Source organism: Andrographis paniculata, unplaced genomic scaffold (genome assembly GCF_009805555.1).
Source record: "Andrographis paniculata isolate CXL003 unplaced genomic scaffold, ASM980555v1 Contig58END, whole genome shotgun sequence".
Taxonomy (NCBI): Eukaryota; Viridiplantae; Streptophyta; class Magnoliopsida; order Lamiales; family Acanthaceae; genus Andrographis; species Andrographis paniculata.
Window position 1 is genome coordinate 2,851,226 of NW_026137593.1, and position 60,948 is coordinate 2,912,173.

The 60,948-nt window shown below is 29.7% G+C and overlaps 8 protein-coding genes across 16 annotated transcripts in view; 3 read left to right on the plus strand and 5 right to left on the minus strand.

The window, feature by feature from the left end:
* Nucleotides 1-1,444, minus strand: part of LOC127257758 (protein IQ-DOMAIN 3-like) — a 4,999-nt gene extending 3,555 nt beyond the window's left edge. Inside the window, exons 1-4 of one of the 2 annotated variants that reach the window (XM_051284216.1) lie at nt 1,244-1,444; nt 1,041-1,109; nt 485-574; nt 60-371 (exon numbers count right to left, since the gene is read on the minus strand). In XM_051284216.1, coding sequence (XP_051140173.1) covers nt 60-371; nt 485-559 — 387 coding nt within the window. In that variant the 5' untranslated portion in view covers nt 560-574; nt 1,041-1,109; nt 1,244-1,444. Of the gene's footprint in view, nt 1-59; nt 372-484; nt 639-1,040; nt 1,110-1,243 lie in introns of both variants that reach the window. The other variant, XM_051284215.1, reaches the window with a different exon arrangement.
* A 10,293-nt stretch (nt 1,445-11,737) lies between these two features.
* Nucleotides 11,738-15,993, minus strand: LOC127257725 (putative disease resistance protein At1g50180). Its single transcript, XM_051284187.1, has 2 exons — nt 14,973-15,993; nt 11,738-13,647 (listed from the first exon to the last, which is right to left on the minus strand). The coding sequence occupies exons 1-2, from the start codon at nt 15,886-15,888 to the stop codon at nt 11,834-11,836; spliced, it is 2,730 nt and encodes a 909-aa protein (XP_051140144.1). The 5' UTR covers nt 15,889-15,993; the 3' UTR covers nt 11,738-11,833.
* A 4,507-nt stretch (nt 15,994-20,500) lies between these two features.
* On the plus strand, nt 20,501-24,706 carry LOC127257737 (protein PHR1-LIKE 1-like). Of its 3 annotated transcripts, none has more exons than XM_051284200.1 (8): nt 20,501-20,518; nt 21,620-22,032; nt 22,313-22,508; nt 22,581-22,657; nt 22,735-22,774; nt 23,236-23,293; nt 23,918-23,987; nt 24,210-24,703. In XM_051284200.1, the coding sequence occupies exons 2-8, from the start codon at nt 21,682-21,684 to the stop codon at nt 24,471-24,473; spliced, it is 1,056 nt and encodes a 351-aa protein (XP_051140157.1). In that variant the 5' UTR covers nt 20,501-20,518; nt 21,620-21,681; the 3' UTR covers nt 24,474-24,703. The 3 variants fall into 3 exon arrangements, with proteins under 3 accessions (XP_051140157.1, XP_051140156.1, XP_051140155.1); XM_051284199.1 differs by having other exon boundaries at nt 20,503-20,631; nt 24,210-24,702; XM_051284198.1 differs by lacking the exon at nt 20,501-20,518 and adding an exon at nt 20,528-20,722 and having other exon boundaries at nt 24,210-24,706.
* A 5,409-nt stretch (nt 24,707-30,115) lies between these two features.
* LOC127257726 (putative disease resistance protein At1g50180) lies at nt 30,116-34,288 on the plus strand. Its single transcript, XM_051284188.1, has 2 exons — nt 30,116-31,031; nt 32,352-34,288. Exons 1-2 carry the CDS (start codon nt 30,116-30,118, stop codon nt 34,163-34,165), a joined length of 2,730 nt encoding a protein of 909 aa, XP_051140145.1. The 3' UTR covers nt 34,166-34,288.
* A 5,416-nt stretch (nt 34,289-39,704) lies between these two features.
* LOC127257743 (NADH dehydrogenase [ubiquinone] 1 beta subcomplex subunit 8, mitochondrial-like) lies at nt 39,705-42,730 on the minus strand. 4 transcript variants are annotated; one of them, XM_051284209.1, is made up of 6 exons: nt 42,249-42,397; nt 41,463-41,673; nt 41,264-41,350; nt 41,097-41,192; nt 40,163-40,250; nt 39,705-39,993 (listed from the first exon to the last, which is right to left on the minus strand). In XM_051284209.1, the coding sequence occupies exons 2-5, from the start codon at nt 41,598-41,600 to the stop codon at nt 40,194-40,196; spliced, it is 378 nt and encodes a 125-aa protein (XP_051140166.1). In that variant the 5' UTR covers nt 41,601-41,673; nt 42,249-42,397; the 3' UTR covers nt 39,705-39,993; nt 40,163-40,193. The 4 variants fall into 4 exon arrangements, 3 of the variants coding, with proteins under 3 accessions (XP_051140166.1, XP_051140167.1, XP_051140165.1); XR_007840074.1 differs by lacking the exon at nt 39,705-39,993 and adding an exon at nt 40,397-40,464 and having other exon boundaries at nt 40,061-40,250; XM_051284210.1 differs by lacking the exon at nt 39,705-39,993 and adding an exon at nt 42,589-42,730 and having other exon boundaries at nt 40,061-40,250; nt 41,463-41,664; nt 42,249-42,365.
* Nucleotides 42,683-45,016, plus strand: LOC127257742 (uncharacterized). 2 transcript variants are annotated; one of them, XM_051284207.1, is made up of 3 exons: nt 42,683-43,063; nt 44,112-44,710; nt 44,786-45,016. In XM_051284207.1, exons 1-2 carry the CDS (start codon nt 42,683-42,685, stop codon nt 44,634-44,636), a joined length of 906 nt encoding a protein of 301 aa, XP_051140164.1. In that variant the 3' UTR covers nt 44,637-44,710; nt 44,786-45,016. The 2 variants fall into 2 exon arrangements, with proteins under 2 accessions (XP_051140164.1, XP_051140163.1); XM_051284206.1 differs by having other exon boundaries at nt 44,803-45,016.
* Nucleotides 45,017-45,630: 614 nt separating this feature from the next.
* Nucleotides 45,631-50,831, minus strand: LOC127257749 (uncharacterized). The gene is made up of 7 exons (XM_051284213.1): nt 50,095-50,831; nt 49,894-49,980; nt 49,438-49,716; nt 48,459-48,629; nt 48,260-48,313; nt 46,330-46,476; nt 45,631-46,239 (listed from the first exon to the last, which is right to left on the minus strand). Exons 1-7 carry the CDS (start codon nt 50,377-50,379, stop codon nt 45,862-45,864), a joined length of 1,401 nt encoding a protein of 466 aa, XP_051140170.1. The 5' UTR covers nt 50,380-50,831; the 3' UTR covers nt 45,631-45,861.
* A 5,827-nt stretch (nt 50,832-56,658) lies between these two features.
* Nucleotides 56,659-60,652, minus strand: LOC127257688 (GDSL esterase/lipase At5g33370-like). 2 transcript variants are annotated; one of them, XM_051284155.1, is made up of 5 exons: nt 60,343-60,652; nt 59,777-59,859; nt 58,809-59,051; nt 57,641-57,893; nt 56,659-57,041 (listed from the first exon to the last, which is right to left on the minus strand). In XM_051284155.1, exons 1-5 carry the CDS (start codon nt 60,575-60,577, stop codon nt 56,809-56,811), a joined length of 1,047 nt encoding a protein of 348 aa, XP_051140112.1. In that variant the 5' UTR covers nt 60,578-60,652; the 3' UTR covers nt 56,659-56,808. The 2 variants fall into 2 exon arrangements, with proteins under 2 accessions (XP_051140112.1, XP_051140111.1); XM_051284154.1 differs by having other exon boundaries at nt 59,777-59,904; nt 60,343-60,651.
* Nucleotides 60,653-60,948: the final 296 nt, after the last annotated feature.

Below are 60,948 nucleotides of genomic sequence, written 5' to 3' on the forward strand. Positions count from 1 at the left end.
AATAATAGCAGAAGCATATGTAATGAAAAGGCTATATAAGCATCAAGCATCATAAATACCAAGTGTCCCCTGAAAGCTGTCTGAATCTTGATTGCAGCTAACTCTTCCTTTGTTCGACCCATGTACCGAGCGGTTGATGTGAGCCGGACCACCTCGGCAGCGGCTTGAGCGGCGGCAACCACCGCCTCAGCTGCTGCGGCAGTCGCCAAAGCAACGGAATAAGCATGCCTGTTATGCTCATCCTCAGCTTCATTCAGCTTTGTCTCCTCCACAGGAGAATGAACTGCTGCTGGAGCTGATATTGAACTCTCTGCAACACCAAAATCTGTGCTCCTCAGTTGCTCCAACCATTTGTCCGAGCTTCGATCTCTCTGAACATCAAAATTGAATTCGTTCTGTGTTCATCTCCAAAGAAATTCAAAAGGGAAAACAGGGAAAAGGAGGAAGGGAATTATGGAAACTGTTGTATACATTAGCTATATACCTTTACTCTTTTCTGTTTTGATCCGCAGCTGACTACTCTTTTTACTGCAGTAATAAAGCCTCCTTTTCTCCCCATACTTAATTAATAAAGCTGACAGGATGAACGTGAATTGCTTCACTTTTCGAAGAAATTTAACCTAAAGTTTTTTGTTCATCTGGATTGAAGATAAGCGGAAATATATATAATTTCAGCACCATATTCAGATGATTTAATTGTATTTTCAGATTCTGATATGAATCCATAATTTCACATCTCTGAGAACAGATCTACTGAACAGAGTCACAGCATCAAAGTTCCTTGACAATATTAACGATAATTTCTTCGCGCACAACCGCTATACAGAGAAGAAAAAAACTTACCAAGCACTAAAACTTGGAAGAAAGGAGGAGAACCTCCATAACAGTGCAAATAACAAAATTACGCAGCAATTGAACAAATCGAAACTCGTCGAAAAGAATTAGAACCAAAAATCCGTGTTCGAGACTTCATTTCTATCCACTTCTTCTCAATTTAATCGTGTCAAAGACGAATAATTGAAAATCCGTAGAAAACCTACCTCATTACATTAAAGCACGCACTTAACGAGCTCAGGGAACCTCTTCCCCCAAATTCCCCCACAAGCAACCTGCAAAGAAGACAGAACCACCGATAAAAACAATTAAAAGCTAGTTTCTCGAGGAAACGCAAGCAGAAAACGTAAAGTTGACAAATCTACGCTAAAAGTTCCACAAAATTCCGAGCGCCGATTGGAAAGCGTACCGCTGACAAATCTTCACAGAAAGTTGCACCAAATTCCAAGCGCTGATTACAAAAATCCAACTCTTGCTGTTCCTCTTCCGCCGCCCCTAATAACAGCAATCAGCTACGGATTCAGCGAATTTGCGACGAATGGCGCAGAAGGAAAGGAAGATAGAGAGATCTTAATCCGAATGTTGGTGAAGAACACTGAAGTTGTTGAAGAAAATTGTATATATGCCGGTACAGAGGACAGGACAGGAATAACGGACTTCGACAGTCTTGAGAACGCATCACCGTACACGTGTCCCTATCTGCCACGTGGACGGTGGTTGAAGTAGACGGTGAACAGCACCGGATCGAGAAGTTGGAGTTTGGGTATTTGAAGCACAAACGGCCTCCAGAGTGGGGCCCACGCGCCTACATGTGATTCTGACTGCATGTTTGTTTACTGCCCTGCCCCCTTCTGCTTATTGCATTATTTTTTTATTAATTAAATTTCTCAATTTGATTAAATTTTTTTTATTTTTGATTAACTTTTTTTCTAGTTATAGCATTCCACAAATGTAAATTGAATTTTTTTTTATATAAATATATTTCTCAAATTATAGTCAAAACTACAAATATTTTCTGTTTTACTAATTACAGTTATGAACTTTTTATAAGAAGACTTTTTAGTTAATTACGGAAATGTAATTTGACTGAGTTATTTTTTCATCTAAAATAAGTTCAAAGACTTTTCTATTATGCACTTATATTGAATTTTTTTATTATTCATTATTTTTTAAAAATACATCAAATCAAATATTTTTTATATTATATTAAAATTTATTTTATATTTAAAATCTCAAACTAAAATATAACTCCACAAACAAATTTTTTGTAATTTAAAATAATTTATAAATTTAAATAGTAATTTATTTAATGTTTTATAAAATAGAATTAATATATTTTTATTAAAAAATTATACTAATAAATAATAGTGATTTCAAAATGAAATCAACAAACAAGCCCGGCATCAATAAAATATGGACTTTTCTTTTTTTCTTTTTTTCTTTTTTTTTACTTTTATTTGTTTTTGTATATGTACTTTATTTTTGGGTAAAATAATTATTGAATATAATATTTTATATATAAAAAAATGTAAAATTGATACAAAAAAAAATCAATATATATAACACTAAGTCTAAATATTTCTGTTGTTTTCAAATATAATGTCTAGTTTTTTTGTTATATATATATATATCATGTAAAAATACTACTACCTTCGTCCCATAGTGTGGGTAAAATTTATTTTTTGGATGTAAATTTTTTAATATTAGTATTATATTGATTTGCAGTGAAAAGAACAAAAATATTCTTATTTGTATTATGTAATGTAAAAGTAACGATATTTGTATAATATATTGTAAGTTGTAAGGATATTTATTATATAAAGTAGGTAATACAATTACTAAAAAAAATACTACTATAATAAAAAAAATACTTTTAACAAATATCAAAGATAAATTATTACCATATATAGTTGGAAATTGGCAAGTTTTCATATGGTAATTAATTTAGAAATTTTCAATATCTGTTACATATGCTAATAATTTTATATATAAATATATAATTATATTATGAGTTTAATTATTCCTTAAAACGTCGTTATAATATATGTACGCGTGTGGTGTTAAATACATGTATATTTGTTTGCGAATTGTTCAATTAAATTAAATAAATATAATAATATTATTTTTATTTTTATTTTTATTTTTTTTTATGAAAAATAAATAATTGGTGCAGAGAAATAATAGAGAACAATATTTGCAGCGTTCCATACTTATTTGGAAGCATGTTGTTTTTAACACAGTTTTCATGTGAGTGCACACCACATCCTCGTCTACATCATCATCATCATCATCATCATCATTTATTATTATTATTATTATTATTATTATTATTATTATTATTATTATTGGCTCTCAAAGCATTAGAAATACATTATCAAATTGAAGTTTGGTCACAACTTAAATCAAGTTTTATGATACGTTATTATGTTGCAGCAAAATTCTCTAAATTAATATTTCATATGTGTTGCATTCTAATTTTTGTAGAAAAAAGTTACACATTATAATGGCATTTTAAATTTAGTAATCTATAATTTTTAAATTTCAAAGAATTTTAATTAGTTGTCTTAATTTAGTTTTATAATTATTAATTTGTATTATATTGTAATTATTTTATTAATATATATTTTTTAATTAATTACTAATTACGATCACTTTTAAAATCTCAAGATACTTATATATATATATATATTTGTAGGGGATATGAAGTATTATATTATCTCTAATCAAAATTAATTTATCTATTTTATCATTTAGTAAACAAACTTCTCACTCAATAATAAAATACTCTTACACTAAATTATCAACATCTTGTTATTATATATATAATTTATTCATTATTCTTTTATTATTATTTGAACTAAATATTAACAAAATACTAATATTTCTTAATTTATTTTGCCAAAACTAATTGAATGCATAATTAAATGGGTAAAAGAGTAGTATTTATAAAATTAATTGTTTGATTTTATTATTATTATTAATTAATCAATTAATTATTATGGTAATATATATATATATGTGTGTGAGTATAAAGAATATATTGGGAACAGCATTTGACCAAATCTTGTTCAAGTTGAACACAGAAATATATACATACATACAGCACAGATTTGACAAGTGTTCATTATATATATAAAATATGATTTAATTAAAATATTTCATGTTTATGATGAATTAAGGCAGCCATGTTTTGAGACTTTGAACTGCAACTTGTAATATATATATATATATATATATTTATATTTGTACTCCCTCCGTCCCGAATATTTTATCATTTTTATTATAAATACGAAAATTTAGGAAGTGTATAATTAATAAATAATTAAAAATATATTAGTGAAAATTATTATCGTATAATAAAAATAATTATAAATTAAAATTAAAGTAATTTGTTAGTATAATTAAAATTTAAAAACTATAAATTAATTTTTTTTAAATAAAATTAAAGTGTATAATTCTTTTCAAAAAAAGAAAGTGACAAAATAAGTGACACGGATGAAAATGAAAATATGGACATAAGAAATGGGACAAAGAGATTAATATTTTTGTGGTATTGTTTGTGCATCATATGATTGTTTCATTGTGGTGGACACACTGTGTTTCTTTTCAAATTCTTTTAGTATTTGAATTTTATATTTTCTAAATATATATATTTTTTCATAAAATATTACATAAATTATTATTTAAATAAAAAAATTAAATTTTCTTATTGATCAATGATCATGCATGTATATATTATTACATTTTAAATATTAATAATATTTATCATATCATGCCATATTCATATATATATATATATATTTTATAACGTTGGAACCCGCAGCCGCTACCCCGAAAGTGCGCACTGGGTAAACCCTCGGCCGGACCTAATACCTGCAATCTTATGTAACCTAATTTGATGCTTTCACCCTAACACTACAAAAAAATTAGTATATTTGTAAGGGAATTCCGTTCCCAAAGTTCACGTAGCTAACGTAATTCCATCTCTAATTCCGTCTCTAATATCATTAGTAACAGAAAAAATGAATATAGTAACGAAAAAATCTCGTTACAAAATTGATAATTTCTTGTAGTGTAATTTCATCCCCAAGAATGTATCTTGATGAATTCATGTAGATTCTCTTTTCAAAATGTACAAAGGAAAAATAGACACTATGCTATCCTAAATAAATAGATCAAGATTGTGCTTTTGTGATTTCAAACATTACTTATTTTGTACCGTTTTTAATAAAAATATATTATTTTTTCTTTATATGAGTTTGTTGTTTTAGCATTTCAAACAAAAATCAACAATATTTATTCTGCATATTTCTATTAAAAATGTTTATTTAGCTCACAAAATATCATATCAAAATACTATCTAAATAAAAATTTATATGAATATCTCATTTCTAATCAATTTCAATCTAAAACCAAACAAATCAAATCTATTTAAACAAAACCCAAAACAACACCACATTTCGAATTAGTTTCAACTTATAGCGTCCAAACTAACCATAATTAATTAATAAATAAATAGATATTTTATCTATTTTGAAATTATACTGTCTCTAATCAATTATTTTTAAAAAAATATATTGACATTTGAAACACAACTTTTGGTGATAATTATTCATAAAATCATATTTTCTATATAAAGTATAATATCTAATGTCTATTACAAATATTATTTATTTTATTTAATATTTTAAATTAAATTCTCTAAAATTTCAAGATACTTCCAAAATATATAGTCTATTTTCTGTATCTTAATTAATATCATTAATATTATCGTAGCTTAGACGTGACTCAACACCAAAGGTCCATAGGGGGGACTGACTGGCTTAGACAACTACAATAATATTAATTATGTACCTAATTTATCAATTAATTAACATTAGTAACAATTAAATTAATATTGGAGGTAGCAAACTATGGTAAAATACAAGTTGTCTTTATTTTGTATTTTTGGTTGAATCTAATATTATATTAATTATAAGGAATTATATCATTAATATAAAAAATAATATTTTATTTTATTTTATTTTATTTTTTATTTTTTTGTAAATGAGTAACGTAAATTAACCATACATTGTATTTTTCGGTAATCATATAAAACAAATGATTGAGTGAACAAACTCACAATATTTATGTATCGCATAACTAGATATATAAATGCATTAAATCATTTAGGTTTATTTTATTTTGATTTAATTTTTTTATTTGACTTTTAATTTCAATAGTATTTTAATATAATATTTTATATAAAAAATAATATATTTCTTATTAAAAATTGTACAACTTTAATAAGATTAATTTATACTTAAAAATCAGAAACAAACAAACAAATATGCCATCTACAAAATAATTTACAAGTATATATATATATATATATATATATCAGCTAAGATAGTGTAAAGGGTTTTGTGTATTTGTTTAATTAGTATAATAGTTTTGGAATAAATTATATTGTATCTATTCGTCAAATCAATATATGATTTTTTTTTTTTCATTTGTCAAAAAAAAATTATAAATTTTTATTTATAGAAAATACTTCATTTGTCTCAATTTAATGTACTATTTTTTTATATAGTAAATTTAGAAATAATAATTTTCTATTAGTTAGTGAAAATGTTTAAGATAATTTTGATATTTTTGTCTTTACAAATATAAATAGAAAAAATAAATAAAAAAAAAAACTTTTATAAAAATTGAAGGTATTATAATATTTATATATGAATTATTTTTACTATAATAGAAAATTTATATTTTTAAGTGAGATAAAAATGTATACTGAGTTAGGACGAAAAAATAACTAATTCTTAGCTTTTTTTTTTTTTTTTTTTTGAAAACAAACTTTTAATTTCAATCATCACACGACATTATACATTCCCCTAACACTTCAACCATTCTTGACGGTACTGTCGAACTACATTCATACTAACTCAATCCCATCCCATAATACAATCAAAATATGACATTAAAGAAACATGAAACCCTGCTAATACTGACGTTAAAGATGTGAAACAACTCTTTCTCAACAATGAGAAAAAAGCCTTCTAGAACTAACTTTTTTCCTTTTCCAATAGAATTAAGCAGACTATGATAAACAACGAAGCACATACCTTTTATCTATAACCATGCCAAAAGTTCGGTGTTCCGACCGGACCCTCTCTTGGCCAAACCATCAGCCAGGTAATTGCGTTCACACACGATGTGAGATAATTTTGTCCTATTCGAATGACTGATGAAGCTATGAATTTCTTGCACCTTGTGATCAAGACGCCATGGAAACCCTTCATTATTGGCGAGCCAAGCGACTACCGTAGTGGAATCGCTCTCGATAATTGATTTCGGAATGGGAAAGCCCGCATATAGCTTAATGATTTGAAGAACTTGAAAAATTGCTTCAAGTTTTGCAGTATTGGAATCCGCACTCCCGACATACTTTGAAAGGATAAGGATAATGTGTCCCCGCTCATCACGCACCACCGCACCTATACCTGCATTTCCTGGTTTACCCAAGGCTGAACCATCCACGTTGATTTTCCACATTCCTGCTGCCGGAGGGGTCGACTCCACGTCTTGATGTAACATTGAATTTTGGTTGAATAGAAATCTTCGCCAAGTTATCGTCAATTAATGGGACACCTGCAAATTCCTGAGGAAATATAACATGAACCCATTTCTACATATTCCATCTTATTCTATGCATTAATCCTGTTGCAAAGATTTTCCTTGGAAAATCAGTTCATTACAAAAAGACCAAAGACACCAAATGACTCCCAACAAGGTTGATTCTCATATAATTTTCCTGTATTTATCTTACAGTAAAACATTCCACTGTTGTATCAGATCAACCATATGTCTAGGAGATACCCAGCTCAACCAAACCATCCAATAATCTCTTAGCTCATTAATTCACTCGTACATTTTTAAAAAATACAGTTATTTTATATCGCAATCAACTACTATACTACCATATTATTAAAATTTGTGTTCAACTAAAAAAGTATAAAATAATAAAATTTTAATAAAGTATTTTGTACAATTATATTCAACTACATGTAACAAGTATACTCGCCAAACCCTTGTTTAGATAAGTGGTAAATCATTTTCTCGTAGATATAAATATATTAGTCTATATGTTTCTTAACAATTTATTTATTATATTTATTTAATTTTGGTCCGTTTTATAACAAAATATTTATTTATTTTTAGTAACTGTACTTTCTACTAACATTAAAAACACCTTTACAATATACAGTATATTACACAAATATCGTTACTTTTATATCAGACAAGTTATTTTAATCTTTTCTATTTTATTCATACGCTGCACCCGTCTGCTACGCCAGAACACACGTATCCGTTAGTTAGATTCCACCCGGCGAATATATGGAATTTGTTTTAATCTCATAAATGAATTTTTTTGGCGCTTATCCAGCGGATACGATGCCGCTAATTTTGCTAAATGAATTCGCACAATTTCTGTATGCTAAAGTATAAGGGGTCATTTAAGGATGAAAAAACAGCTTTTGCAATACCAGAAGAACACAACTATATACCTTATTAACTGTAAGGGGTCAATTAAGAATTAAAATTATTATTATTATTATTATTATTATTATTATTTTATTATATGATCATTATTATTATTATGTGGACAAAGAAGTTTTGTGGGGAAAGGTAAATTATATAATATTCCTTTGTATTTTACGTACTACTCTATATTTTATTTATTTTATAAAACTTTATTATAATAATGTAAACTTTGTACGAAATACCTTCTTTGTCCAAAAATGATATTTGGTCTTGAATAAAGACATAAATAAAAATATAAAATATCTTAAATAATTTTTTTTTGAATAAAATAAATAAATAATCATTTTATAATTTTTTTGGAAACAAATTGCTATCTAATTTTTTTAAAAAACTATAAACATAAATAATTGATCATTGATTTATTTATTTATTTTATTCAAAAAAATTATTTAAGATATTTTACCTTTTTTTTATATTTGTATAAAACTTGCGTAAGTCTTTGTTTAGAACCAAACATCATTTTTGGCATGGAGGGTGTTTCGTACAAATTTTACATTAAATAAGAGAGTTTCACACAATAAATAAAATATAGAGTGTTTTGTACATTTTTACGAAAATATATACAAGGGGGTGTTATATAATTTACCAAAAGAAAATCGCATATATACATATATATATATATTTGTTTGTTTATTATCCATCATTTTGTTTATCAATGAATGTATTATATACTTCCTCCATCCCGATACAATACTCTTGTTTACCATTTTTGTCCGTTTCAAAACAATAGTCTTATTTTCATAAATAACCATATCACTATAAAATTACCCTATTTTTTCATTTTTATTACACAATTGCTACTACTTTTTACACTAATACATCACAAGGGCAAAAAAAAAAAAGTCTTTTATCTATACTTTTTACCAACTACCAATATAATATTAATATTTCTTAAATTCCGTGTTTAACCTAATTAAGACTATAATTCTGAGAACGGAGGAGTATTAATTTATAACTCGTCAAATTAATAAATTAAACATTTTAGAAAAAATGAAATAAAATTGAACAAGTATGATATTATGACTCTTTGCAATTATTACTAATTATACGTATATTATTTGAGTTTGATAACCAAAAGTCTTTTCTAAAGTATGCAATTATTACTAAATTATTCTTTTAAGATTTTCTCTCTCTCTCTCTTTTACAGTTTAAAACAGTAATTTTATATTAATATAAATATATTCGTATAAATTATTGTATATTTGATTATTATATTCTTTATCTCATATAGTATTACTTAGTATTATTTCACATAGATAGTGTCATTTTTTTTTTCAATGTAGATGTTGGAACAATATTTTTCTCCAACTTTTTTTGGCATGTGGTTCTTCTTGCTTTTCCCCTGCTGCCTTTTTTTGTTTCCATTCAGGTCATTTTAATAGACTGCCTGCAACTCTGCTGGTCTACTCTTCTCGATTTGGGAACCTTAGAAGAGACAAAAAGAATGAATTTTTGGGTGGTCAACCTTTGACAGAGTTCATGCAGGAATACATCATTCCACTTTCGTGCAAAGGGTTTTAATTGAGTTTGTCCTGTATGCTTTGTTTGGCTGCTTCTTGGTTTGTTATGTGGGAAGTTTTTTGGTCGTTGTATGGGTTTAGAGAGAGAACTGTTGTGAGAGAAAGTAAGTTAAATCATCTCAACCCCAACCCTTCCCTTCTCCATGCATTGAAAGAGTGCTTGTCACATTTACTTGCCGGAGACATCGTCGGAGGAAGAAGAGATTGGAAGTCCGATCAGGAGATTCGTCCATAGTCTGAGCAACCCTGCTATCTGCTAGTTGTCGGTACGAGTTCGTGACAACTTATACCTGTGGAGGGATTTTCCTAGGTGGTTTGCGTCATAGTATGGGATAAAGGAGTTTTGGGCTGTTTAGTTCATAATCAACCTTGATTAGTGAACTTCTCCTGGATTGGAATCCCCCGGATGTAGGTTGGTTATAACCGAACCGGGTTACCAAATATCTTGTCTTTTATTGCTTTGGATATTGTCCTTATTTCGTTGACAAGATAATGTTATAACTGTGATTTTACCACGCTTCGGGAGTTGGCCCATTTGGAAAAGTGTACAAGAATTTATCGGGGTTGCACTTATTCCATCCCAACAGTAGAAATTCGCAGTCGTTATTATTTGAGTATATTATGCATAATTTTTCTATGAAACCTAATAGTCGGCAAGTTAAGTCCGACAAGATAATTCACATTAGAAAAATCATGTGTCATATGGATCTTCATTGCTGCTTTAAGACCAACGGTATGTCTCATTAATTTAATTTTGTAAAGTACCGATTTTCATCTGCGAAGAAGTAGTGTAACAACAATTACTTGAGTCCATGAAACATGTATGCTCCCTATGATATTTGAAATACGCCAAAAATTCCGTTTGCTTTTGAAATTCCGCACAATCTCCACAAGAAATATTGTATTTTGTATTTGCATTCAATAATCTACTTCGAATGTGTACTCTTGACTGCTATAAAATCTCGTCGTGCCACCTGATATTGTTATGTTTTACGGCTCCTTGAATATGATTTTTTATTTTTTATTTTTGTCCTCTTTTTGTTGATATTTATCAACATATAATGAAACGACTAATAACATTATACAATGTTTAAATTAAATTAATTTTCAAGATTATAATCTTACTCTCAACCAAACACAAAGAAAAATAAATAAATAAACAACAAGTTCATTTAACTCATTCAACCGACATCATAATAATAATAATAATAATAATAATAAGGGTTTTTTATACAATATTTTAGAAACCACCATTAGGTACTAATAGTAAGGGTTTTTTTTTTTTATGCAATATTAATATGCAATATAATTAAGATCAAAGAGATGTTCAGAAAATTCCAAAAATCACAAGAGGATTTTATATTATTTTGTCTATAATTGATCTCAATCCAATGGTTTATGCTAACATAACACAAATGCATAATATGAGTTGACAATACAGAGTAAAAATTCACACAACACATACATTGATGTCATAGAATGATATTTGTAAAAAAAAATTATACAAATATAAGAATATTTTTAATGTTAAGTAGAATAAGATAAAAAGGTAAATGTGACTTTAGAGGCGGACGAAAAGAGTATATTATACCAAATACTTAATTTTTTTATTATATTTAAAACTTTTTAAAATTTTAAAACTTCATAGCTTATATCTAAATGCATAGGGAGTATTTTGCTAACCCAATTTGAACTTAGTCTTGCTATGAAAGATCCATTCAGACAACACTATCCAATCAACAACTGATACAACACAAACTTCTTAAATTTGTTTGTCAAACACTTTCTATTAATTTTGGTAAATATATATAAAACAAAAACAAGTTTGAAAATACATTTTATGCATTGTTTGTATTACATCATAGATAAGAATAACAGTAAAAGAAACAACAAACTCAATGATCATATTTATAGTCAACCTCTACAGAAGGTATGTTAGAAAATACATGACTGTATTTGGGATCTTGAAGCTTTTTAACATTTCTTGAGCTTACCCACAACATCTTCAATTCTTGCAGATTCCTCAGCATTCTCATCTCTTCCTTTTCTGGGAGGATCATCAACCTCGGACAATAATGGATGTACAATCTTTCGAGTTCCGGCAATCCGCCATCTCCGATTTTGAGTTTTTTGACAAAGTACAATTCAAGAAGATGAACTTCTTTGAGCTTGGGGAAACCATTAGGTGAGATCACCATAGCATTGTTTTCATAGTCCAATGCTTGATCCAATTTGAGGTACACTAAGTTTGGCAATTGCTCGAGAGCCGGCATCGGATCTTCGTTGAGATCGGTTTGAATCAATGTCACGTATGAAAGATTCTGTAAGAGATTTTCGAAACTCGATATCTTTGGCACTTGAAATCTTATCTTAAGCCTAATAAGATGTTGCAAACTCTCGAGCCCATCGGTCGAAGCAAATGCGCCTTCGGCAAATGTTACGTCGATAGAGACAAAATTCTTTAGCTTAGCCATCGAAGCGAAGAGCTTGTTCGCATCGACGCCTTCTTTTAGGCCTAACCCTAATTTGCAAAGGCTAGTGAGTTCCGCGAGGTGCTCGACAACGATGTTGCTTGTCCAAACGAAGGATAGGGTCTGTAATTTCTTCAAAGTGTCTAACCTCAACGGCTCTTCGCAAACGATTTGCCCATCCATAAAAAGATGTCGCAAACTTTCCAATTGCCATATGATGTTCGGCACCACCAGCCGGTGATTGTCCGAAACATCAAGAAGTTGTAGTCTCTTAAGGTTACCTAATGTGTCCGGAAGCTTATCCAACTTATTGCTTCTTAACCTTAAGTACCTTAGCGCAACCATTGTACATATCGAGTTTGGGAAAGTTTTCAAGCCAAAGCCTTCCAAATCAAGCAACCGTAAAATTTCAAAACTTTCCCAAAACTCGGATGAAACACCGTCAAGATTAACTTCGGATTTTGATCCGGAAAAGAAAAGAGAGCGGAGGCGCCGGTTTTTCTTGGAGGCCACGAGCCCTTCATTGTTGTAATGAACAACACAATGGCGATGTTTATCGAATGATTCAAGATCAAATGGTTCCTTTAAAGCCTCAAAGTTGATTTCCTCTTTTGCCTTCTTAATGGATAAGTCATGCAGAAGATCATGAACTTGACAGTTCAAAACCCTAACCCCATCCTTTCCCAAATCTTTGACTTGAATCATGTTTCGATTAATCAACTCGTCCAGATAACTCCTTGCAATATTCTCCATTGTCTCCTCGCCCCCCTTTTTCGAAGGGATAAAGCCTTCGGCGATCCATATTTGTATCAAGTCTCTCGCCGGGATGGTAGCATCCTCTTTGTAAAAACTTAGACACAAGAAACAAGATTTTAGTTGCGGAGGCAAATCATGATAACTCAAATCCAAAATAGACATTACACTATCGTCACTTCTTCCCAAATAAGAATCCATTCCTTTAAGAACCTTCTCCCAACCACTTTTCAATTGTCGTTGCTCTTGTAATAAACCTCCCATCACACTTATTGCAAGGGGCAAACCATCGCACTTGTCTAGGATTTGTCTTCCTATAGCCTCTAATTCCGACGGGCACTTGCCTTTATTCTTGTCGATCAATGCCACCTTCAACAATAGTTCCCAACTCTTGTCGGAGTCTAATCCATTATGCTCGTGAATATATCGAGCACCCCTTGGAATGTTGCGAAAACGACTTGTTACCAATATTCTACTTGATGTACCTATAAAATCAATTTACGAAATGACCATATAATCATCAATAGAAATTCTTTTAAGTATATATACACTTATATGTATTAATTGGACTATAAAGTTACATGTTTCTTTTGGTTGAGTTTGAGAAAATTTAGTTTTGAGTTTGATATTAAAATAATATTTGATGGGATGTTTTGTTAGAGGAAAAAATATATTCTTTTTTTCCAAAAAAAGCAGAGTCCAAATAATAAAATTTGGTTAAAAAAACAAACCAGCAGTTTAGTTTTGTAATAAAACAATTATTGATATGCAAGAAAAGAAAAGAAAACAAGTTTCAACACATACTTAGTAAAATTATCCAAGTAAAATATCGAAACAACTTTTAATGTATATTATAAAATTTAACTACCACAAGCCTACAAGTTAGAGTTCGTTTGAATTGACTTAAAAATAAGCATAAGTCAAAAGTAGAAGCAGAAGTTAAAAAATAGAAAATATGTTTGGAATCATTATAAAAACATATTTTATAAAAAAAACTGTTTGAATATAATAAATTGAAATTATTTTTCAAACGGTTAAAATTACCAAATAGAACATAGTTACGTTAATATATATATTTTTTATTAAATTTTCTAATTTATTTTAAAATTTTGTAAATTATATTTAAAAAATTTGCACTATCTACCCTAATTGAAAACATATTTATTAAAATTTATGTATAAAATATATTTTAAATTTTAATTAAAAATAAAAAATATAATTAACTTTAAGTAAATTTAAATTAGTCGACAAATTATTTTAAAATTTTATAAATTATATTTAAAAATCTTAAATTATCTACTATATAATTAAATTTATATTTTTAAAATTTAATATATTAGTTATATCGTTTAAATTTTAATTTAAATATAATACTACCTCCGTCCGACAAGAAGGTTGTCATTTGGTTTTTGAATCATTGTATTTAACATTAAAAATATTTTTATATTTGAATAATTTACTCGAAAAATATCATTGTATTTGTATAATAAGAGACTAATAAGCGTATTTTTGCTTTTTTATCTTAATTTCTACGATGTATTGATATAATAATTAATATTCAAAGATGAATACGTAAAAAGGTCATGACAACTACGTTTTTTCAAAATAAAAAAATAAGTGATACATTAAAGTTCAAAAATATATATATATATATATATATGTAAGTGAGACTTTAGAATTAGAAAAACAAGTAAGTGAGACTCAGTATATTTTATAGAATAAAAATACGATAATTAAATTTAAAAAATATATATAATAGAAAAAATAAATACTAATAAAATAGCAGTGAGGTTAGGTGAGTAGAGGTTACCTTGATCGGGAAAAGCTTTGGCCAAGTAGTCCCAATCCTCCTGCCGCCAGATGTCGTCAACCACCAGAAAGTAACCGCCGCCGCCGGCGAGGCGCTCCTGGAGCATCCTCTGCACCTCCGACTCCGGCGACTTGTCCATCACATCCGCCACCGTCCGGCGGTCTTCCTCCTTCTCCACCAGCTGCATCACCACCGCCTTCATCACCTCCTTGGGGTTGAACTCCCGCGTGACGCACACCCACGCCCGCCGCCGCCCGTACCTCTCCGCCACCGCCGCGTGGTTGTACACCATCCTCGCCAGCGTCGACTTCCCGCCGCCGGCCATCCCCACGACGCCGCCCACCTGCAGCCCCTCGCCGCCGCCCCACACCACCTCCGCCAGCAGCCTCTGCACGTGCTCCTCCAGCCCCACCACGTGCCTCTCCGTCTCCCAAGGACTCACCTTACGACGTCGTTCCACGCTCTCCGATTTTGACGACGATATTGATCCCTTCCCCAACTCCTTCAGAATGTTCTCGATCCCGTACGCCTTCCGGCTGGCTTCGATGGCTCCGAGCCGCCGCTGGATGGCTTCGATGGCGTGCCCTAGCCGGTCCAGATTGTACACGTGCCGGGGGAACCAGGCGAGCCAGCCGCGCAGCCCTCGGCGGCGCGGCGCGGCGACTTTGAGGGCGTAGATTTCGATCAAGTCTTCGGAGTCGTGGGCGACGGCTCTGATGTCGGCGATCCACTTTCCGATGAGCTGGTCGGCGGCGGCGGCTTGCTTCTCGGCGGCGTCTCTGAGGAAGCACTGCATGTTCTCGAGCTGGTCTTTGAGCCGAGTGAGCTGGTCCTCGACGTTGAGGAGGAAGGTGACCTTCTGAATTGCCATGTCGCTCAGCTTCTCCACCGCGAATGAGACGGCTGCTTCCGCCATGGATGTTGTTACTGGACCTTCAGATCACAGAGCTCTTATTATTATTATTATTATTACAATTTGGGATTATTTCTTCGATGCGTGCGTTTGATTGTGTGTAAGCGAGGAAGGTGCTTCTTGTAGTAATGAATTTAGTGCAACTTGCATGTTAATTAATTATTTAATTAGTTGTCCTGCTGTGGGAATGAATTATTACAACTATTCAGATTAGCAATAATAAATACATGAAATATAATTTGTCAAGATTTAAATTAATACATTAGGGGTGTGTTTGTTTGAGTGTTTGGATTTTAATTTGAGATTCTAATAGTAAAAATTTTGATTTTAAATAGTTGTATAATATAATATAAATGATGTTTTAAATATAAAATTAATTTTTATTATAAAATAAAAAATAAATATTTGATTTGATACTTGTTAAGAGAAAAAATGTAATAAATAGTAAAAATATGAGTAAATTAGCCAAATGAACACACCCTATTTATACTTCATGTACTATCAATTTATATTTCGCACTATGTAAGCATATCACTTCCACAAAAATATTATTTTGTCTCGAAAAAATAGTTTTGGAATTTAAAGTAGATTCGAAATAATTTTTTTAAATCCTCAAAATTTATCTCGGATTAATATCCGAAAGGTAAAACTCGTTTCTATTTGAGTTGTTTCAAAAATTTCAAAGTTATTTGAGTGACCTCAGAATTTCCGAGATCCAATCCCAACTTGCAACTTTATTTATTTATTTATTATTTATTTATTTATTTTGTAATGAAACTTGATCCGATTAATTTAATTTTAATTTTAATTTTAATTAGGAAATCTAATTAAGGCTAATATATATACTAAGGGTGTTTGTTTGGAGATTTTGAGTTGAGATTTTAATAGTAAAAATTTTGAATTGGAATAGTTGTATGATGTGATATAAATAGATATTAATGTGATATTTTTAATTAAAAATTAATTTTTAATATAATATAAAAAATAAAAAATAGGTGTTTTATTTGATATTTTTGGAGAATTTTTTTTTGATAGATATAAAATCTAATTTCAAGGAACACACCCTGAATATATATATATATATATATATATCATTATAGACATAAATTTTATTTAAAATATTATTTTAAGATAAAATTTGCTATAACTCATCTATGTTTTGAGAAAGCAACACTAATTTTCTTATGATTTAGAAGGTTTTGCAAAATTCTTTTATATTTTTAAAAATATTGTATAAAATTCTTTTTTAAGAGGTTCAGTCCAATACTTTAAATAATATAAGATACCTAATGTAATTTCTAAGAAATTATGTACAATATTTTTAAAAATATAAGATAATTTAATTCAATTTGGAAAATGATACAAACTTTTCCAATGACAAAGATAAATTATAAGCAATATTTGTCCTACTTCTACAAACAAATGCATTCTTCACTTCTTCAATTGAGATTTATACATAAGTCCTACACTCAACATTACTTAAACCCAATATTTCTTGTAAAGTGGTAAATTTTTATTGTTAATCACCGAAATTAGCGGCTTAATTACAAAGTTTTGTGAAATATTAAAAATTAGTGAATACTGCCCGCCATTGCCGACTTTAATTAGATCACACAACAGATAATATCCCAATTAATTATGATAAATAAATTATTTCATCATGTATTTTATTTGATTTTGTTTCTTGTTTCCACTTAACAACCAATGTTTCTATATATATAAGAAAGTTAATAAATAAATTTGTTGTTTTCTACCTAGATCGATGTTGTAGGAATCAAGGAGCAAGTTGGTGTTTAATTAATTAATTAATGATGGGGTTACTAAAATATTGTCAATTATCCAATCCGCAATACAAAAAAATTGAAATGTAGTTCCGAAAAATTTCGTAGCAAAATATAATAATTTCGTAGTAAAAAAGATTTTGTGACAAAATGACTTATACTGGGCCGTAAAGATTTTTTACAACAAATTTGACTTTCATAACAAAAGATAAAATTTTTGTAATGAAAGTATAAAAATAAAATATAGCTATAAAAATATGATTTTTATAAAAATATGCAACATGCTTGATTTTTTTAACCAAATAATTTTAGCTATGAAAATATAATTTTTTAACTAAAACCCTTTTGACATAAAAATAGGATTTTTCTAACCAAAAAATTTTAGCTAAAAAATTAATTTTGTAATATATAATTTAGTTTTAATGACAAAAATAATTTTTGTAATAAATAACATATTTTAACTACGAAAATATTTTCATTGTTAAAAAAAAATAAAATTTGTAACTAATTAGACTTTAAGACTTTTTTTTTTTGTTTTTAGTGCCCATAATTAATTTATAATCTCAAGTTGCTTTACCAAATTCAATATTTGGATAAAAATTGCAGGTGTGACTTGAACATGTGATTTAGATAATTAATTTGTAATAATTGAGGTGACAAAGCACTCTACCTAATCCGCACTTATCTTACTATATATATATATATATATATATATATGATACTCTCTCCCTTCCTCTCTTGACAATTTATCCATTTTGATCCGTCCTATAACAAAGTATTTATTTACTTTTAGTAATTGTACTATCTACGTAACATTACAAATACCTTTTCAATTTACAATATATTACACAAATGTCATTATCTTTATATCATACAATACTAATATGGTTAATTTAGTCTTTTTACTTTTATTTCTACTTTATTCTAATATAATACTAATATTTCTAAAACTCCGTGTAAAAAGCAAATAAATATATAAATACGGAATGGAGGGAGTATATAGCAAAGATTAATGTAATATAATATATAAACATATTTAATTATGCATTTTGTTGGTGTTAAAATATACTATTATCTTATGTTGCTGGATAATATATATATATATATATATATATTGTTCTTTAGAAATAATGGTTGTTAGTCTAAAGATGACTACCTCATTAACAAAGGAATGGACTTAAGTAAAATGATGTTACAAAATCTGTCGGATTTCAATCTCGCTTTGATATTGTGGTTGCGTTTGAACTCTTTTTGCAGGATTCACGCTTTTGCGTAAAAATATTCTTCTTTATCCTTCATGGATTATGAATAACTTGTACAATTATTTATCAATTTCGATAAATGTCATCAACTAAATAATAACGGACATTGTATTTTTTAAATTTATTTTTGAATAACATAGTTTATAAGATGAGCAAGTCTATTAATAAAATCTAAAATTGACAATTTTTCAATACATTTATATTATTGTTGGCTCTTAGAAAAATTACTTCAAATTTAATTACGAAAAAAATTAAATGCATTCAATACATAATTTAAATTATATCAAATTGAAAAATTATAAAATTTAATAATTTGTAAATAATAAAAACTATATAGATACTATATAAATAAAAAAATAATAATTTTAGCTTGATTTTTGCATCATTATGGTAGGATTTATGTTCTAATGAAAAGATTATTTGAATGAAAAAAACTAATAATAATTATTATTATTGGTATTATTATTCTAATAACATCACGAGTTTATTTATGTAAAATTATTATTGGGAATAGTTATAGAAATTGTGTTATTTTCTGTGTGGATTCTTTTAAATTGCAAAAATATTTTAAAATTCTAAAATTATATTGAAAATTTTTAAAGTAGAATAATTTTCTGAATTTTAAAATATTATTCTCTGCGAACAAAAATTATATATTTGAATTTTTATAATAAATTAAAAAATAACAATATTTTTTTTCAGTAAATAAAAATGTATAAGATTATTTTGCTATTTTTTTTTAATAATAAATTTATAATTTATGTAAAAATTATGTAATTTTAATGTTAATATATCATTATTGACTATAATGATTTATCATTTTTGCATGTTTCTCTAAAATTTATCTATTTTCTTATTATAATAATATATTAAAAGCAAAATATTTCTTCCCTCCCAATACACATGACATGTTTTCCTTTTCTTTGTCCGGTCCCACCAAAAAAAAATGATCTATTTTAATTTTTTGTTTTTTTCCTATTTAATTGTATTATATAAAATTTTATCTTATATAAAATAATATCTTTATTGAGATATAATATTAAAAATATTTAAATATATGTTTTAAATTTATCTTATCATTAAATAATCAAATTCTCTATTTAAATAACTAATCTATATTATTTAAATTTCAATGTCCAAACAAAATGCACCATCTTCGCGAAGATAGAGGAAATATCTTTTAATATTTTTATAAATTTAATATACATCATTATACATATAACTATTTTATATTTAAAATACAAAATTAAAAGTATCAAATTTTTTTACGCATTTCAATTAATAAAAGAAATATTAGTATTTTTAGATTTATTATAAAATCCGAAAGCGTCTTTCTATTGTCCCAGATGGACTATATAAATATGATAATAAAAAAAAAAATAATTTAGGCGGAACCAAATGAATATATAAATTAAAACAATATATTTTATTTAAAAAAGTAATAATAATAATAATAATGATAATAAATTGGGAAACCCTAATTAATGTGTTGTTTACTGTAATAACGAAGGTCAACGCAGAAATACGTGCGACAATACAACACAAGATTAGACAAGCATGGTGGATTGATTGTTGTGTAATCATCAATTGGTAGTGTTCTGCTCTCTTCAATGCATTTTACATTGCCGCCTCACTTTACAGATTCCATCAGATTCTCATTCTCATTCCCCCTCCTCCTTCAAGCTGCTCCTCTTCAATTCCAGGCTCTCTCTCTCTCTCTCTCTCTATCTATTACCACCAATTTCTTGTTTTCGCAGATTTCTTTATGCGGCGGTTTTTGTAATTCAATTGAATGTATTGGATTGAATTGTGCTCCTATTAATTTCGATAAGATTCTCGCTTTTTTGCATATGTTCTGAATTTTACTTCATCGATTATTTTGGAAATTTGGTGCCGTAGGGGGTGTGGTAGTTTTCTCTATTTTCTTTTTCTTATAAAAAAATTGTTGAACTTTTGGATGGATTGAATTGGTTTGTTAGTTTTTGGGAATCAGAAAGGTTTCTGGCTGCCAAATGAAAGCTTTTACTTTACGCTATAGATAATAGGAACCGATTAAAACAAATAATCAATTCAAATAGTGGTTTTGGCTATTGAATTCTTGCAATTGACGAGTGGTCCAATTCGAGGAGCAAAACAAGAACGTAGAATTAAGTTTGGGCTCATTGGTAGAGTCTGAAGTGATTTATTATAACTAATAGCATGAGTGGTTACCGGTGATTCTTATGCATCCATTATGATTGGCTTCTGTAATTTTGATTTGATCCTTAGTTTATAACTCATTTGAATGTTTTGCTTGTGTTCATGTTAGTCATAGGATGATTCAGCCAATTAAGTTTGATAATAGCTAGGGTATTAGGTATTCCTCCGAATGCTGTTGAACTTCGGATTGCAGATCATTTACAGTTGTAGTTTGTTGCTTTAAATTGGATCGTTGAAAATGACTCTCACTTGTGGTGCTATGATAAGAACCCCTTAATTCAGGCTTGTCAAGGTTGTCATAGTGTTGAATAAGTGACAGTTTTAGGAATTTAATCGTCGATTAAATCAAAAAGTTGAGGATTGTTCTGTTTCTGTTTGGAGTTTGAGTTCCCCTGCCCTCAATGCTATATCTTGATCTGTGAAAATGATCATCTGGATTTGCTTTTACTAGTTGTTCTATGTTGAAGTCATTTGAGTTGTATTCTGTTTCAGGCTTAACTTATCATTCTGTGTGCGACTTTCATAAGCAACCAACCGAAACGCCAAGAAATCGGATGGAAGCCTCGGGAGCCATGTCTCGATCTTTGCACATACTTTCTTCTCCTCCCCTGCTTCCAGATATGCAACCTCGGAAGATAGATGGTTGTGCCATGCAGAACAATGATCTCTCCTGGAATGCAGCTGACATCGAGAAATTTCTTGATGTTCCCATGAATATAATGCCGGTTCAGAATGTCCCGGAAGAGTCCTCCACTGGTCTAATGGCATCGGGAGACCAAAGTAGGAGGCGAGACTGGCCAGAGTGGGCAGATGAGTTTATTTCTGTCGCTGATGATGCACTCAATCCAAACTGGACTGATCTTCTAGTCGATATCGATGTTCCTGATCCAGATCTGGATCCAAAGGTCTCTTTCTCATAATTTTCAGTAGGGTTAGATGAATATCACCATGTGGTTCAAAAAAATACCATTGTGAAAAATAAATTTGCTAATAACCTCCTTACATTTACAGAAATGTGCAAATAACCTTCATGCAGGCAGGTGATTTTCGAAACAAAAGGGGGTTATTTGCATATTTGATATTTATTTTCCATAAATTTTTTTAATGCCAATTTACAGAGGTAACTATTTTCAAGCCATTCACTTATTGCTCTTGGTCGTCAAGTGACTTGTTAACCATTAACAGTTTTTTGATGTTCCACTGGATGTCTCCACACGCAAGCCACAGATTCAGCAGCTGAATCAGCTTCCTCCTCCGAAGGGACAAAGTACTCAAGCAATCACCACTTCATCTGCACCTTCAAGTAAAGGACGTATGAGATGGACTCCTGAGCTTCATGAACTCTTTGTAGACGCTGTAAATAAGCTTGGTGGCAGTGAGAGTGAGTACGAGCTGCTTACTGTTTATTCAGTTTGATCGAATGTTCACTCTCTTGGCTTTTTGAATTGTGCAGAAGCTACACCCAAGGCTGTTTGGAAGCTCATGAATGTTGATGGCCTGACTATATATCAAGTTAAAAGCCATTTACAGGTATGGGGAAAGTTTTTTTTTGTCGACATTTTAGTGATACTAAGTAGTTCCACGCTCATCATGTTCCAATGTTTCAGAAATATAGAACTGCTAGATTCAAGCCAGAGCCATCGGAAGGTAGAATCACGTCACTGATTCTCAATTTGCTTGTGAAACTTTCTAATACTATCTTATTCATGTATATTTCCACTTGGTGAACACAACATAGTTGTAGTCGAGCAAGTAACTTGTAAGATAGAAAGAAGGGAGATTCCACCATCCATTTTTTCTGGATAGAATCATCTAAAATATTGTAACTGTAGAGAGATGGATTATGAGTTTTTTTATTTACTATTCCAAAAGAGAAGAAAAAGTAACAAAATTACGATCTAGAGATCAAGTTGACTAGGAATGTTAAAGCATAATAAAATGTTTCACATATGCTTCAGTTTGGAAAGAATAACAAATGAAATTGTAGAGAAAACCTACACCTGACTCATTGAATCTATATTAGAAGTCAAGAGCTGTACTTTCCCAATGAATCGAAGCCATATTAGTGTGTTAATAACAAGTTTATTGTGTCGACTTGTTTCTTACAGGCACTTCAGAACCAAAATCGCATACTGCACCAGATACTGCAGCCCTGGACTTGAAGACGTGAGTTTCCTCATGTCTTATGCATATTTGGTTTCTCAAAATTCATTTCAATTTGATTCCATTGAGTTAGTTTCAAAAAGAAAAAAGAACTTTGGTCCTTTTTCTTTATATAGAAATTTCAATTTGAGGTCAAATTGGATAATTTTCATCCACAATATTTTTGGCCTATATCACAAATGACATTATCACTCATAGTATTGAATAAAGTCACAGAAGTTCTTTGAACAACTTCAAACTACTTGACATGATTTGTGAATTTTGACTGCCAAAGATACAGTGGGACCGACTTTGGTTTCAAATGGAATTTTCATAAATGGTTGGAAAATAAATTATTAAGATGTGTTCTATGTGTCTCTAGTGAAAGTTCTTTCAAAAAATAGCTCCCTGTCGGCAAATTGAATTCCAAAAGGTCCCCTGAAACGCAAATGAATCAGTAGTGTATGGCGTTTAAGTTTAATATTTGTTTGTGTATCTACTGTGTGATATGTTACCTTCACTCATTCATTGGCCTCATGATTCAGTAGGATATATCTAATACAATTAATCAAATCTTGTCTGAAATAATATGTAATCCTTACTATATTTTGGGGGTGTATTTCTAAAATCCCGATTTTGATGGGGCAGGACGATGGGAATAACTGAAGCTCTCCGACTGCAGATGGAAGTGCAGAAGCAGCTGCACGAACAGCTTGAGGTATACAAAATACAATTATATATTCAAGCTTTCCTCGATTCAGCACACCCATTCCCAGTCAAGTTTTTACTTAGTTTTAGTCGAAAAAAATAATGTGCTTCATCTTATTAGCAAAAATTACTCATCGATCAGAAATTTGCAATTTCACTCTGAATATTGACGGTTTTAATCACAATTAAAATTTTTTTTCTTCTTCTTCTTCTTTGCTTCTGCTTGTTTTAGATTCAAAGAAATCTGCAGCTGCAAATCGAGGAACAAGGGAGATATCTCCAAATGATGTTCGAGCAACAAAGGAAAATGGAGGAAGACAAAGCAGCAAAGGTGTCGTCATCCTCAGATGCACAAAAACCTCGAGAGGCATCGGACAAGCCGGGATTGTCCCAAGAACAGAGACCATGCACATACAGCAGTCCTGCAGATGGCGCGCCTGTTGTGCCAAGTAAGCAGGCCAAAGCAACTCCGGAAACGCCGCGGGAGTCGTTGTAACATGGAGTCTATGCCATTGAACTGAATTGGAACAACAGAAAGAAGGTTGTCTGTAAATAGAAATAGAGAAGTAAAGAAGGTAAAAGTAGTTGATCTGATTCTCACTGTAAAGCAAAGCAGTTCTTCTCTGCTTGTCCAGCTACACTTCATTTATCTATTACTATTATTATTATTATTATTGTTCGAAAATATATCAAATCCATGTGATGCTCATTTTAAATTTGTTATTTAATGTTAAAATGAATATAAGAAAATACATTTATATGTCAACAGTTATGATGCTGAGTGTTGAATTTTTTCAACAGTGATATAATAGTATCGATCAAGACTTTATAAAACACCAATTAGGAAAAATAACATGTGTTATATTACATATTCTTTGAAATAAGAACATGTGATATTTTTAAAGTATGTGTGGACAAAAAATTGTGTTATTTTTAATAAACAAAAAGTTTGTACAAATTATATTTTTGATTTGAATTTAAAGCGGTCCTTTGATTCTCCTTCCGGATCGATTTATTTTCCAATTTGATTTTCGATGGCTTCTTTGATCCGAAGAGGTTTGGTCTTCAATTTGACTTTGTCGGCTTTTGGAGGGTTTTGGTCTTCGTGCGGATGATTTGATCGTCAACTTTGGATTTAATGTCTTTTTTTAGACGATCCGAGGCTTTGATCTTTGATTTGGCTTTGCCGCCTTTTGGAGAGTTTTGGTCTCCGTATTGGCGATTTGATCATCGTCTTTGGATTTGTTGTCTTCTTTGGACGATCCGCGACTTTGACATTTGTTTTGGCTTTGCCGTTTTTGGAGGACTTTGGTCTCCGTATTGGCGATTTGATCATCGTCTTTGGATTTGTTGTCTTCTTTGGACGATCCGCAACTTTGATCTTTAGTTTGCCTTTTCCACCTTTTGGAGAGCTTCGGTCTCCGTGTGGCGATTTGATCCTTAGCTTTGGATTTGATGTCTGTTTTGGACGATCCGCAGCTTTGATTTTTTATTTGTCTTTGCGCTTTTGGAGGGCTTTGGTCTACGTGCGGGTGATTTGATCCTAAGCTTTGGATTTGATGTTCTCTTTAAACGATCCGCAGCTTTGATCTTTGAGAATGTGGATTTGGTGCTCCATACCGCTTTTGGTGGCATGTCCCTTTGACTTTCGGATCGAAGAGGGCCGAGTCTGCGCCTTTTATGAAGAACGCGATGAACACCTCGAAGCTTTGAGAGAAACTTTGAAGACCTTCCCTTGGCTTTGACGAATTCCTCGACGGCTTTGAGAGCTTTGATCCTTCCTCCGGCTTGGACATACGATGAAAAACGTTAACTTCATCGATTCGTCAACCAATATTGGATCATTTGTCCGAAGAACGCTTCAAAAGACACAAAAAACATTGAGAACAATACAGAGAGAGTATAGAGACTTACCCCTTTGCTTGAATCATTGATGCAACTTCGGTGTCTCAAATGAATTGGCTATGGCTCCTATTTATAGGAGATGGGTGGCCTTGGCTTCCTTTTCGGATGGTGCCAAGTGTATGGAAAAATTTTATAATCTTTCATTTTCCATCGGATGTCGTTTTCCATTCTTGATGGATTTGATTTTGCACCTTCCTTTCTCGCCAAAATCTTTATATCATTGTCTTTTTTGGAAGATATTAATTTATATACTTCATTTATTGACAAGATTAATTTATTTTGCTGCCAAATTTATTATGGCTCTATTTATGCACGTAATATTTGTACGATATCTTCTATTTTAAGCAAATTTTTGCATTAATGGTTGATATTTATTGTACAAAAATTAACATATGTGCATAATTAAATACCATATATTTATTTTATTGAAATTTTATTTTCTTCCAAAATACATGATATTTAATTGATTTTAGACATATATTTTTAGTGTATACAATATGTATATGTTTTTTGTTTTTTTTTTTTAATTAACTTTTGATCGGTGGTGCTTTTTGGACAATTGAATCTACACTATTTGTGATTTTTCATATGATTTTTGTTCTTATATTTGTAGAATATTAATAAAAATGTTTTGCAATTTAGATTTTTTCTTGGGTGTTATTTGGGAAAATTAAAGAAAAAAATAATTATTTATATTATGAGACGTAATTACAATTTTTAAAATTTTTTAATTTATTTAATAGTTTTTAACAGTTTGATCAATAAAAAAAAACTAATTATGTTGTTTAGTAAATAAGTTTTAAATATGGTGTTTGATAAAGCTTCTTGGACCATAAAAGTCAAATTAAAATAAAAAATAAAAAATCTATTATATGGAACATTTTATAAGAGTGTTTTTGTACGTAAAAATTAAAAGTAATTCTTTTAACTGGACGGACGGAGTGAGTGATTATTCTCCTTATATATATTTTTTATTTTTCATTTTAATATATTTGAATTTTTGGTAAATTATGATACTATTTTTTTTTTTTTTCAAATAATTAAAATTATTAATTATTTTATATATTTTTTATTTTTTTTAAAAATATATTAGTTTATTAGATTAAAGAAAAAATATAAAAATTATTCTCTCCGTCCCACATACCATGTCCATGTTGCCGTTTCTGTCCGTCTCACATACCATGTGACTTTCCTTTTTTGGAAAATGATTGTACATTTTAATCTCATTTTAAACTTTTTATTTTTTATTTTAAAATTTTAATTAAACTAATTAGTTATCTTAATCTTAATTTATAATTATTTATATTATAGGATAATTATTTTCCCTGATACATTCTTAATTATCTACTAATTACACCCCTCCTAAAATACCTGTCTACATAGCAAACACAGTATGTGGGATGGAGGTAGTATTAATTTAATTTTATATATTTAGTATATAAATTTTATATTCAAAATACATAAACTAGATTAAAATTAATGAAAATTGTAGTAGTAAATTAATTAATAATTAACAAATATATATATATATTAAAAATTTGTTATATTATATTTTATATTATTTTCGATAAAAAAAAATTACTTTTTGAGTAAAAATATATTAACTTTTTTAACAGAAATATCTAAAAAGTAGCAAAGCTAATATATCCATGACACTATAACAATTTTTAATAATCAATAACAAAAAAATTAATAAAAACTCTAAGCTTCAAATAACACAGTTGAATATTTTAAAAATACAATGTAAATACTTTCAATTATTATTTTACGTATAAATAGCTAATATCAAATAATTATTTTATCAAATACTTAAATATAAATAATTAATTGAATCAACTAGTGAAACCAATTAATTGAATCTGTTAATCAAACAACTAATTGAATCAACTAACTTAATAGTTAATTAAATCAGCTAACAATTATCACCGAATTGTCACACAAACACTATATATATTATATATATATATATATATAGCAATTAGATAAGTGGGTATTAGGTAGAGTACTTTGTCACCTCAATTATTACAAATTAATTATCTAAATCACATGTTCAAGTCACGCTTGCAATTTTATATCCAAATATTGAGTTTTGTAAAGCAACTTGAGATTATAAATTAATAATGGGGTTGGATAATTGACAATATTTTAGTACCCATCATTATTAATTAATTGCTTTGCTACAACAAGAAGAATAAATTAATTAAACACTAACTTGCTCCTTGTTTGCTACCTACAACACCATCGATTTTATTTATTAATTTTTAGAAAATAAACTAAAATAAAATCTAAAAATAAAAAATAAAAATTGTTATGTTGGAAACAAGAAATAGATTAGAACACATGATGAAATAAGTTTTATTACAATTATTTGGAATGTTGGTTAGATCTGTCAAATGATTTAATTAATTAAAGTTGGCAATGGCCGGCGATAATTGTAATATTTTGGGTGTGTTGTTTTGCTATTTGCTTTACATTTTTATTTTTAATTATTTTTATATGAAAATAGTTTAGTCGTAATTTTACAGAAAACGTGTTAAATGTGATATTAATTTTTAGAGAAAAATTCAAAATTTGAATAGTACAAGAATAAGACATGGAAACACGAACAGTTAGTTTTTAGTTTTTTACCAGTATTTTATTATTTACAAAAAAAAAAATCTTTTAAAATTATCAATTTTTTTTATATCGGGTGTATTCATCCAGCAAATTTTAAGTGATATAATTATCAATGAATATTACCAAGAAAAATATAATAAATATATATACACTCACACAATATATATATATATATAATCTATCAACATACAAAAAATTGACAAATCAACCGAAAATATTATCTTTTATAATCTTCATTCATGATATAAAAAATACATACATAAGAAAATATAAAGTGAACACTACTTATATTATTTATTTTTCCCCTATACTACAATAATCATGAAATTTCACTAACTTTATAATTAAGCCGCAAATTACGGTGATTAAGAATAAAAAGTTACCACTTACAAAGAAGTGTTGGGTTAAGTAATGTTTGATTGCATCACTTTTGTAAAGTTCATTTTACTTATAAAGATTGCATTTGTTTGTAGTTTATTTTTTCGTTTTTAGTTAAGACATAAAAAATCGCAATTTGACGTTCAAATATAAGAGAGTTGGTAGTTATAATGTTGATTGTAATTAGACAACACGGTAATAACACAAAAAGTATAAGCAAGGTAATACATGAAGTATACCAAAACATCGTAAAGGACATGTTACACGTAATACAAATATATCGTATATACTCATATCATATGATAATAATATACACCACATAAAATAAAGGAAAAATTGTGTATAATTCACTTATAGTTTAAAAAGTTGGTATCATACTACCTCATAGTTTTACAATTATATAGAACTTTCTTTTCTATTAGAAAATATTGTACAAAATTTTTTAAAAATTGTATGAGATTCTTTTGTATTTTTAAAAATATTTTATAGAACCTCAAAAAAAAAAATTGTACATATTTTTTAATACACAGGAAAATTTCGTACAATTTTTAAATCACGAATAAAATGATACAGACCTTTCAAACTATATGTAATTATAAACATTGTTACCTAAACTAAATAATACAAATAATATATGAATTGACAATGCATGATATATATACACACATCACATACTATAATTTATCTTAGCATACACTTTTTTTTTTTTTTTTTTTGAAGTATACATATAACATAAAACAAACAACATACAATAATAATATATATATTTTTAATTTAAGTCATATGTTAACAAATTACATTTCGTGTCCTAATTAATACTCTCTTCAACTCATCTATTATATTCATATTATTGTTTCTGTTTTGAAAAATGAATACATATTTTAATTTTGTTTTAAATTTTCATTGTAAATTTTTATAATTATTTCTACAATAAAATAATTATTTTTGCTAATATATTTTTAATTATTTATTAATTTTATTTTTTTTTAAATTGTTATGTCTACAGTAATTGTAATAGAATATTTAATTAATTAACGGCGACTCTAATCATTCCCACAATAGGATTATAGGATAATTAAATAATTAATTAACATGCAAGTTGCACTAAATTCATTACTACAAGAAGCACCTTCCTCGCTTACACACAATCAAACGCACGCATCGAAGAAATAATCCCAAATTGTAATAATAATAATAATAATAAGAGCTCTGTGATCTGAAGGTCCAGTAACAACATCCATGGCGGAAGCAGCCGTCTCATTCGCGGTGGAGAAGCTGAGCGACATGGCAATTCAGAAGGTCACCTTCCTCCTCAACGTCGAGGACCAGCTCACTCGGCTCAAAGACCAGCTCGAGAACATGCAGTGCTTCCTCAGAGACGCCGCCGAGAAGCAAGCCGCCGCCGCCGACCAGCTCATCGGAAAGTGGATCGCCGACATCAGAGCCGTCGCCCACGACTCCGAAGACTTGATCGAAATCTACGCCCTCAAAGTCGCCGCGCCGCGCCGCCGAGGGCTGCGCGGCTGGCTCGCCTGGTTCCCCCGGCACGTGTACAATCTGGACCGGCTAGGGCACGCCATCGAAGCCATCCAGCGGCGGCTCGGAGCCATCGAAGCCAGCCGGAAGGCGTACGGGATCGAGAACATTCTGAAGGAGTTGGGGAAGGGATCAATATCGTCGTCAAAATCGGAGAGCGTGGAACGACGTCGTAAGGTGAGTCCTTGGGAGACGGAGAGGCACGTGGTGGGGCTGGAGGAGCACGTGCAGAGGCTGCTGGCGGAGGTGGTGTGGGGCGGCGGCGAGGGGCTGCAGGTGGGCGGCGTCGTGGGGATGGCCGGCGGCGGGAAGTCGACGCTGGCGAGGATGGTGTACAACCACGCGGCGGTGGCGGAGAGGTACGGGCGGCGGCGGGCGTGGGTGTGCGTCACGCGGGAGTTCAACCCCAAGGAGGTGATGAAGGCGGTGGTGATGCAGCTGGTGGAGAAGGAGGAAGACCGCCGGACGGTGGCGGATGTGATGGACAAGTCGCCGGAGTCGGAGGTGCAGAGGATGCTCCAGGAGCGCCTCGCCGGCGGCGGCGGTTACTTTCTGGTGGTTGACGACATCTGGCGGCAGGAGGATTGGGACTACTTGGCCAAAGCTTTTCCCGATCAAGGTAACCTCTACTCACCTAACCTCACTGCTATTTTATTAGTATTATTTTTTTCTAATATATATATTTTTAAAATTTAATTATCGTATTTTTATTCTATAAAATATACTGAGTCTCACTTACTTGTTTTTCTAATTCTAAAGTCTCACTTACATATATATATATATATATATTTTTGAACTTTAAGGTATCACTTATTTTTTTATTTTGAAAAACGTAGTTGTCATGACCTTTTTACGTATTCATCTTTGAATATTAATTATTATATCAATACATCGTAGAAATTAAGATAAAAAAGCAAAAATACGTTTATTAGTCTCTTATTATACAAATACAATGATATTTTTCGAGTAAATTATTCAAATATAAAAATATTTTTAATGTTAAATACAATGATTCAAAAACCAAATGACAACCTTCTTGTCGGACGGAGGAGTATTATATTTAAATTAAAATTTAAACGATATAACTAATATATTAAATTTTAAAAATATAAATTTAATTATATAGTAGATAATTTAAGATTTTTAAATATAATTTATAAAATTTTAAAATAATTTGTCGACTAATTTAAATTTACTTAAAGTTAATTATATTTTTTATTTTTAATTAAAATTTAAAATATATTTTATACATAAATTTTAATAAATATGTTTTCAATTAGGGTAGATAGTGCAAATTTTTTAAATATAATTTACAAAATTTTAAAATAAATTAGAAAATTTAATAAAAAATATATATATTAACGTAACTATGTTCTATTTGGTAATTTTAACCGTTTGAAAAATAATTTCAATTTATTATATTCAAACAGTTTTTTTTATAAAATATGTTTTTATAATGATTCCAAACATATTTTCTATTTTTTAACTTCTGCTTCTACTTTTGACTTATGCTTATTTTTAAGTCAATTCAAACGAACTCTAACTTGTAGGCTTGTGGTAGTTAAATTTTATAATATACATTAAAAGTTGTTTCGATATTTTACTTGGATAATTTTACTAAGTACGTGTTGAAACTTGTTTTCTTTTCTTTTCTTGCATATCAATAATTGTTTTATTACAAAACTAAACTGCTGGTTTGTTTTTTTAACCAAATTTTATTATTTGGACTCTGCTTTTTTTTGGAAAAAAATATATATTTTTTCCTCTAACAAAACATCCCATCAAATATTATTTTAATATCAAACTAAAACTAAATTTTCTCAAACTCAACCAAAAGAAACATGTAACTTTATAGTCCAATTAATACATATAAGTGTATATATACTTAAAAGAATTTCTATTGATGATTATATGGTCATTTCGTAAATTGATTTTATAGGTACATCAAGTAGAATATTGGTAACAAGTCGTTTTCGCAACATTCCAAGGGGTGCTCGATATATTCACGAGCATAATGGATTAGACTCCGACAAGAGTTGGGAACTATTGTTGAAGGTGGCATTGATCGACAAGAATAAAGGCAAGTGCCCGTCGGAATTAGAGGCTATAGGAAGACAAATCTTAGACAAGTGCGATGGTTTGCCCCTTGCAATAAGTGTGATGGGAGGTTTATTACAAGAGCAACGACAATTGAAAAGTGGTTGGGAGAAGGTTCTTAAAGGAATGGATTCTTATTTGGGAAGAAGTGACGATAGTGTAATGTCTATTTTGGATTTGAGTTATCATGATTTGCCTCCGCAACTAAAATCTTGTTTCTTGTGTCTAAGTTTTTACAAAGAGGATGCTACCATCCCGGCGAGAGACTTGATACAAATATGGATCGCCGAAGGCTTTACCCCTTCGAAAAAGGGGGGCGAGGAGACAATGGAGAATATTGCAAGAAGTTATCTGGACGAGTTGATTAATCGAAACATGATTCAAGTCAAAGATTTGGGAAAAGATGGGGTTAGGGTTTTGAACTGTCAAGTTCATGATCTTCTGCATGACTTATCCATTAAGAAGGCAAAAGAGGAAATCAACTTTGAGGCTTTAAAGGAACCATTTGATCTTGAATCATTCGATAAACATCGCCATTGTGTTGTTCATTACAACAATGAAGGGCTCGTGGCCTCCAAGAAAAACCGGCGCCTCCGCTCTCTTTTCTTTTCCGGATCAAAATCCGAAGTTAATCTTGACGGTGTTTCATCCAAGTTTTGGGAAAGTTTTGAAATTTTACGGTTGCTTGATTTGGAAGGCTTTGGCTTGAAAACTTTCCCAAACTCGATATGTACAATGGTTGCGCTAAGGTACTTAAGGTTAAGAAGCAATAAGTTGGATAAGCTTCCGGACACATTAGGTAACCTTAAGAGACTACAACTTCTTGATGTTTCGGACAATCACCGGCTGGTGGTGCCGAACATCATATGGCAATTGGAAAGTTTGCGACATCTTTTTATGGATGGGCAAATCGTTTGCGAAGAGCCGTTGAGGTTAGACACTTTGAAGAAATTACAGACCCTATCCTTCGTTTGGACAAGCAACATCGTTGTCGAGCACCTCGCGGAACTCACTAGCCTTTGCAAATTAGGGTTAGGCCTAAAAGAAGGCGTCGATGCGAACAAGCTCTTCGCTTCGATGGCTAAGCTAAAGAATTTTGTCTCTATCGACGTAACATTTGCCGAAGGCGCATTTGCTTCGACCGATGGGCTCGAGAGTTTGCAACATCTTATTAGGCTTAAGATAAGATTTCAAGTGCCAAAGATATCGAGTTTCGAAAATCTCTTACAAAATCTTTCGTACGTGACGTTGATTCAAACCGAGCTAAACGAAGATCCGATGCCGGCTCTCGAGCAATTGCCGAACTTAGTGTACCTCAAATTGGATCAAGCATTGCACTATGAAAACAATGCTATGGTTATCTCACGTAATGGTTTCTCCATGCTCAAAGAAGTTCATTTTCTTGATTTGTGGTATCTCGAAAATGTCGAAATCGGAGACGGCGCAATGTCGGAACTCGAACGATTGAACATCCAGTTTTGTCCGAGGTTGAAGATCCTCCCAGAAAAGGAAGAGATGAGGTTGATGAGGAATCTCCAAGAATTGAAGATGTTGTGGGTAAGTTCCGAAAATATTGCAAAGCTTCAAGATCCTAAATACAGTCATGTTTTCTCTAACATTCGATCTGTAGAGATAGACCATACTTATGATGTGTAGTTTCTGTTTTTTTTTTTCCTACCTCTATTGTAATTTTATAAATAATGGATAAGATGTCGTGAAGCATGATTGTTATTATATATACCATTTGTATGATCGATCATTCACACATAATGTATATTTTACATGACTAGTTTTTATGTTGTTTTATTATAGTAATGTAAAGATTGATATCCACACATATATATGGTTGTGCTCACTTATTTTTATTCTCTTTAATTATTATTGAAAATTGTAAAAATATTTTAAAATATCTATTTTTATTATCTTAAAATTTTATATGAGATTAAATAATATATTTTATAATAATAATAATAATAATAATAATAATAATATGTAATTATTTACATGAATATATAATTTATGAATTATTTAGGGTTTGTTTACTTTATTTATTTATTTCTTTATTGAATCATGAATTATCGCAAGATTTCAAAGAATAAATTATATTCAACACTCAATGTTCATTTAAAATCATATCAAATAACTAGTTTATTTAAAAACAACAAAATAAAAAATGCAAAGAATAGATAAAAAATAAAAATAAAAAAAAAAATGTTATACCTATAGTAGTCATGACTCATATGAGCTTTGTTTTATGGTACATATCCAAACACTAATGAATAATTGACTTAAGTTAATGAATATTTTAAGTTGATTTCAATTTTTTTATTCTTCCTATGCATCAGTTAAAACATCTCACCAGATTAGTACTATTCAATACAAAAAAGAAATAATAATAATAATCAAAATTAATTACGCCATAAAAGTTACTATTTCTAATTTTTCTTTTAAAAAAAAAAATCAAATCAAACACATATTTTTTATTTATTATATTACACTAAAATTTAATTTTACATTCAAAACAACACATCCATACATAGTTATATTATATTAAACAACTACTTCAATTCAAAATTTTTCTACTCTCTCCGTCTCGTTGGAAGGGTTGCGTTTGTTTTTTGCACGTAATTTTTAAATATTAGTATTATATTGAATTGTAGTAAAAAAAAAAAAAAAGACAAAAATGCCTCTATTAGTATGGTGTAATATAAAAGTAATGGCATTTGTGTAATATATTATAAGTCGAAATGATATTTATTATGTTAACAGTACAATTACTAAATTAGGAAATGATAACCTTGTTTTGAAACGAATGAAAATGAAAAATATTAACTTTTCAATTGGACGGAACAAATATTTAAAATAAAAAACTCAAAATCAAATTCTTTCCGGTAAACATACCCATTGTTTAATAATTAATATTAAGTGATAAGTGTCACCACCATCAATTCATAATTGTTCCTTCAAAGTTGGAATTAACTATGCTAAAAATAAAAAATAAAAAATGTAGAATTTTGGGAGTAAGTAGTTATAAATAAGTTTGTGTTTAGAATTAAGGGGGTATGTCATTCTGTAATATTTGTTTATATTTTGAGTTAATTTGAATTTATAATTTTAAAGTGAAATATGTTCATACGATATTTTGCATAAATTTAGGTACCAAAAAAAAAAAAAAAACAGTTATTCTCTTTTACATAAAATGATAAAATTGATGAAAATTATATAATACAAAAATAATATTGAAAACATTCAAATGAATAAAGCATTAGAAAATTGATATGATGATTTTTCAATATATATATATATATATATATGATATGATTATTATTATTATTTTTTATCAAAAATTATTATTAATAAATAATGATAAAAAGTTTAAAAGTATTTACATAAACAGAGCTGCATGCTATTGAATATTCTCCATACGAGGGCAATGAAACAATCATTGGATCCTCTTTTTCAAGTGCAACAAACACATAATGGATCCAACCAATCTTCATACATTTAAAGGATTAGGTTTTGGACAATATACTCCAAAATATTACAGTCAAATATCAAAAATATTAATAAGAACAACAAGACATCATCTACAAGATTTTGATGGTATTTAATGGGAATCTTTTGACAAACCCATAGTTGTTCAAGATCCCAAAATCCCATCTTTATTCTCTTGACTGTTTTCCGAATTCCGTCTATCCAAACATCGAAAGAAGCTGTCTTTGTTCTTTTTAAAAAAAAAAAAAAAAGTAGAGAATTGAAAATATATCGAAGCCAAGCATTAGACTTGCCTAGAAGACGAACTTTCCCCCTTTGTTACTTCAACCCCTTTAATACCAATTGCTTCACAATATATCGTCGATCTTTTGCACATTTGCAAGCTAGTAAATCTTCATAAACCAAACAACATCGGATGGCTCCCAAATCTTGACAACCATCGACTTCGATGTTTTTGTAGCCATTGAAGATGACCTAAACTTGAAGAAGAAAGACATTCTTAGTGGCAAGAAATGTATAACCTAAATGAAGAAGAAAGGTATGTGAGGTTTAGTTTTGATGCCATGTTGTACTTATAATGGAGAATGACTTTAATTTGCACATATGAAGGAAATTCATAAACAAAGTATGAAGGTACAATTGGGAATGAATAGGATAATGATTTAGTGTTATTTGGCATAATAAGGGTCCTAATAATATTTTAAATTATTGTAATGAAAACTTTGTTGAAGTGCATGGGATTCCATGGACCCAAATAGTAAACTATATTTGCTTGTTTGTCTCAAGTTGAAGTGGGAATATATGAGGATAGCCCATCAACACTTGTGAGTCAAAATTATAAGTTAGAATATACAAATATATAAGAAAAGATTGCATATATATATATATATATATATATGTATGTGTGTGTTTTGGCCAAACTAAATTTGGATGAGAATGAAGTGATTAAAGTTAATAGATTATTTTATTCATCCTAATCACATGTTTATTTTAAATTGTTAATATACACTATAATCTTCAAACAAGTGGTTAATATGCCAAATTTGATTGAATTATTTTTATCATGCCTGATAGATGAAAATAATAATAATAATAATAATGTATGATGAAATTGTATAATTTTATCATTCAAAGTAAATACACTATAAGGATAGTGATTGAGGTGGCTTTAATAGTTGTAATGTTCTTTTATACAAGAATTTAGATTATAAATAAATTGAGAATTAGTATGGTCTTTCATTAAAATGATTTGAAAGAAGGTTTCATTTTAAGTTAGACCTTAGTGGGCATTATGCTATTAATAATTTTCATCTCTAGTATTTCTTAATTTATTTTTAAATTGGACTCTCATTATTTTATTTTTTTATTGTCTCTTAAATAAATAAATATATTTATATGCATTAGTTTTTTTTTACTTTTTTATAAAATATATATAACCATATATATAATCAATCTATAAAACAATTTCACATTGTCATATAATTATTTAATGCTTCAACATATATCTTTAAATTTATTTTAATTAAATAAATCTTGCATCATAACTTAAATATTAACCAAACATCATCTCATTCTAAATAGTAAAACTGAATTCCCAATCATAATAATATGGAATTTTCATAATAATTAATAAACTACCTTCTTTTAGTCATTAATTTTTATTTGTTTTTTTAGAGGAATAATGATTTCACTTTATAAAAGTCACATTAAAAGAAACATAGCTCTTTAAGCTGTAAAGAGACACTATTAAAATAAATAATTATTTAGACTTTAATTTTTTTAACAAAAGACTGTATTTTTAAGAGGTATGTATATATATAACTGAAAGGGCAAACATTAATCTTTGTTACAATGTCTTTATTGTCCTTTTCTTTTTTTTCTTTTTTTTTCTTCTCTCCTTTCAAAATAATTTTAAAATCATCATTAATGAAATCACAAACACAGCCAACCCACTTATGATATATCGACTATTTAATTCAGCATTGCAAATTCATATATGTGAAAATGACACCTCTTGTAGAAAAACAAAAAAAAAAAGTTTGAATCTTTATCCACTAAACAACAAAACATTATTGAATTAAGGGATACATTGAGTCAATATTCCATCGACCACCTATATATATACTTTTTTACAAAAAAAATGAAATGATTCTTTTCTTGTTTATATATATATATATATATATATATTATCAGTGGTATAATCAAGTGAGATTGGAGTAGCTAGCAATACAAAACCCTAAAAAGATGTCTTTTAGGTTTGTCCCTTTACTTACTCAGTAATGGACAATTTAGTGAAACATTGTTTGTATTTTATATAAATATATATATATATATATTCATATTCATATTCTTGAGACCAAATCATATCCAACTATGAAATCCTTTTCATAATTAAGTTCATCCACGTCCTCTTTCTTTTCGTTGTCAATGAAAATTGATTACATAAAACATTGTTATTTGTGAGTGGTAATATTCTTTTTGTACAATAAAATTTACAATAAGCTTCAAAAGTATATTCGAATATTAAACACATCTCGAGAGATGACATTACATTTTTGGAATTGCTAATATTGATATCCATGAGATTATATTGACTATTAATAGTTTACTATGATTTTTTTATTAGTGTTTTTTCCACATATTTTCGTTTGATTTGTTTAAGGCAACTTAGATAGCACTATAAATAATATATATATATATAGTACGTTTTATAAATAAAAATATTTGATAAAATATATTTCTAATTCCGTGAGTAATTTCATTGGTAATACTCATGAAATTTAATTTCATAAATGTAATTCCTGAGAATCTTGGCGCGTTGGGATAAGAAAAAGAAGATCTTTGGATTTGGATAACTGGCATCGATGGTGTCATCGGAGTGCAACTATTTATGAGTTATAATTGTACGTCTGGTGGTTTGATTGACGAGAGTTGTCGGCTAGCGAACTTGATGGAAAGGCAAGACCGTTTTGAGGGTTAAGCCATGACCATCATAAAGCAGTTCGAGATGATGAAGTAGTTTGAGATGATCAACGTCCGACCGGACCAACACAACTCTGATGGTGACTCTGGTGCATCATCCATTTGTTGGTGTCCGAAGTATTTAAACTTTCATATTGTATAGATTAAATTATTGAATTTTACGGTCCATGTTTATTTTGTCATCATCAATGTATACTATCTATATCCGATTCTAAGGATTTCATTTACATTTTGCGTATACAAAAATTTTGACATTTACCCTTTGACTTTATGTATAAGTCATTTATGTGTAATGATATGTTTGTAATTTAAATAAAAATATATTTTGATATTAATATATAACTACTTTACTGAAAATGAAACTTTTGAAGAACAAACGGTAAAGAAAAATACTTTAAATTGAGACATATGAAATATATTATATACAAATATTAAAACAATATATAATATATATTTTTTTATTCAATCACAAAATATTATTTTTTATATTACCGACATAATTTTTCTTACCTAAAATAAAACACACATTCAACCAAAATACAAAATAAACACACGTATCACTAATTCATTACCAATATTCATTCAATCTCTCATTATTCACACAATCATATATAATTTATTATAATAAATATATAGGCATCTATTTTGTCATTTCTCTTTGTTCAATTAGTAAGTATCTATTTTTTTTTGTCTTCAGTAAAAATAGCTCAAACTAAATACCAAAAAATCTTTCCTTTATATATATAATTGCACCGTAAATAAACTTTACACTACTCTATTACAATAGATATCCATAAAATAATAATATAATTAAATCCGCGTGCAAAAGTCAAATAGATACTTTTCACTCGGCTGGAAGGAGTATAAAATAGTTCTCACTTCTCCATGAATATCATAATCAAGTTCAAAAACAATTTTGCAAAAAGTTTAGTAAATCCTTAAAAGTGATGTTCTCCCCGTCGAATTGTTCATTTATTTCACCAACTCCATTGGTACCAATCAAATTGCTTGCCTCATTGAAAAAAAAAAAAAAAAAAGAAGAAGAAGAAGAGATTGAGTAGACCACACAGAATTCAGAAATTAAATACGACTCTCGAAGTATTAACAAATTCATTTTTTCATTACTCAAGGATTTATTCAAATTGATAGGAGGAAACCTGAGATATAAATGATTACCAGCAGGCAAAAGGTCTGGTAAGAAACAACCTCAGGGCTCTCCACCGAGCTCAACCCTCAGGTTATCGTAAGGGTAGACCTTGGGTGTCTGAAAAAATCAAGGGAAGATTGTTGTTGCTGAGTCAAAATGGTATTAGAGTCACATAAGATGCTTCTATTGCACAAAAATGATAATGTAATAAGGAATAAGTTAATCAAACAATTTCAAAAGATTGTGGTTCTATGACTCATTACCCTGATGACTTCAACCACATCCAGCCCGGGGAAAAGCTAATCATAAACTTAAAAGTTACAACTCATGTCTGAAATATGGAAAGAGCTTACTCATGTCAGACAAGAAATCTCAAGGAGGCTAGAAAATGACAATATTCAAACTTCTGAATAAAGTGAGTATGTATATTACTATATTAATCAGATCTAAGATTGGATAGCACAAAATGGATGATGAGAGGTGAGAATTGTGGCTAGTACAATCTTTAAGGTTAAGGTGTATGAACCATTGCAAGTGGTTTGAAGACAAGCTAGAAGTAAACAAAGTGGCAGTTAAAAACACTCAAATAACTTAAAGAAATAGTGAACAGGGCAGCCACTGACTGAACCGCTATAGTCGTCAACATATATCAAGTCTAAAATCAACCACAATCCTGAATCCCATTTTGGTATAATTGAAAATGCTTGAATCTACAATAGCACTGATAATCATTCTCAAAGTTGAGGCAAAAAGCAATTCAAGAACATATGCTATTACAGTCAAAACTCATGAGTTAAGATATGGCAATCCACTTCACTAACAAGCAGCCAAAAACATCAGCATTTCAAATGCAATAAATTTCAGAGAAAAAATGAAACTCAATCTAAACAGATTAATTAACTAAATTTTTAGCCACGAGTGAAAACAAAAGCATATATTTGAAATCTGAAAAGTACTACTTACATATGGTATTTTTGAGGCCTTATCGTTCCACACAGCTAACAGACCAAGCGACGCAAAAAATCCTAGCCCGCCACACATCCAAGCCAACGCTTCATACTATAAACCAAAATCAGCTTAATGGAACTATTCACATAAAAAAACGCTGATAACTACTCGAAAGATCCAACCTTCCCAATATTATCAGCAATACGATCGATGCAAGGTTCTGGAAATGGAGTTCCATTATCCCACACAAGTTCATCATTCACGGGTAGCTATATTACAGTCACCAAAAGAAACCAAAAATAAAAGCAAAATGAGATTAAGCTTAATACATTTCTTCCTTGGTTATCTACGAATTCTTCATAAGAAAAGTAGTATACTCACCAGTTTGTCAGGGACGATGTGCTTGCCCACAGGGAGGCCCATTCCGGATCGCTCGCGGAGAGAGGACCCGACAGATCGAGAAACGGCTCCGGTGCCGCCCATGATCCGGGCCGCCACCTGGTTCAGTCTTGCTGCCATGTCAAGTTTCTTGTCTTCGTCGAATTATCAAAGAACTTGCTCTCTTTCTTTAACCCCTTTTTTCCTACGGTATCTAGCCATGAAGTAGATCAAAATCTCTATAGATTGTAGTAACTAGTAAGTCAAATTATTCATGCTAAAATCAACCTGTGTAACTCAAATTATATGAAAGGACCTATCTTATTCCTATCTTATCATACATAAAGTGATAAAGAATTTTGGGTATTATTCTACAGCATGTGTAACCAGTCAAGAAGTAATCTCAATGAACTAGTACTACCTTGAAGCACAAGAGCCTTTGCAAAGATAAGCATAGAAAAAGTTAGACAATGCTCTGAGGTATAAATCATAATCGACAACGATTACAAGACTTCCTTGTTAAGGTAAGTTCATGGCTGAGAAACAAAACCAAAATTTACGCCATTAAAATGCCATAATTTTGATCCGATGCCCTAGCAATTTCATCTCATTTAGATTTAAAAAACACATCCAGCTTCGACAATGCCTGGGACCGCAACTGCTCTAATCGACACAGAAACATGAAATCACGCATCGACGAAATAAATTCCACACCTCATCCAAAACAATTTCTTTTGTTGCAGCACTTACGGCATCAAATTCTAGTTCGCTAGAGTGAAATAAACATACCTTTTCACCGGAATCGAGCAGCAACCAACCTGTTCGTCAGTGGGGATCCTGCGAGGTTTGCTCTTGCAGTCCGATCCGATTGAGATTAGGGACGCCGGACGCGAACCTTTGTCTATGCTGTAATTTCAATATACCATTTATTTTTCAATTTATTAGATAGTTTTATTTATTTTTTGATAAATAATATGGCAATGTTGAAATAAAAAATAAAAAATTATTATTATCATAAACTAATTATATTATCACTGAAATAATTTTTACAATAATCGTATTTGAGGTATTTTAAACTTTAAAATTTAGTTAACAACTTTCCTTTAGATATATGCTTTAACTCATATACCTTCTCCCCGAATTATTATGTGGATAATGTAGTAGCATCATAGTGTTGTGCCTTATGCTTTGATTGTTGTACACTCGACTCCGGCCTACCGTGGATGGGGCTCTGCGATTCTTCATTGCCCACTCCCGAGCTTCATTCAATCCAATTTCCCCTTCCGATTTCTCTTATTTTCTGCGGAAGATTCACGCTCGATAATCGTCCGAATAGTAAAACTAATTATTGGCGGTGTTTATCCGGTGGCCGGAGCGGCGGCTCGCGATGGGATTCGGAGAAGAATGTTAACCCGAAGCACAAGTCCAGATTTCGTATGGACGACTATGGCGAGGGAACTGAATTTGAGTTCAGGAACGTTGCAAAGCAGAGGATTTGGTGGTATGATGATTTTGATGCCGACGCTGATGATGACGATGACGAAGAGGAGGAGAATTGGTTTGGGATTCTCGAAACTTCCATTGGATTAGATTGGGTTTCTAAGGTAGTCTATAAATCCCCTTTTCTCTTTTTTCTTGTTTTATTGATTTTGGGTTAAAAAATAACAAACTATCACCATAATTCTAGTGAATCCATGAGTTCGTTGTACAGATTGAAATTCTTTGAGATGATCCTGGATTCTATGGAGGCTTTGGCATATTTCAGATTCTGTGTATCTGCTGATATAAAAATACATTTAGATTGAATGATGTTTATTTCATATGTGATAAGCAGATTACTGAGCTAATGTGGTTTAAGAATTAAGATAGTTTCGAAGAACTCCAGCAAATTTATTACAGTTCCCTAATCCAGTATTGTGCTAATGCAGTGTGATTTGTGTGGGCTATCCCTCTTTGATAAATGGTAGTACAAAATCAATAGTAATACGAATGCCGTGTAAGCAGGTGCATATAGTTTGCGTGTTCGAGTTTGATTTGATGTTTGAGCTTGAGCTTGGTTTGTGCATGTGAGTGTGGATTTGAATGTGGTCGTGCTTGATAGAACTCGATACACTACAAAATCATTTCCCCTCGATGCTTGGCTTTAAAGAAGTTGATTTCTTTTATACGGCATATAAAGAACTTGACGACAAATACACTCTCAATTACTTCTGTTTAGATAAAAATTTTAGAGTTTTGGAAAAATATGAGAATAACAATAATAAAAAAAGTTTCTTTTTTTGAAAAAGATAATGTTGATGAACAGTGTGGATACTTTTAAAAGTGTTTATGTAAACACAGTTGATACTTGATTAGTATTACAATGCCAATTTCCACGGAAAGTTTTATTGCTCATGGCTCGACTAAGATGCTTGAATTGCTAGTAATCACTAATCATAATTACTTGGGAAATTCTTTTGAGCATATGAGAGGTTGCTTGTGTTACTTATGATCAAACTTATCAATTTAGGCGTCGTGTGGATCAAAGTTTCCTCGGTACTTACATTGTGTAAAAACTGATTGGTTTGTCGCCTTAACGAACTCTTTTCAATCTATTGTTGTCTCTAAATTATGTCTGAATTTTATGAATAAACGAAATAAGCATTGCCGCAGGTATTTCAAGCCTTCGGGTGGATGATTCCTGCAGTTGTCATCTACACGGTGACAGGAATGGGGCCTAACAGCATCATCATGGCCTTGGCTCTACCTCTTGCCCAGTCTGCATTTTCCTTAGCAACTGAAACATTCTTTGGAAGGCCGGAGAAATCTCTGAGGCCAAAATCTAAGAGAAAGAAAAAACCATTTGCCGGAGCTTCCAGCCGAGCCAGAGTGAGAAGAGAAAAGCAAATGTACAATGAGAAAGTGAAGGAGGCTGGAAATTACAAGTCGTGGGTAGATGCAAATAACTTATCCGATCAAAATGCAAAGGGCGATCTCCAAAACTTTGGCGGATGGGACGAGCTGGATAGTCATGCGAGAGTAGAAAAAAAGGTTAGAAATCCTAACGGAGCAGGAGCAGGAGCACGAACTGAATTCAAGAAAAGCAAAAGAGCGGAAGGAGATGCCGATACACCACTTTTAATGAGACTATTGGCTGCCATTTTCCCTTATCTGCGATTTTGGACCAAGTTATTCTAGCAGAGTTACAATGGATTGATTTGAAGAGGAAGTGTTGTCAAGTTTTCGCCATCTGATCGTGGAAATAAAAGAAGGTAATGATTTCTTAGTATTTACATGAGATCTTTCATTAAAATCTTGTTCAAGGCTTCGAATTGATACATTGACAGTGGTTGTGGTAGAACAGTTGAGATGGGCTGCTTCGATTGTTGATCCTTGGGAAGTATATATGGGAATGGAATTGGATTAGTGTCTTGGAGGCTTGGGCATGGCTAGCTTAGCTACATACGACAGGTATGCCGTTGGTAAATAGAGGAGGACTCGTATTTATTCTTCTTTTCATGATGAATATGTAAATACTAGAATAATTTTAATTTTTATAAAAATATTTATTTCTTTTATATTTAGAAAAATAAAAATGTCAAATTTATTTTATATATTTCTATTAACCGCTCAGCCAAAAAAATATATATACATTAATATTATACTCCTTTCGTCCACCTTTTTCTTCTACTATTTTTATTTTCGTTCATTCCACTTTATTTGTTTTTTTTTTTTTAGAAAATATGATTATACACTTTAAATTATATTTTAAATTTCATAATTTATAACTTTTTTAATCTTAATTATACAATAATAATTTTTATTAATATACTTTCTAATTTCTTCTTACTTATATTTTACCTAAATTTTTATATTTACGGTGAATCGGACACAAAAGATGGGACGGAGGGAGTAATATATATATATATACATACATATAAGTATACATACTAGTTACTCACACAATATATTATCTTTTTTTTATTTAGCCGTAACAACTCAACAATCAATAAACACCAAACATTAATTGTGGTCTATATTGTGTAAATTATTTTCATATACTATTAATTCCTTGTGTTATATTAATATTCGTTTTTAATTAACCAGCACCATAACTACTACCATGTTATATATGAGTTAGCATCTCTTTGAACCATGCATACAACATAAAAGAAATAGAATACTTCCCTCAGATAGAATAATAATCATAATAATTAGGCCATTTCCTTACATGTTTGATGCTTATTAGTACATACGTACATACACAAAGACAAAACTTGGAACAATGAAAAAGTGGGAAATCAGCAGAAAACATGGTTGGAAATAGCACAACATTACTTCTTCTACTACTACCAATAATAATAATAACAAATAATTAAATTTTAGCATTTGGGCTTGAATCTTTGGGCCCCCGGCGACATAATCACGGGCATTTCGAGCTTTTCCCCGGCCCACCATAGTAAAAATGTGTGCCCCATTCACTGTTATACGATCGTCTGATGTTGTAACAATTCGTATTCTCAGCTAAGATCGATATGTCATGAACAGAACTCAAACTATTATCCTCATCCACAACCTCTAAGTTTCGAAAGTAGCTCGCTTTGCCAAATCCATCTTCGGCAAAATGGCCCGAGCCCATTTGGGTTGAAGTGTGCTCGTCATTGGCCCGCGAATTAACAACTTCCCCGCCCCACTCGACCATAGTGGCCCGGTCGGTTAAATGTGTGAAAAGCTCCGTGGGCCAATAGCCCACTAATGTATTATCTCCGAAGCCCATCCACCAATTCCCTAATTTTGGATCCTATCATCGCAAAAAAAGCGAAAATAAATCAAGAACCATTTTTTGTTTTTAAATCTTTATGGTTGATAATACTCGTAGATTGAGACATACCTTCCATATGAGTATGGTAATGTCGTATTGGTTCCCACCTATCGAAGATATTGGTGATATGGCCGCGCCAATAGCTATTCGACTATTTGTTTGTATGAACCCCGAGCATAAAAGATTGTAGCACCCCGTGGCTTGATACGCGTCGCTCTGTAAAATTTAAGTTCGAATTCAAATGTACATAAAAATTCAATCTAATATATATTATGAAAAAAAAATAAAAAATTGAATTCAATGACAATAATTAATGGGCATTCCTAACAATGTACTATGCAATAAACACATAAGTTGAAAGCTATGACACAATAGGGTAAGAAAACTTCAATGTAATGTATCCAATTATTGAAATTATTCTATACTTAATTTAAAGTTATGGAATGACAAACAACTATAATTATATACAATTAAGTTGTTTTTATTTATAAAGTTATAAAATATTCATGACTATAGAAGATAAATTATATTGTTGTTGTTGTTGTTATTTTTATTATGATTGGAAGTTTTCTAAATTAGTACAAGTTTAAATGTCACTAAAACAAGATATGCCTTGGTTAGATGAAGGGCACAGAATATTAGTTTACCATATTTATTTTGAAATTTAAATGTCACATATCTATTATTACATAACAATGAAGAATTTTTAGTTTCAAAACCTATATATATACACACACACACACAAAATTTTAACAGAATAAATATATTTTTACTAATGATTGTCAACAATATACTCAACTCTATATAAACATATGATAATTCATCATGTATTTTATTTTAAGGTGTCACCATAATAATAATAATAAATAAATAATTGTGAATTTATGGGGCGTGGACCAAAAATGTAAAATTAGTAATGAGAGGAAGATGGGCAGTCAACTTCCATACTTAATATTAAATACAAATGGGCTCTCGACAATGACAGATTTCATGTGCTGTGCCCAATTATTTTAATTAATTAATTAATTTTCATCTCAATATTTTTGTAAAATATTCATAAATTTAGATAACCTAAGCAAACAGCTCATTTGACTTCTTAGGATTAATAAAATAAATTATTTTTAAATCGGTCTTGACCTTGCTACACTTAGGTATCTTGGCAAGTAATAATAATAATAATAATAATAATAATACAAGTAGTATCTTTTAGGGAATTTGTTTTAGCTAGAGCTAGCCAATGTTAATTCATATTTATCTCAGAAATAATATAATTTGATACAAGAGTAATAATGTAAAGAAAATAATTTTGAAGAGAAAATGCCCCATAAAAAGTGTTTAATTAATTAATAAAGATTGGAAAATATATATATAGAGAGAGAGAGAGAGAGAGAGAGATTGTTCACTCTAACCATTTTTTATACATTTTTTATAAACATCACTAAAAAGTATATATATTCTATTTATTTACAAAAATCAATAATTCATCATTAAATATTATTTTAGATATTAGGGACACAATTTATCATATCTAATATAAATAAAAAATAAAATAAAATAATAAAAAAACGCACAAAATGAATGCACTAGTTGTCATAGGAGTAAATAACAAATTTGAAGTTTACAAAATGTTCATTGGGCCAAAATGCCATTTCCTCATATTTAAGGTTTTGATTTAAGTTTGAATTTATTTGAATTTTAGTTTAATGGTACTTTAATATACTTTTTTGTAAAATAACATATTTTTATTAAAAATTATAAGTAATAAATAGTAATAATTTTAATTTGAAACAAAAAAACAAATAAACCCTAAGTATGACTCTAATTCTTACTTATTCTTCAATATATACTAGAAAATATATATGCACATATTTATAAATTCCATACTTAGAGGGAAAGCGATAAGTATTTTTTTTTTTTAAAAAAAAATGATTAAAAACTATTCGCATTTAAAAATATACGAAATAAATAAAAAGAGCAAGAGAAAAGATAAACGACGTACCGTCCAATAGGTGAATAATCTCGGCCGGTTGTCTCCATACAGCTCGGGACTAACCTGACTAGTACAACCATCAGCCCTTTAACCACGAGATAAAATAATATATTTTTATAAATAATACTAAAAATTGAATAATCAGTAATTTTTTTTTAAAAAAAAAAAAACTCGAAATAATCGAAGATTAGGGTTTAATTAATTTTACCTGCCAGCCTGCTTCGATGCTGTTAAGATCAGAGCCATCGAAGGAACCCGACAACACCCAAATTTGTGAGAGGCTGAACTCGTTCACGACTTCTATCGACGGATCCCAAACATTAATCGTCGCCTTTGCGCCGTACACTTCTCCCGAGCCATGCGTGTACGCAATCGCGTGCTTTCGAATTAAATTAAAAACAAGATTAGATTATAAAATGGATTTAATTTTATTTTGCATGGAGAAATTAATTAAATTTTCTATAATCTAGATTGAAATAAATATATAGAATTATTCACGCTACATGCTCAATTTCAAAGGGAATTATTTATATGCATAGAATGCCGTCGCGGGCACGATTTGTATCCTGAATTAATAATGTATTGGATAATATTTATTTATATTTATATTATTAATTTAATTAAATAAATTACTATATTATTAGAATGTCTAAGTAGTTAGTCTATGAATAATGGTATGCCCCGTAAAACTTGAAGAATAGTGTATCAGAGATTATTTAAATAAACTTATATATATATATAAGGCCCCACTAAGGAGAGAATTAACTACAATGATCTTTCTTTAATTAAATATTTATTTTAAAATTAAAGAATCTTAAATTAAGAATATTTTTTTCCTTAAAATGAATGAAAAATTTTGTGCATTTATAGCTTCGGATAATGGGTAGGGAGTGTTATTATTAAAAATTATAATTCAATTTATTGCCTTCTATTATACAATATTTAAAAAAATAAAAAAATTAACTAATCAATCATAGGAGTAAATATAACAATTATTGGTAGCATATTATCCACTCTGTACAAGTTTTAATAAATTTTAAAATTTTAGAATTTTTTTTAAAATTATAGTAATTAATAAATATTTAATATGATATTTTATAATATATAAAAATTATTTAATATAATATAATTTTTAATAAATTCATATTACCAAATAATACAAAATTAAAAGTATAAATTGGGCATACCTCGTGGCCATTGCCGCTGACGACATCCGGGGCGTCGACACGGCGGCGGATGGCCGCCGCCGCCGGCAAGTTGAATTTCCGGCGTTTCTTGCCAAAATGGTAGAGAGATTTGGCCCTGAGGACGTCATCGACGGTGCTCCGGCGGACCGGAATTGTGCCCTTAGGGCAGCGCAGCCCCCGGCGGTGCCACGTTTGCCAAACCCTAGTGTTATTGTTAATGAATCTTACGTTGTCGTTTTCGAACACTCTCATTCCCTTTGGCATTTCTGGTGGGACTTTCTGAAAATGCATCATATTAATTATTTAATTATTCGAAATACATTGTTAGTAATAAAAATAGCATTGGGAGTTAGTTGGTAGTTGAAAACTCATTCAATGAAAAATATAATTATCCTCTATTATTTCTTTAAAAAATAAAATAAAATAAAATTTGGAGTTCAAAATTATTCAGTGTACCTGAATTTTGTGATTTTTGAGGAGGGGGTGATCTAAAGCAGGCTGTTTTCTTTTATGGACGCAATCGATGATATCTCCATCTGGGCTCTGAAATTAATTAATTAATTCATCAAAACAAATTAAATTAGCTCGATTTATTTCTATACATACATATAAACACAATAATATTAAATCAATTATAAGTATTATTAAGAAAGAGACCTGAATGGTGAAGACAGGAGGTCTGTTGATGTTGTCCAAATGCTTTTGTATCCTGGCAAGTCTCAGGCTGCTGATTTGCTGTCTGTAGGTGTTGTTAGTGAAGTTGGAAATGGCAGCAGAAGATTGCTGGGAGATTATTAGGAGGAGGAGAAGAAGAAATAGCCATAGGAGATGAGAAAAGGGCAAAAGGGCAAAAGGGGATGAAGAAGAAGATGATGATGATGGTGAAGAACAAAACCCTAATTTCATAGCGCAGCCCAGATTGGGATTTTTCTGTAGTTTCATTGATCCAATTCAATTCAATTCAGAGAAATGCAGAAAAACCCAACAACTATCACACCATTGAATTAAAGAAATTTAAGAGAACCTAGCTAGCTAAATGTGTCTGTCTGTCTCTTTCTCTCTCTACTCTCACACTAAAGATAGAAGGAGAGTGAGAATTAAAGAAGGGGTTGGTGCAGTGCAATAAAACAGATGAGATTAGAAGAGAGAGAGAGAGAGATTGAGAGAGAGAGAGAGAGAGAGAGAGAGAGAGAGAGGTCTTCTTCTTCACAAAAACATACTAATAAATAAAATTCACCATCAAAATCATGATTGCCTGCTACAGCAGCTCAAAGAGATTCAATTTATTACACCTGCACATATATATATATATGTGTATTTATGGATGGATGGACCAAACAGACAAAAATGCACAGAAAAGAAGATAGAAAATTACAGGCAAGGAAAAGGAAACAGCAAAGAAAGCCAGAAAGAAAGAAGAAGAAGAAGAAAAAAGAGGTGAATTTTGGGAGGGGAGTGTAGTTAATGAAATTAAATTAAAATAATTAATCACACAGACCTACCACCCTCCAACACACCCACCCCCGCTCCTTTATTACACCCACCCCACTTGATGAGAGAGAGAGAGAGAGAAGAGAGAGATGAACCACCATGCATTAACCCATCTATCTGTACATATTATAATTTCTTTCTTTCTATCTTCTATCTTCTATCTTTCTGCATCTGCCATCACATTAATTGTCTTTTTTTTTTTTTCTTTTTTTACTTGTAAATAGTTTATTCGATTTTTGTTTGGGGGTTGGATTTTGAGTTGGGAGTTGAATAGTAAAATATTTGAATTTGAATAGTTATATAATTTAACATAAATAGGTATTGATGTGATATTTTGAATGTAAAATTGATTTTTAAATATAATATATAAATAAAAACTAAGTATTTGATTTGATATTATTTTGAAAAAAAAAATTTGATGAATAGAGAAAATTTGGGAAAGTCTCCCAAACAAACACAAATTTATTTACTTTTCTGGTGATATATTTCTACCATGTTTATTTCTTTCCCAATTTATTAATCTGTATGTATGTATTTAAGGTTATTCCATACACATGTCTCTGGTAATTGTGCTTCCAATCCATGCATCACATCTGCCATCAATGATATATATATATATATATATTACTCATTTTTACAGATAATTACATTTTTTAAACATATTGGAAATTTGGATCTATTTTTAAATTATTTATTTTTATTCCCAAGGTTAGTAGGGTATGGATTAACTAGTCGTAATGGGCTTGGGGGAATATTTCATGAATGAAGTCACTAATAAAAAAAACATGCATAGAGATAAGTTCTTCTGGTTTCTTTCTTTTTAGATTTTAATATTTTTTTCGTTTAAATTGTAATTTAAATATAATAGTTTTTTTTTATATAAGAAGTTGTAAAATTAAATAGTAAAAATTAAAAAAAAAAAAAAATTACTAATCAAACACACAATGGATCTCTAACAAATGAAAGCAATAATATAATAAAAGCATAACTTTAAAATTTGTGTATTGTTTCTGTTACACCTAAATTGTCTCATTCACCGTATAGAATTTTTTTTTTTTCACCTAAATAGTTTATTTTTATTTAAGTAACATATTACCCTTACTATTACCTTTATTTATCAAAATATATTTGTTTGTTTAGTATTTTGGTTTGATGCATATTTTTTTAGCGTAAAATATAGTGAATTGTGTAGATAATCTAAAAATTAATATTTTATATTAAATTTTAATTTTAAATTGTTTTGTTTTTCGTCTTACACAAACCACACCCGGATATAATGAGTTTTTTTTTTTTTTTTTAAATTTACTACAAAAGACAGTATGGGTGGGAGGGACGAGGGATTATTGTTGTTGACCAATTAGTTATGTATAAAAACTCTAGTACCAAAATCGAGAATAAAATATATATTAAGTATAAGTTTAAAATATCTTCATATATAATAATTTATATTGCAAATAAATTGTATATTAATGAATTTTTAGAGTATAAAAGCATCATATAATTAAATATGAGTGATAAAATTAAGGATATTAATTGTTGGATGAACGTAACAGTGAATCCCAATGGATGATTGTGATTTGTGGGGCTGCCATATTAAATATTCCAATCTACCGTTAATTTAATGTTACTTAAAAACAATGAAAGTACTTTATGGCCCATGAGTCAGTATATAATATAATAATAATCAAGGCAAAAGATTTAAATGCAAAGTTGAGAAAATATGATGAACAATGAATTAAAAGTTTTATTATTATAATTATTATTTGTGGGATCTCTTTTTGTTCTTTATATATATATATATATATAAAGGATACAATTTTATACAGTAAATTTAAAACTTTTAGGGTCATTCCAAAGTTTGAAGACACATTTATATATATATATATATGTATATTAATTAACTGCAGAAGTAGAGGTGGTGTTGGTGTTGGTGTTGGTGTTATACACATAGTGCCTATACGTACAATCAATGTGTAATAATTATTATTTATTATTATTATTGCTTGGATTTCCCAAACAATTTGAAATTATTAAAATAAAGAATTTTTAAATTTGTTTGAATTGGAAAAGACAAACTTTTTAATTTTGAAATTTTTAATTAACGAGTAACGTACGTGGGAGAGGCTTCTATTCTGTTTTCTAGTGATAAAATAATAATAATAATATAATATAATACAAATTCCATATTCCAATCTCTTTGATCTTATACATTCTCATTTAAATAATAATAATAATAATAATAATAATAAATCTTGTAATTTAATATGCAATTTATTTTGAAATTTAAGAATGAAAAGGTAATATATGTATATATATATATATAATTTACACTAATAAGGTTAATTGTGAATCTCGATTATGGAGACGGAAAAAATTAAAAAATAAAATTAACTATTTATAATATGGAAAATAAATATTGTGGGGTGTGTGTCTGTCATCATCTTCTTCTTTCTTAAGTTGTAACTCTTTTAAATCTGGAAATCTGGAAATTTTGACTCACGCAGTTTCATGTGCACCATGACTTTAATGTCATCTGCTTATATTTTTTTATTGTTATTTAATTTAATATAATAATATATGTATATGTTTTTTTTTATATAATATAGAGCTGTAAACAACTGTTTTTTACCATCTCTAGCTATTTAAGTTTGATATTCTCAATTGCACGAGGAGATAAGTCATCAAAGTATTAACAACTATATATTAAGAATGGTACTTCAAAGTAATTTCATTACAATCTTATAATTAATAATTATTTATTTATTTATTTTATAATATGCATGTTGAAATTGAAACATTGACGTTGTAACAACAGAGATTGCGGTCTTTTTCAAGGTGGGCTGTTTTTGACATTTACGGAAATTTGGGCAAAAATAAATTAAGAATCTTTATGATGATATTTTTATGTTAAAAATAAATATAGAATATTATCTATGTTCATTTAAAATATATTTTAAGATACCGAGATAAACTTTAATAATATTTTAATTGTTAAAAATTAAAATTTAACAAAAAGTTGCTTTACTAACAATGAAATACTCCCATATAAAAATACTTATTCAACAATTCACATATTTAATAAATATATTTTATTTAACCTTTTAAATTATTTGAGGTATATTTATTTGCAGAGTGGTTATGGTACTAACTCACAAATCAATATTATGTTAATTTTTGCAATTACTAAAAGTGTGTGTGTATATATATAATCAAATAATACATATATTGTATTAAATAAAAATACATAGGTGTTGTTCCATAAAGATTGTCGGGTGAATAATTAACTAATACTATAATGTTTCATTTGTCTCGTATACAATGTAACATTTCATATTTTGGTTTGTCTCACATACTATGTAATATTTTCAAAATAGTAAATAATTAACTATGTTTTATCTCGTCACATTATTTAAATAAAAAATAATAATAAATATATATTTATCTCTCATCACGTCTCATAATTCTTAATCTATTCTATTTAATTCTCGTATAAAAAATCAAATATTTCACCACATGTAGAACGCAGGAAATATTGTACTCTTTCCGTCTCAGTTACTTTGTTCTATTTAATTTAAGCATGGAGTTTTAATTATCGTAAAATTAGTAGGTAATTTAAAAAATGTATTAGTGAAAATAATTATGATTTAATGAAAATAATTATAAATTAAAATAAAAATGACTAAATAGTTTAATTAATAAAAAAATTCTAAATTATGAATTTTAAAATATAATTAAAGTGTGTAATTATATTTAAAAAATAAATAAATTATGTGGGACTGATGAAAAAAAAAAGTTAGACAAATTAAATGGGACGGAGGGAGCCATTTCTTAAAAATCTATGTCCAACTCATATGAATATAATTATTCATGGACAAAAGAATTACTTATTTATACATATTTAACAAATATAGGTATGTTTCTTTAATCAAATTTCTCCGAATTTTACTTTTACTATTTAGATTTTGTATTTGTCAAAAAAATATATATATATTTTTTTCTGGCTAAATATCTCATTAAATATTATTTTAATATCAAACTAAAATCAATTTTTTCTCAAACTCAACTCAAAGAAATACATTCGTTGTTTTCATTCACAATTAAAATATTATTTTAGTATTGATGAACGGGCTCCTTTTGTAACTGAGCCGTTAGGGCCATTTATTATTAGCTCTTTTTTTAAAAAAAAATAACTTATTGTATCTTTGGTGTTGTTCAGTTAATTAGTTATCAGAAAATTTCCAAATATTTTTGCCTTGTTCATCAGGTATTAATATGTAATTATTTTTATTATAATAAAAAATATATACTTCACTCTGTCCCATTGAAAGATTGCTATTTTTTATTTTTGTCCGTCCTAAAATAAGGTTATATTTCCTAATTTAGTAATTGTACTATCTACCTAACACAATAAATACCCTTCAAACTTACACTATATTACACAAACGTCATTACTTTTATATTATACAATACTAATAGGGACATTTTCGTATTTTTACTACAACTCATTATAATACTAATATTAAAAAATCTACGTGAAAAAGTAAACGACAACCTTGCATCGGCACGGAGGGAGTATTATTTTTGAATGAAATAAAAAAAAAAAAGTAATAAAAATAAATAATAATTTTGAGTTAGGAGGGAGATTATATTATTTCTTATGATAACTAACTAGAAAAGGGGTTAAAACACATCATTTATATTTAAGAATAAATATAAGAAGAATCTATGTGCCCATTTAAGGTGAATTAGCTAATAAAATCACATATGGTTTGAGTAGTAGTACAAAATTAAATCTGGACTTTATGGGCCGAGCCACAAAAATAACCCAAGTCAATTCAAGACATCACCAACAGCTCAGGGCCCAATGAATCTGCAAGCCCTCTTTATAACATTAAATGCACTTAACAGATCTAATTATCAAGCAAGTACCTTGAACAAGCCAAGCCAGCTAAACAATCATCCATGTCAGATGCCGGTAGCCACCCCATTTGGCGGCGATGCAGCACACAACAGAGGCACCGGAGGAATTATGCGCCGGCCGCCTCTCCCATCTTTTATCTTTATTGGAATATGAACTGAAATTTTCTATTTCAATCTTCTAGAATCCTACGAATCTAACTACCATAAATATAATATATTACTCATAAATATATTTTACCAATCCTCTTCTAAATCTCGACAAGAATTAGAAAAGTGAAAGATTGCCAAGGTTGTATAGGTTGCTATCACAATTACTCTCGCCCAAGGCTCTCCCACAGCTGCTAAAACAGCTGCAATCGGCAATGCTGAAGATAAATAGTCTCTTTTCTCGACTACCTTTGCATACCCGAACAAAGCCACGGCTAGAATCAAGAAGAACAGCTCGGAGATATAATTCACAACAGCCGAAAACCCGATTATGCCAGCCAATGTGAGGAGAAGACGACGCAGACCACGACGAATCAACAAGACATCAAATTTCGTTCGTTTTATCTTGGAAAGTGATTGGTAGCGAACCGAATTCGCTTCAAAAATTCGCGTATAAAGCGAGACTCGAATTATAATTTTGTTTCCGATTTCAATCTCTGTGATTCGATTATTTGATCCTATTCTGGTTTACTTGTAGATTTTCCATATATTATAAAGGCAACAATACGCACAAATATTCAAACAAATGAATTTGGAAATATTAATTTCCTTTGAGCATCGATGTAAAAATTGAAATATAGTCCATAGGTAACACAAGAATCATTTAAAATTCAAAAGCGGATCGATATAATTCTATTTTTTTAGAGCCATGAACATGAACATGAAGTAAAGAGATTTTCCAATGTTTATTCATCAAGATTTCATTTCATGCCCCTAGCTAAAAATAGCGGAAACTCGATCGTCCTGCCCTGTTCAAGCCCTCGAATCCAAAGCCAGCATAGTATTAAGATTCACCGGATGCATATGAACACCGGAGCCATTAAAGAAACCTTGAACAATGAGACGGTTCGCCTTTTCGGTCGGATGGAATGCATCCCAAAACACATAGTCTTCCCTATTGTCGCACACATTCGAGAATGGAGTGCAAAGGCCTAAGCCGTTGTACGGTCCTTGTCCGCAACATGCATCTTTCGAGTTTTTGAATCCTATAACAATGTTCATAATTAAAAATATTTAGTTACAACACATTAGAATACATATTTCCTATTTAACATATTTCTTACAATTTTCTCTTGTATATATTTCATTGCATATCAATTTTATCATATATCTGAGTTAGCCGCGCTATATTTCACTATAATGTATAATAGTGGCTTAAAATGGTACTCTCTCTGTCTTCATTTTTGTCTATCCCAAAACAAAGATACGATTTTCTAATTTAGTAATTGTACTACTTACCTAACATAATAAATAATCTTCCAATTTACAATATATTACCATATTTATATTACACAATACTAATAAGATATTTTTGTCTTTTTTCCTACAACTAATATAATATTAATATTAAAAAATGTACGTCCAAAAAGCAAATGCTATGGAGGAAGTATTTGAATTTCTCTCCCCAATATGTGAATTTAAATCCAAACTTAATGATCGAAACAATTAATACTCCATCCACAACATATACGTCCTTTTGATCAAGTCAAGTATATAGATTAATTACGATTGTAATTATATATTTATAAATGTGTTGCAAAATAGATAAATAAATAAATGAAAATTCATAATATGTAAAACATACCATATTTTTGAGGATTGTCCACAAAATCGAAATTTATATTGTTGGTGTTAGCGCCAGTAAAGACATTAGAACCAACTTCTTTGTTGAGTTCTTCGATTAGACTAAGTAGCTGTGGGTTGAATAGTGTTGCGGCATTTTGAATTATATCAGCGCACTCGCCGTTTGTGCTGTGCAACGCCAACTCCGCCGGCACACATCCTAAAGGACCGGTTCCGGTCACCAGAATCCGGCGAAGTCCAAAATTGTATAATTTCTGCATTAAAAATATATTAATTGATTGATACTATTTATTATATTGATACTTTTGAAAGTATTGATATTTTGATGGACAGAAAAGAAATTGTTATTTTAATTTTTTTATATGTATAATTAAAATGAAATTAATAATTTTTTATTATTTATTTTTTGAGTTTATTTGGTTTTGTCTTCAATTATTTTTTTCATAAAATATTTAAATAGAATCAAATAAATTTTAATGTGTATACATATTTTATTTTTTAATATTATACATATTCACATTTTTGTTATATAGGAGGATATATATATATATATATATATTTATATATTTTGTAAAAATAGACTCTTAAAAGAAACCATAAATTTGGGGCCCTAAGTAACTTTTTAAATATATATATTATATCAAATAATTATTTATTTGAACTCACAAAATATTACTTTAAATGCTAAATTGTTTAAAACTCAAATTATATATTAAGGAAAAATTTATTTTTTAGTCTCATAACTATAACTGAAGTCTTATCATTTTATTCTCGCATTGAGTTTGTATAAAAATCATCTCATAAGTAAAAAGTTTTTTGGCACAATTGGTCTTTCAACTCAGAGATGCCCATTTGGCATCGGCCTGACATGTCAGAGCATACGTGTCCACCATGTAAGTGCAAAAAATAAAGTCACTTATGAAAATAAAATAATAAGATGATCGGTTACGGGATTAAAATAAAATTCACGTATCCGTCAGGTAGCGTTTACCTAACGAACACGTGTGTTCTGGTGTGTCACGCGGGTGTCATGTGCGTATCTCCAGCGTCGGAGGATCAATTGTGCAAAAAAGAAAATTATAATTTCTATACATAGACGCTTCAATTACGGGATTAAAATAATAAAGAAAATCAGGTACGCGATTAAAAAAAAAAAATAGTTTTTTTACCTGGAGGATGGTCTTGTAGTGAGAGACGACAAAGGGGACATAGTCTTGGATAGAGAACTGCTGAGATCTGAGAGAGAATGGGACCAAATAGTAATTGTTGACGAAGTCATTTCCTCCCAAAGTGATGAGAACTAATGACTCTGCCACAACTCTGTCTGCGTTTCCCTTTCCGATCTGCTCAGACAGCCTCTCCTTGTACTGCGCGAAGTAGTTCAGCTGCTCGTGGATTCTTATTATGTTCACCTGATATATATATATATATTATTACATTACATGCATATAATTATATTGCTAGAATATTACTGTAGTTTCACTTTCGGTAACGTATGCATGCATGCATGCATAATTCAGGACTGTAATAAAATTGGAGTACATATGATAAGATATGCTTTTGGATAATAATAATAATAAAAGGGTCTGTGGGTTTTATAATAGATTAAGAAATAATAATATTTTATTAGTCACTAAAAGTGTCTAAGCGATGTTTCGACATTTTTATCATTTGATATTATGTAAAAAGTAATTGTATTTGTAATTGTATGTTTTTTATTTAGGTAAAAGTTAAAGATATTTTGGTATTGATGTATTATTACTTTTACTAAAATAGAAAAATAATACTTTTTGGAGTTGTACGGACGAAAATAGTAAAAAAAATGTATTCTAAGTTGGAACATAGGAAGTATAAAATGGCCTTTCGAATGGAAAATGAATCTTTGATTTCATATAGTATTTTAAATTAAAAATAAATATTAAATACGACTATGATTTTGTCCTATAACTAGGCCTGCTTGGGATAGCATGATGAGATCGATGATGTCAATTGCAAAAGAAAAATTTAATTAAAATTGCAAGACGTAATAGTAGTAAATTAATTAATATCGAGAACAATGATAGATATACCCAGATTTAATTTCACAAAGAGATTTATATATATAAAAATTGAAATGAAATTGAAATAAAATACTTACAAATTGGACCCCAGTATCATTCAAAACTCCAACTCCAGCAGAAGCAAAGTTGGCCCCAACCAGTAGTTTCTGCCCTCTTAAATCTGGACTTAGGTATGGCAATGTAAATTCCCAACCCATATTTTCACCTATATATTAATAAAAATAATAATAATAATAATAATAAAAAAAAAAAACTATTATTATTCGAGCAAAAAAAAAAAAAAAATTAATTTACATCTAAAAAAAGGAAAAAAAATGGGTAGGGGCAGATTCGTCATTTCGCATCCGTGTAGATGAAATCCATGCAATGAAAAAGAGAACCCATAAGTGAAAAATTGATTCAAATGGATTCACTACAAAAAAAAATAAAATATTATATTTGTAATGAAATTTCGTCTTTAAAGTTCACGTAACGTAATTTTATCTATAATTCTGTCTCTAATGTCAATAGTAACGAAAAAGTGGATTTAAGGACTGAAAAACCTTGTTACAAAATTGATATTTTTTTATAGTGATTGATTGATGGATTTCTAAATTTTTTTTGGAAAAATAAAATATTTAAGTAGGAATCGAATTCGACTTACTAATAATATCGGCGATGTTAAGGCCGTTGGAGAAGCGGCCGGTGGGGCGACCATTAGGATAGTCGATGCCGTAGGGTGGTGAATCTGCCCGAGCCGTGGTGGCTAGATAATTGTTATTTCCGTTGTCGACAAGGGAGTCGCCAAAAACGAAGAAGGCCCTCGCCTGTACGCGCACCTTAAAGTTGGCAAATGTTAGAACAAGTAAGAAAATGACACGAAAGGGAGAGATTTCCATGGTAAAAGAATATTTCAAGAAAGTGTAGGGAAGAAGAAGAAGAGGTGAAGTGTGAGTGTAAGAAGAAAAACACACACACATATATATATATATATTTCTTCTTTATTTATTTATAAAAATTAGGTGAAAATTGTGTATTAATTACAAGAAAAGGGTGGTTAGATTTTGGGGTTTTGCTTTATGCATGGTGAAAATATTGTTGTATATAACTAAATAAAGAAATAATCTTGATTAGATTGCAATTATTTAATTTGCACATGTATGGATGATGTGGTGATGATGTGAAATCTTGCATGTATACAATTGAATTCATACCTAATTAATTAATTGTTTTAAAAAAATTTAGAATGTGTTTGGTATTAGAACCGTTT

Coding starts and splice junctions, on each gene's coding strand:
- LOC127257725 (XM_051284187.1), bottom strand. CDS start 15,888: ATGGCGGAAGCAGCCGTCTCATTCGCGGTGGAGAAGCTGAGCGACATG. Junction 13,648..14,972: donor CAAAGCTTTTCCCGATCAAG/GTAACCTCTACT, acceptor TTGATTTTATAG/GTACATCAAGTAGAATATTG.
- LOC127257737 (XM_051284198.1), top strand. CDS start 20,539: ATGCATTTTACATTGCCGCCTCACTTTACAGATTCCATCAGATTCTCA. Junction 22,033..22,312: donor ATCCAGATCTGGATCCAAAG/GTCTCTTTCTCA, acceptor AACCATTAACAG/TTTTTTGATGTTCCACTGGA. Junction 22,658..22,734: donor AAGTTAAAAGCCATTTACAG/GTATGGGGAAAG, acceptor CCAATGTTTCAG/AAATATAGAACTGCTAGATT.
- LOC127257726 (XM_051284188.1), top strand. CDS start 30,116: ATGGCGGAAGCAGCCGTCTCATTCGCGGTGGAGAAGCTGAGCGACATG. Junction 31,032..32,351: donor CAAAGCTTTTCCCGATCAAG/GTAACCTCTACT, acceptor TTGATTTTATAG/GTACATCAAGTAGAATATTG.
- LOC127257743 (XM_051284209.1), bottom strand. CDS start 41,600: ATGGCAGCAAGACTGAACCAGGTGGCGGCCCGGATCATGGGCGGCACC. Junction 41,193..41,263: donor TTGCTGATAATATTGGGAAG/GTTGGATCTTTC, acceptor TTTGGTTTATAG/TATGAAGCGTTGGCTTGGAT. Junction 40,251..41,096: donor AGGCCTCAAAAATACCATAT/GTAAGTAGTACT, acceptor TGATTTTTTCAG/ACACCCAAGGTCTACCCTTA.
- LOC127257742 (XM_051284207.1), top strand. CDS start 42,683: ATGGGGCTCTGCGATTCTTCATTGCCCACTCCCGAGCTTCATTCAATC. Junction 43,064..44,111: donor GATTAGATTGGGTTTCTAAG/GTAGTCTATAAA, acceptor GCATTGCCGCAG/GTATTTCAAGCCTTCGGGTG.
- LOC127257749 (XM_051284213.1), bottom strand. CDS start 50,379: ATGAAACTACAGAAAAATCCCAATCTGGGCTGCGCTATGAAATTAGGG. Junction 46,477..48,259: donor GATTATTCACCTATTGGACG/GTACGTCGTTTA, acceptor TAAATTTTACAG/AGCGACGCGTATCAAGCCAC. Junction 46,240..46,329: donor TTACCATACTCATATGGAAG/GTATGTCTCAAT, acceptor TTGCGATGATAG/GATCCAAAATTAGGGAATTG.
- LOC127257688 (XM_051284154.1), bottom strand. CDS start 60,577: ATGGAAATCTCTCCCTTTCGTGTCATTTTCTTACTTGTTCTAACATTT. Junction 59,052..59,776: donor ATGATACTGGGGTCCAATTT/GTAAGTATTTTA, acceptor TATATATATCAG/GTGAACATAATAAGAATCCA. Junction 57,894..58,808: donor ACTACAAGACCATCCTCCAG/GTAAAAAAACTA, acceptor TTTTTAATGCAG/AAATTATACAATTTTGGACT.